Below are 72,089 nucleotides of genomic sequence, written 5' to 3' on the forward strand. Positions count from 1 at the left end.
CGTCAGATGGGGTCGTCTGCCTGATCAGCCTTTCCCAGGGAAGGAGGGAGACAAAGTCCTTCCCTTCTTCCCACTTCACCGCTGGAGCATCCTCCAGGGCTGAACCAGGGGTCTCGGACAAGTCTGTCCCTTCCTACTACTGTCTCCTTATTCCTTTGGCGCCCAGACAAACAATAAACAGAAATCTACAAAATCACAGAAAGAAAAACTTACCTCCGATTGGGAGATGGAGAGTGGGTCTGGGGTCTCAAATCCCAGACGAGCCCCCAGGAAATGTAAGACACCTTATGCAGGCGTCCCACAAACCGAACCCCAGAAACACAGACTCCACTCCAATCGATGCAAAGGCAAGAGGAAGTTTATTTCATTTGCAAATGGGCCGGCTCAGTAGCACCCTCCAGTGAGGTGCAGAAAGAGAGAGAGCGGCCCCAAACATCAGCTTTACTGGATATTTAAAGCTCAAAACCACAGCATTAGCATATCTAGTCATGTTAAAGTTCTATTGGATATGTTAATGGTTACTGGGTAAGGGTTTGGGATGGGGGTAGCACGGGCAGTTTCTTTTTATCAGCTTAAGCAAGCAGGGCGGGGGTGGCAGTAAGACCTTGGTATGTCATAACAGGATATGGGTTGGGGAAATTCCGTTCTCCCCTGTTCTCTAAAGATATCACATTTTTGTAAGCTTAGCCAACTCATACAGAAGCAAGAAAAATGCGGTTAGCCTTGATTCCTGTTAGTCCTAGTTCCTCCATTTTGTCTCAACTTTGTCTTTTCACAGAGTCATCATTGTTATTGCCATTGCTGCTGCTGCGGCTCTTCAGGGAAACCTGTACAAGGTGCAGAGGAGAGAGTGGCCATGGGTCACTGGGCCCAGCCAATTAGATGGCCTGGTGGCCTAATGCATTCAGTGCCAGGCATTGTGGAGGGCAGCAGGGTGCCTGTGATGTTCACTGCCCCTCCCACTCACCAGGGAACCTGAGCCGCCTGCTGGCCCAGCAGAGGGAATATGCCCAGGTCCTTAAGGTTGCAGCTCTGCTGGGCTGCCAGGGTGCTCCAGAGGTCACTGGAGGTGTACCTGGTGATAACCAGATAGGCAGAGCACCCAGATAGTTCCTATATAAATTCTCGGTTACAAATTATAATAACTCAACTTCCTTGATATGGTCCTGCATTAACAGATAGGAACAGAGCAAAATTCCTGTGACTGCGACTCAGCCCTGAGTCTAAAGATCAAGGGCCCACCAAGACTTCCACAGCCTCTCCACCCATTCTTCAGGGAGAGCCAGAAGAGGCCCCACTACTCTCAGGTCCCCATCTCCTTCCTCGCAAGTCAGAGGTCCCTCCTCTACCAGACAGGGGAAAGGCCATTAAAAGCTGAAATGAGGTCCTAAGGCTCCTGGAAGTAGGCTGGGAGCTGGCAGCTGGTGCTGTTATTCACTGCTGGGATGGTTGTTGGCTTCTTCCCGACAGACACTTTTGTCCCAGATTACCTGGCCTAATCCCTGCTTCATCAGCTTCCTGGAAACACTCACATAGGGGAAACAGCTTAGAAGCTCTGGTCAACTGGTATTATATGACTGTGCTCCCCATGCTTGACAGAAATGTAACTGAGAGATGCTAAACTTGTGCCTGCTGCAATGCCAAACAGTGGCCCTCACAGCCACCAGGAATATGAAGAACAGAACTGTGGTGGAATGAGGTGAAAAGGTCATATCAAGATGGCTGCTGAGGTGAAAAGTTCATGCCAAGATGGCCACTGAGGTGAAAAGGTCATGCTAAGATGGCCGCTGACAACAGAAACTGCCTGGCAACAGGCCGTGATTGGATGGCTTCGGAAACCACATGACAACAGAGCCTGACTGACGGCAGGCCATGATTGGATGGTTTCAGAAACTGCCTGGCAACAAGAGCCTGACTGGCAACAGGCTGTGATTGGATGGCTTTGGAAACTGCCTGGCAACAGGCTGTGATTGGTTGGGGCATAGACCGTTCCTTGACCAGATTGGCTGGTCTTGGCTATATAAGCTGTTGTACTAACTGTAATAAACAAGTCTGCGGGCTGCTCGCCTCAAGCCTGCTTTCACCCGACTCCCGGAGTCTGTGTGGTGACCGCGCCTCGTGCCCTCACCACGCTGCTGCTCTCAGAAAGGAACCCACTGCAACATTGTTGAGAAATCAACGGCAACACAGAAGGAAGCCTGTTTGGAGGCCTAGAGATAGACTTTGCTAAGTTACTACCCAGCAGAGGCTAAGCATACCTGTTGTTACTCTTTGTAGGACTCAGGCTGGGTGGAGTCCTTCCACACCAGAACAGAGGAAGCCAGAGAAGGCACCAGGGTTTTGCTGATTAAGATTTCACCCAGGTATGAAGTGCCTACTACTATTGGGAGATTAAGGCTGAAATTAGATGTGTTGCCTTGCCTAGAAAGTTGTCTTAATTTGGAGATTTTAACAGGTTATTTCAAAATGTAAATCAAAAATTGGCAGATGGGAAACATAACAAGTAAAAATATGCACATGGTAAGAAAGGTTAAGCAGGAAAAAGGTTTTTTTTTTAAAGAAAGGACATAGTTTGTAAGAACAGCTTCATCCTGATGGCTAGTTTACTATAGACTGGAATGGAAATGATAGAATGTTTCAAGTAAGTTAAAGAGGGTGTGTAAAAAAAGAAAAGAGATTTACATAGAGGAAGGACATGGTTTGTGAAAATTGTTTATCGTAATGGCTAGTTTACTCTAGACTAGAATGGGAAAGAAAGTTTTGAGTAAGTTACAGAAGGTATGAGGAAGTCACAGAACATTATGAAAAAAAAGAAATTTTTGGTTATGAAACTATTAATCTATTTTCTTTGACATAAAATCAAAATCTGATCCTCTGTTAAAGCAATGAGTTAAAGTAATCTATTATGTTCTCTTGATGTCTCTGTTAAAATCTAATTGTTTAAAAACAGCTAAGTTTTTATTAAGAGCTATGGGTTATTTAGACTTTTATTGTCAAATTTCTTTTTTTTTTTTTTTTGACAGGCAGAGTCGATAGAGAGAGACAGAGAGAACGGTTTTCCTTTTCCGTTGGTTCACCCCCCAATGGCCACTGCAGCCAGTGCACCATGCTGATCCGAAGCCAGGAGCCAGGTGCTTCTCCTGGTCTCCCATGGGGTGCAGGGCCAAAGCACTTGGGCCATCCTCCACTGCACTCCCAGGCCACAGCAGAGAGCTGGACTGGAAGAGGAGTAACCGGGACAGAAGCCGGTGCCACAACCGGGACTAGAACCCGGGGTGCCGGCGCTGCAGGCAGAGGATTAGCCTAGTGCCAGCCAAGGGCTATGGGTTATTTAAATATGTGCTTATTTTCAGGTATTTAAATAATCACCTTGTAACAATGATCAAGTTTGGTCTATATTATGTCATCATGTTAAAAGTACTGTCAAGATGTAAAGTGGTGATAAATTTTAAGTTTTAATAATATTAAATACTACTACTAAGAATGTCTAAAAGTTAAAAAGTCTAATAATCTTGTATTTGTACACATAATGGTTATCTCAAGAAAGGGGCCCTAAAGACATAAAAGGGTTAAATGCTTTGTAAAATCCTACACCTGCTTTCAAAATGCTGTGTAAAATAAGCAAGTGCTTCTTGTTGAGTTTATAATAAGTTTAAACATGGCTATTTAAAGTCCTTTGTCATCCCCAGTTTTGTATAGGTTCTGATGGACTTTTTCCAGCCACTTCTATTGTATTCAGTACTTTGGGATGGCTCTGTAAACAGATAACGCCAATAATGTATTACAGGTACCAGCTGAGAAAAGGTATGGTTAGCTGAGGTTACTAAGAGCAGAAAGTAATTCAAATCAATTGGTAATTTACAAAAAGGAGTTAAAGTTTTTTTAAAGGTGAATACTAAAACTGCTTTATTGTTCCATCTTGTGTGTTATATTATGTGTGTATACATATTGTATGTCTACATGGGAAAATTTGTTAAGAGCTTTATTTTAAATGGCCTATGGATAAAAGATTGTTCATAAAGTTAAACTGCCAAAGTTAATCGAAGATATATTTTGATGCATGTGACCTGAATCTGTGTATCAGATGCTTTAAATCTGTTGGTTAAAAGAAAGTAACATTGTTTTTATATGTTTGTACTTGAGTTTGCTGATTAGACTAGTTACACCATGTTAAATGTTTAAAAATTGTTTCCAGAAACATGTATTCTTAAAATCTATAGAAGGTATTGGACCCCTGGTAAATGTTTCCCTAAATTGTTATCTGATGGTTAAAATCACTTGCTAAGTTTTCATTTAATATTGCTATTGTCAGCAAACAATCTGGGACTTGCTCCCTCATTTCTCTATTCTCTCTCTCTCTCTCTTTTTTTTTTTGACAGGCAGAGTGGATAGTGAGAGAGAGAGACAGAGAGAAAGGTCTTCCTTTTTGCTGCTAGTTCACCCTCCAATGGCCACTGTGGCCGGCGCAACTCGCTGATCTGAAGCCAGGAGCCAGGTGCTTCTCCTGGTCTCCCATGCGGGTGCAGGGCCCAAGGACTTGGGCCATCCTCCACTGCACTCCCTGGCCATAGCAGAGAGCTGGCCTGGAAGAGGGGCAACTGGGATAGACTCCGGCGCCCCGACCGGGACTAGAACCCGGTGTGCCGGTGCCGCAAGGCAGAGGGTTAGCCTGTTGAGCCACGGCACCGGCCTCATTTCTCTATTCTCTTTAAGATGGGAGAATAACTATTCTGAAAAACTTGTGCATGTATAGTTTGATTTTTAGATCTTATAAAATGACTAACATTTCTGTAATAATAATATAGCCAAAAGGAGAGTTTAAATTATAATTTCACAGCTAGGCTTGTTACCAGAGAATGGCAGGGTTCTTGTCTTCACACAAGGAAGAATTCAGGCATGAGACAGAGTAATGGAAAGTAAAGAAACAAAGTTTATTAGGAAAGGGACATCCGTAAGAACGGATGGGCACCTCTCCAGAGAGGACCTGAGAGAGTGCAGTCGCTCAGGTGAGGGGAAGGAGTGAGGTTCCATGGCTGAGTGGAGAGATTACAGCTGACCAGGCCAGGCGGGCAGCTCAGCAGAGAGGCAGAGAGCTGAGCTCGCAGTCCGTTTGAGGCTGGAGGTATTTAAGGAGATTGGTCTCTGTCTTCACACATCTCCTCCTGAAGCAAAGGATTTTATGGCTGTAAATATTAAGAAGCTCCTATCTGAGTTTTCCCTTGAAGGTATCAGACAGGAGGAAGCCTAGCTGGTGCCATCCTGGGTTCAGAGGAAGGGTGAGCAGGACCGCCTAGAGAATGGGGTTCCGGGACAGGGTGTTTGAAATGCAGATACCGGACTGCATCTGGGAGATTGTGGAAGATTTGTCAGGCAGGAGGGGTGGGGACCCCCACCTGGCAGGTTAGCAGGTAGGAAAGGGCAGGGCAGGATGCGAAGGCCAGGCTGCCCCTGAAACATTATCGGGATGACTTTGAGATGTAGATGCATATGATGGACATAGACCTGTTACACACACATAAGCTCATATCTGACTTCCTACCTCACAGGCTTACTTAGCCATGGGCACAGTAAACAGACAAAACCTCACTTTTCAGACCAAACAAGAAAAAAGTTTTAAAGTGAGGGCATAACTTTCCTCACGGGCATTGTCTGCCTCAAAATGAAAACTATCAGGACAGGCCTGTGACTGTAACTTCTAGTTTAAGCCACAAAGATTAGAGGTGGGACTTGAGCATCCCCTTTGCTTACATCCTCTGGTCTGCCTTAACAAAAACCAGGAGGAAAAGAAAGCTAGACATCAGAAATGTGAAGATGGGTGGCAGGCCTATTAAAGGCTGCTCTGTACAGTGATCTGTCATCAAGGAGACCCAACAGGCCAGTCCACTGCATTGGTTTGACATGAAAATTCAGGGCTTCCACAGAAGTCAGCTCTGCCAGCCAAGAGTTGCCTCTCTGGAAGTGGAACTGCCCTGGAGTCGAAGGACACCCAGGTCAGACCCACAGATCTTATTGGCTGTTAGCTAAAAAACTTCACTCGGCCCAGCTTCCAAAGTAACCACTGTTGCAGAGGGGATGGCAAAACAGGGTCAGCAACACTGCAGACAGAACTGTACATTTCCTGTTAGAGATGCCACCTGCCTTTACCTGCCCAGCTATCCTCCCAGGCCAGCTAGGTAATGGAAGTCAACAGGGTGCCTTCCCAAGGAGGTTCACACCTCTCTTAAATGTACCGCATGTAAAATAAATAAATAGCTCTGGGCCTCATAACTCCTAAAGCCTTAAAGCCCACATATACTTTGAGGATGGAGGAATGTTTTTTTTATACTGACTATACAGGAGTGGTCCGGGAACACATAGAAAAGGTGCATGAAGGGCTGTTGAAGCATAAAAAAGAGAGCCAATCCCAGGAAGAATGGTTTACAGGGCAGCTGTGCACACAATCTATCCTTATGAGAGACCTGGATGGAGGATGGATGTCCCGGGAAAGGCTCATTTCCCTATGTACCTGTTACTTCCTTGTGAGAGACATAGATGGAGGTCCTGGGGGTTTCTCATGGAACCTGTGCACCTGTTATATCCGTGTGAGAGACCCGGATGGAGGACATGGGATGGGCTCAGGATGTTATATCCTTGTGAGAGACCCAGTTGGATATTCTGGGAAGGGCTCATGTCCCTGTGCACCTGTTATATTCGTGTGAGATACCAGGATGGAGATCCTGGGGGTTTCTCAGGGCCCCTATGCAACTGTTATATCCTTGTGAGAGACCTGGATGGAGTTCTTGCGGGTTTCTCAGGTCCCCGGGCACCTGTTATTTCCTTTTAAGAGACCTTTATGCAGGTACTGGGGTGGGCTCAGGGCACTTGTGCACCTGTTATAACCTTGTGAGAGACACGGATTCAGGACCGGGGGTTTTCACAAGTCCATGTGCACCTGTTATATCCTTCCTAGAGACCCAGATGGAGGTCCTTTCAGGGCCCCTTTGCATCTGTTATATCGTTTTGAGTGAATACATTGAGGTATTGTGGTTGGATAAGGGCCCCTGTGCAACTGTTATATCCTTGTGAGAGACCCGGATGGCGGTCTTTTGGCTGTTTAAGGTAACTGTGCGACTGTTATATCCTTGTGAAAGACCCGGATTGAGGATCTTGGATGGATTTAGGGCGCCTTTGCATCTGTTGTATCCTTGTGAGAGACCCGGATGGCGGTCCTGGAGTGGGCTCAGGGCCCCTGTGCACCTGTTGTATCCTTGTGAGAGACCCGGAGGGTGGTCCTGGGATGGGCTAAGGACCCCTGTGCACCAATTATACTCTTGTGAGTGACCCGGATGGAGGACCTGGAGTGGGTCAAGGGCCCAGTGGACCTGTTATATCCTTGTGAAAGACTAGGAAGAAGCATCTGGGATGGGCTCAGGGCACCTGTGCAACTGTTATATCTTTGTGAGCGACTTGATGGAGGTCCTCTGGTGGGCTCAGGGCTCCTGTGCATCTGTTATATAAATGAGAGACCCAAATAGAGTTCCTGGGGGTTTCTCAAGCCCCCATGCAACTGTTATATCCTTGTGAGAGGCGCAAATGGAGGTCCTGGCGTGGGCTAAGGGCATCGGTGCACCTATTAAATCCTTGTTGGAGACCCGGATGGAGGTGAAGCGGTAGGTTCAGCTCCATGTGCACCTGTTATATACTTGTGAGAGACTCGAATGGAGGTCATGGTGTGGAGCAGGGCCACTCTGCACCTGTTATGTGCTTATAAGTGACTCATATGGAGGTCCTGAGGTCAGGTAAAGGCCCCTGTGCAACTGTTATATCTTTGTGAATGACATGGATGGAGGATCTTGGGTGAGGTCAGTGCCACTGACAGACCCAGATGGAGCATCTTCGGTGGGCTCAAGACTCTGTGCACCTGCTATATGCTTGTGACAGGCCCAGATGGAGGTCCTGGGGCTTTCTCAGATCCCTGTGCACCTGTTGTATCCTTGTGAATGACCCAGATGGCGGTCTTTCGGTTGTTTCAGGTCCCTGTGCAACTGTTATATCCTTGTGAGAGACCCGGATGTAGGTCTTTTGGCTGTTTAAGGTAACTGTACGACTGTTATATCCTTGTGAAAGACCCGGATTGAGGATCTTGGATGGATTTAGGGCGCCTTTGCATCTGTTGTATCCTTGTGAGAGACCTGGAGGGTGGTCCTGGGATGGGCTAAGGACCCCTGTGCACCAATTATACCCTTGTGAATGACCCGGATGGAGGACCTGGAGTGGGTCAAGGGCCCAGTGGACCTGTTATATCCTTGTGAAAGACTAGGAAGAAGCATCTGGGATGGGCTCAGGGCACCTGTGCAACTGTTATATCTTTGTGAGCGACTTGATGGAGGTCCTCTGGTGGGCTCAGGGCTCCTGTGCATCTGTTATATAAATGAGAGACCCAAATAGAGTTCCTGGGGGTTTCTGAAGTCCCTGTGCAACTGTTTACATCCTTGTGAGAGACGCAAATGGAGGTCCTGGCGTGGGCTAAGGGCATCAGTGCACCTATTAAATCCTTGTTGGAGACCCGGATGGAGGTGAAGCGGTAGGTTCAGCTCCATGTGCACCTGTTATATACTTGTGAGAGACTCGAATGGAGGTCATGGTGTGAAGCAGGGCTGCTCTGCACCTGTTGTATGCTTGTAAGTGACTCATATGGAGGTCCTGGGGTCAGGTAAAGGCCCCTGTGCCCCCATGATATCCTTGAGAAAGACCTGAGTGGATGTTCTGGGATGGGCTCATCATCCATTTGCACTTGTTCTATCCTTGTGAGAGACCCGGATGGAGGTCCTGGGGTGGGCACAGCGTTCCTTTGCACATGTTGCATGTTTTGAGAGACTGGGATGGAGATCCTGGTGGTTTCTAAAGTCCCCATGCACCTTTCATCTTCTTGTGAGAGACCCGCATGGGTGTCCTAGGGTGGTCTCAGAGCCATGTGCACCTGTTTTATCCTTGTGAATTCCTGGATGTAAGACCTGGGATGGGCTCAGGGCCCCTGTGCACTTGTTTTATCCTTGAGAAAGACCCAAATGGAGGACCCAAGATGTGCTCAGCACCCCTTTCTCCCTGTTATATTCTTAAGAGAAACCCGGATGGGTGGCCTGGTATGTCCTTGTGAGAGACTTGGTTGACATCCTGGGATGGGTTCATCACACCTGTGTACCTGTTGTCCCCTGGTGAGAGACCCGGAGGGTGGTCCTGGGGTGGGCTAAGGGCCCCTGTGCATCAATGATATCCTTGTGAGAGACCCTGATGGAGGGCCTGGGGTGGGCTCAGGTCCATGTTCCCCTGTTGTATCTTTGAGAGCTACCCGGATGGAGGTCGTGGGATGGGTTGCAAACCCTGTGCACCTGATATATCATTGTGAGAGACCCAGAAGGAGGTCTTCAGTTCATTCCGTCTCCCGTGCAACTGCTATATCTTTGTGAATGACATGGATGGAGGATCTTGGGTGAGGTCAGTGCCACTGACAGACCCGGATGGAGCATCTTCGGTGGGCTCAAGACTCTGTGCACCTGCTATATGCTTGTGACAGGCCCAGATGGAGGTCCTGGGGCTTTCTCAGATCCCTGTGCACCTGTTGTATCCTTGTGAATGATCCGGATGGCGGTCTTTCGGTTGTTTCAGGTCCCTGTGCGACTGTTATATCCTTGTGAAGACCCAGATTGAGGATCTTGGATGGATTTAGGGCGCCTTTGCATCTGTTGTATCCTTGTGAGAGACCCGGAGGGTGGTCCTGGGATGGGCTAAGGACCCCTGTGCACCAATTATACCCTTGTGAATGACCCGGATGGAGGACCTGGAGTGGGTCAAGGGCCCAGTGGACCTGTTATATCCTTGTGAAAGACTAGGAAGAAGCATCTGGGATGGGCTCAGGGCACCTGTGCAACTGTTATATCTTTGTGAGCGACTTGATGGAGGTCCTCTGGTGGGCTCAGGGCTCCTGTGCATCTGTTATATAAATGAGAGACCCAAATAGAGTTCCTGGGGGTTTCTGAAGTCCCCGTGCAACTGTTTACATCCTTGTGAGAGACGCAAATGGAGGTCCTGGCGTGGGCTAAGGGCATCGGTGCACCTATTAAATCCTTGTTGGAGACCCGGATGGAGGTGAAGCGGTAGGTTCAGCTCCATGTGCACCTGTTATATACTTGTGAGAGACTCGAATGGAGGTCATGGTGTGAAGCAGGGCTGCTCTGCACCTGTTGTATGCTTGTAAGTGACTCATATGGAGGTCCTGGGGTCAGGTAAAGGCCCCTGTGCCCCCGTGATATCCTTGAGAAAGACCTGGGTGGATGTTCTGGGATGGGCTCATCATCCTTGTGTATCCTTGTGAGAGACCCGGAGGGGGAACCTAGGGAGGCTTCAGCTCCCTGTGCACCTGTTATATCCTTGTGAGAGACCCGGAGGGAGAAGGTGGGGTGGGCTCAGGGCTCCTGTGCACCTGCTGTATCCTTGTGAGAGACTGGGATGCAGGTCTTTGCCCCTTCACCCCCGCGCCACCCCTTCGTCACTGAGTGCCCTCACTGGACAGCGGCCCTGCCAATCTGCTCCCAGGACGTCCGAACCCCCTAGGAGCCCCCTTCCCAGCACCCGGCGGGACCAGGGAGCTGCCTGACAAGCGGTCTTCACACGGCACCGCCTTCTTCTGCGCCTCTGCTCGCCCTTGATTGGAAGAGGCCCTGCCAATCTGCGCGAGGTCCTGCCCTCCTCCGTCGGCCCCGCCCCTCAGTGCCCCTGACTGGCTGAGACAGCAGCCAGCCTGGGCGCCTCGAGCCACGCCCCTCCCGGCTCCTGACGGGCCGCGGGCAGTGCCGTGCACGCGCGCAGTGCGGCAGTCGTCCCGCCCATGCCCAGCTCAGGACGCACGGGGCAGCTTCGGTTCTGCGCCAGCACGTCCCTGGCAGCTCACTGTCCGTCCGCCAGAACCTCGCCCTGTAGCTTGGCCCTGCCTGCCCTGGTCTGGGAGGAGGAACGAGCAGTAGGAGCCCAGAACCTGTCTTCTGCAACGCTGCCGGCCCGTGCCCACCACGAGCTGGACAGCCCAGACTGTTCCTCCTCATCCATCAGTCAGTCAGGGCCGCGCAGAAGGCGAGGTGCTCAACGTGGACTGGCGCCCAACTCTTCCAGGCAGCCACCGCGGAGGCGGGGGTGGCGTTCTGAGTGCCTGCTGCAAAACGCCATTAGCGGCAGTGCAGAGAACGGGAGGAGGCGCACTCGGGCAGGGGCAGCAGGAGAGCCTTGGGGTGGGGCTCCAGTCACAGACTGACAGGTTCCGGGTCCTGTCAGGGCGGCAGGAGCGCCGAGGGGTGGGGCTCCTGTCACAGACTGACAGGTTCCGGGTCCTGTCATGGGCGGCAGGAGAGCCTTGGGGTGGGGCTCCAGTCACAGACTGACAGGTTCCGGGTCCAGTCAGGGCGGCAGGAGAGCCTTGTGGTGGGGCTCCAGTCACAGACTTTCAGGTTCCGGGTCCAGTCAGGGCGGCAGGAGAGCCTTGGGGTGGGGCTCCAGTCACAGAATGACAGGTTCCGGGTGCAGTCAGGGCGGCAGGAGAGCCTTGGGGTGGGGTTCTTGTCACAGACTGACAGGTTCCGGTCCCATCAGGGGCGGCAGGAGAGCCGAGGGGTGGGGTCCTTGTCACAGACTGACAGTTCCGGTCCCGTCAGGGCGGCGGGAGAGCCGAGGGGTGGGGTGCTCGTCACAGACTGACAGGTTCAGGGTCCCGTCAGGGGCGGCGGGAGAGCCGAGGGGTGGGGCTCCTGTTACAGACTGACAGGCTCCGGGTCCTGTCAGGGCGGCAGGAGAGCCTTGGGGTGGGGCTCCTCTCACAGACAGACAGGTTCCAGGTCCAGTCAGGGCGGCAGGAGAGCCTTGGGGTGGGGTTCTTGTCACAGACTGACAGGTTCCGGGTCCAGTCAGGGGCGGCTGGAGAGCCGAGGGGTGGGGCTCCTGTCACAGACTGACAGGTTCCGGGTCCAGTCAGGGCGGCAGGAGAGCCTTGGGGTGGGGCTCCTGTCACAGAATGACAGGTTCCAGGTCCAGTCAGGGCGGCAGGAGAGCCTTGGGGTGGGGCTCCAGTCACAGACTGACAGGTTCCGGGTGCAGTCAGGGCGGCAGGAGAGCCTTGGGGTGGGGTTCTTGTCACAGACTGACAGGTTCCGGTCCCATCAGGGGCGGCAGGAGAGCCGAGGGGTGGGGTCCTTGTCACAGACTGACAGTTCCGGTCCCGTCAGGGCGGCGGGAGAGCCGAGGGGTGGGGTGCTCGTCACAGACTGACAGGTTCAGGGTCCCGTCAGGGGCGGCGGGAGAGCTGAGGGGTGGGGCTCCTGTCACAGACTGACAGGCTCCGGGTCCTGTCAGGGCAGCAGGAGAGCCTTGGGGTGGGGCTCCTCCCACAGAATGACAGGTTCCGGGTCCAGTCAGGGCGGCAGGAGAGCCTTGGGGTGGGGTTCTTGTCACAGACTGACAGGTTCTGAAGGACCCTTATGGGGGAGAGGGACAAGAAACTAGGCCTGGGCAAATATCAGGGGCTTCTTAAGAGGTTAGATGTTCCCCAGAGTCCAGCGGGCAGGACGTTCTCTGGGAAGGAAAAGTCAATCCCCTTCAGAGAACCTCTAGGCATGCCCAGAGCAGAGCTGCCACTCCCCTTCGGAGAGTCTCAGCACTCTCCTCAGCTGGTTCCCTCATCACGTTCCCTCAGCACTCTCCTCAGCACGTTCCCTCAGCACTCTCCTCAGCACTCTCCTCAGCACTCTCCTCAGCTGGTTCCCTCAGCACTCTCCTCAGCACGTTCCCTCAGCACTCTCCTCAGCACTCTCCTCAGCACTCTCCTCAGCATTCTCCTCAGCACTCTCCGGTATGCTAATTGTCCCTCCTAACCAGCCAATCCCGTGCCACCTCTGCATTCCATATGCTAATGGCCCCTCTGAACAGACCAATCCTACGCATGCGCATTAGGAATATGCTAATTCGTTGCCTATATAACCTGTGTGAAACTGCTGCTCAGGGCTCCTCACTGCCTGAGGTGGGGGCCCGTTTGCGCAAACGTTCAATAAAAACCTCGTGCTTTTTGCATCAACTGGTCTGGAGTCTGGATCTTTGGGCGTCCTCCCGAGCAAGTGGGCATCTCTGCAACTGAGAGGTCCAACAGTTCCGTGTCCAGTCAGGGGCGGCAGGAGCGCTGAGGGGTGGGGCTCCTGTCACAGACTGACAGGTTCCGGGTCCAGTCAGGGGCGGCAGGAGAGCCGAGGGTGGTGTTCCTGTCACAGACTGACAGGTTCAGGGTCCCGTCAGGGGTGGCAGGAGGGCCTTGGGGTGGGGTTCTCGTCACAGACTGACAGGCTCTGGGTCACGTCAAGGCGGCAGGAGAGCCTTGGGGTGGGGCTCCTGTCACAGACTGACAGGTGCCGGTCCAGTCAGGGCGGCAGGAGAGCCTTGTGGTGGGGCTCCAGTCACAGACTTTCAGGTTCCGGGTCCAGTCAGGGCGGCAGGAGAGCCTTGGGGTGGGGCTCCAGTCACAGAATGACAGGTTCCGGGTGCAGTCAGGGCGGCAGGAGAGCCTTGGGGTGGGGTTCTTGTCACAGACTGACAGGTTCCGGTCCCATCAGGGGCGGCAGGAGAGCCGAGGGGTGGGGTCCTTGTCACAGACTGACAGTTCCGGTCCCGTCAGGGCGGCGGGAGAGCCGAGGGGTGGGGTGCTCGTCACAGACTGACAGGTTCAGGGTCCCGTCAGGGGCGGCGGGAGAGCCGAGGGGTGGGGCTCCTGTTACAGACTGACAGGCTCCGGGTCCTGTCAGGGCGGCAGGAGAGCCTTGGGGTGGGGCTCCTCTCACAGACAGACAGGTTCCAGGTCCAGTCAGGGCGGCAGGAGAGCCTTGGGGTGGGGTTCTTGTCACAGACTGACAGGTTCCGGGTCCAGTCAGGGGCGGCTGGAGAGCCGAGGGGTGGGGCTCCTGTCACAGACTGACAGGTTCCGGGTCCAGTCAGGGCGGCAGGAGAGCCTTGGGGTGGGGCTCCTGTCACAGAATGACAGGTTCCAGGTCCAGTCAGGGCGGCAGGAGAGCCTTGGGGTGGGGCTCCAGTCACAGACTGACAGGTTCCGGGTGCAGTCAGGGCGGCAGGAGAGCCTTGGGGTGGGGTTCTTGTCACAGACTGACAGGTTCCGGTCCCATCAGGGGCGGCAGGAGAGCCGAGGGGTGGGGTCCTTGTCACAGACTGACAGTTCCGGTCCCGTCAGGGCGGCGGGAGAGCCGAGGGGTGGGGTGCTCGTCACAGACTGACAGGTTCAGGGTCCCGTCAGGGGCGGCGGGAGAGCTGAGGGGTGGGGCTCCTGTCACAGACTGACAGGCTCCGGGTCCTGTCAGGGCGGCAGGAGAGCCTTGGGGTGGGGCTCCTCCCACAGAATGACAGGTTCCGGGTCCAGTCAGGGCGGCAGGAGAGCCTTGGGGTGGGGTTCTTGTCACAGACTGACAGGTTCTGAAGGACCCTTATGGGGGAGAGGGACAAGAAACTAGGCCTGGGCAAATATCAGGGGCTTCTTAAGAGGTTAGATGTTCCCCAGAGTCCAGCGGGCAGGACGTTCTCTGGGAAGGAAAAGTCAATCCCCTTCAGAGAACCTCTAGGCATGCCCAGAGCAGAGCTGCCACTCCCCTTCGGAGAGTCTCAGCACTCTCCTCAGCTGGTTCCCTCATCACGTTCCCTCAGCACTCTCCTCAGCACGTTCCCTCAGCACTCTCCTCAGCACTCTCCTCAGCACTCTCCTCAGCTGGTTCCCTCAGCACTCTCCTCAGCACGTTCCCTCAGCACTCTCCTCAGCACTCTCCTCAGCACTCTCCTCAGCATTCTCCTCAGCACTCTCCGGTATGCTAATTGTCCCTCCTAACCAGCCAATCCCGTGCCACCTCTGCATTCCATATGCTAATGGCCCCTCTGAACAGACCAATCCTACGCATGCGCATTAGGAATATGCTAATTCGTTGCCTATATAACCTGTGTGAAACTGCTGCTCAGGGCTCCTCACTGCCTGAGGTGGGGGCCCGTTTGCGCAAACGTTCAATAAAAACCTCGTGCTTTTTGCATCAACTGGTCTGGAGTCTGGATCTTTGGGCGTCCTCCCGAGCAAGTGGGCATCTCTGCAACTGAGAGGTCCAACAGTTCCGTGTCCAGTCAGGGGCGGCAGGAGCGCTGAGGGGTGGGGCTCCTGTCACAGACTGACAGGTTCCGGGTCCAGTCAGGGGCGGCAGGAGAGCCGAGGGTGGTGTTCCTGTCACAGACTGACAGGTTCAGGGTCCCGTCAGGGGTGGCAGGAGGGCCTTGGGGTGGGGTTCTCGTCACAGACTGACAGGCTCTGGGTCACGTCAAGGCGGCAGGAGAGCCTTGGGGTGGGGCTCCTGTCACAGACTGACAGGTGCCGGTCCTGTCAGGGCAGCAGGAGAGCCAAGGGGTGGGGCTCCTGTCACAGACTGACAGGTTCCGGGTCCTGTCAGGGGCGGCAGGAGAGCCGAGGGGTGGGGCTCCTGTCACAGACTGACAGGTTCCGGGTCCTGTCAGGGCGGCAGGAGAGCCAAGGGGTGGGGTTCTTGTCACAGACTGACAGGTTCCGGGTCCAGTCAGGGGCGGCAGGAGCGCCAAGGGGTGGGGCTCCTGTCACAGACAGACAGGTTCCGGGTCCAGTGAGGGCGGCAGGAGAGCCGAGGGTGGTGTTCCTGTCACAGACTGACAGCCTCCGGGTCCCGTCAGGGGCGCAAGAGAGCCAAGGGGTGGGATTCTTGTCACAGACAGGTTCCTATTCTAGTCAGGGGCAAGCAGAGGAGCTAAGGAGGCGGGGTCCAGTTAATGACGGGCAGGTTCCCGGTCCCATCACGGGCAATTGGTCAGCCTCAGGGGTGGGGTTCTAGGCGCAGACGGGCAGGTTCCCGGTCCAGTGAGGGAGAAGCAGGTGTGGACGTTGGGGAGTGGGGCGGAAGTTCTGTGGGCTTTGTTATGTGACTGGCATGTCGCCCGTCCACTCACTGGCAGGCATGGGCGAGCCGAGCCCAAACTGGCATCTCCGTCGTCCAATCAAAGTTAGGTTGCGCGGTGAGCAGGATGGACTTCTGGGTTCAGGTTGGCAGGGGCAGCGTCCATTCATGGCGGGCAGGGGAAAAGAGTGGAGGTGTTGTGTGCAAAAATGTGCAGTCAGAGAGACTCCTACTAGGGCCCGGGGAAGAGGGCGGGCTTCATGTTCTGTATGAAAGATCTGTGGGTGAGACCCCAGTGGAAACAAGGGGCCATCAAAGAGAGAGGTACCTTTCGCTGAAGGAAGAACTTCCAGTTTGTATACGGCCTTGTCTAAATACTGACAGAGTTTCTGGACTCAAAAGGCTTCCATAGCCTTGGCAGCTCATGTCAAGAGCCTCGAGTGGTCACTGACATCAAAAATAAGAGTGTCAGTTGTTAAATCAACAACAGGAAGTTACCCGCATGTTGGGCCTCTGTCATTCATGCGGTGTAGTATGAGAATTAACAATACACCTTCAAACTGCGCTTTATGTATTTGTGTGGTTGCAAACGGTTGAAATCTCTGCTTAGTATTGTGTTGGTCTTCTGCATATTAAACTCAATTAAAAACTTATCTTAATGAAAAATGGAACTGCAAGGGTGGGATGGGAGTGGGGGTGGAAGGGTGGGAATTGGGGGAAAAAACACTATATTCCTAAAAGCTGTACATATGAAATTTGTATTCATTTGAAAAAATGCCTTCTTAAAAAAAAAAGAGAAAAACTATAGCTACGTGAGACTGAATGAGTTAGTGACATTTATGGGCTTCTATGAAGTCATTTACTTAAACTATTGTTGGTTCTTTACCTGAATATTTCAGTGTATATTCCAAAGATCTTTTATGCTATTGTTATGGCCTTCAGTGCTTTGCAAAGTATAATTTTGAAAACAGAAATGGAGGCTGGCACCACGGCTCAATAGGCTAATCCTCCACCTTGCAGCGCTGGCACACCGGGTTCTAGTCCCAGTCAGGGCACCAGATTCTGTCCCGGTTGCCCCTCTTCCAGGCCAGCTCTCTGCTGTGGCCCGGGAGTGCAGTGGAGGGTGGCCCAAGTGCTTGGGCCCTGCACCCCATGGGAGACCAGGAGAAGCACCTGGCTCCTGCCTTTGGATCAGTGTGGTGCGCTGCGGCCATTGGAGGGTGAACCAATGGTAAAGGAAGACCTTTTTCTCTGTCTCTCTCTCTCACTGTCCACTCTTCCTGTCAAAAAGAAAAAAAAAGAAAAGAAAAAGAAAACAGAAATGGAAATGCTTGCCTTTTGCACCCCACTTAATTCTTCCAAAACTAACTAACTAACTAAATAATTTAATTATTTTGGTTTTGTGGCAATGTCATTGTTCACATGACTTCAGTAAAAACATGTTCTACTGGCCTGCCCCGTGGCTCACTTGGCTAATCCTCCGCCTGCGGCACCAGCACCCTGGGTTCTAGTCCCGGTCGGGGTGCCAGATTCTGTCCCGGTTGCTCCTCTGCCAGTCCAGCTCTCTGCTGTGGCCCGGGAGGGCAGCGGAGGATGGCCCAAGTGCCTGGGTCCCTGCACCCACATGGGAGACAGGGAGGAAGTACTCAGCTCCTGGCTTCGAATCGGCACAGTGCAAAGTCAACCAACCAACCGACTATAATATGCTTGCGGTTAGGTTTTAACTCTCAGTTTTTAAGCTGCAAACTGAATGTTGCATTCTTGTTGGCTTTGTTTTATATTTTCATGTTTGAATTGTGTGCTACAAAGTACAATTTTCCAGAATAATGCTGGTCTGACATTTTGGCATAACTTTTACCTACAGAACACACAAAATTAACAGTACACTCTAGGAAAACTCACTCTAAGAACCACTATGTTGTGGGAAAACTGGGAAGATGAGTCCAAATTGGTGTTCTAGCATCAGTGAGATATGAGTCCAGACAAAATGTTGACAAGAGAAGCATAGTTTGAGTAGAGGACAGCGAATCTCTAAGCAATTGGAGATGGCTTGCTGTCAGGGGTTAGGGTGAGAACTTCTTTGACTTCTTCAACCTGAGTAGGGGCAGAGTAAGAACCCATAGTCAAACCAGGGTTCCAGCAAAAGGTGGCCTCTGAATGCGATGCAGAAAACTCAAGATAAATAGCTAATTCATGGGCAGGAGCTCACACTTCCCCCTACCCTAATGTAATGTAATGTAAAAGTTTCCAACTCTTTTCTTCTGATCTTGGGAAGGCCTCTACCACAATTTTAATGTCAGTTAGAGACAAGTCTAATTAGAAGATAAAGGACTCTGCCACAGTCCACATGGTAATTATTCTTTCATGTGAGAAAGAATTGCGATAATCTCTCTCTGCCACATATTCACCTGCAACACCCTCAATAGTAGTGGTTACTCTAAAAGCTCTAGAGGTTTTCTATCTGCAACAGTTGGGCTGGGCCAAACCTAAGTCAGAAGATAGAAATCCCTTCAGAGTAACTGCTATATTCAAATACTTGAACCTTCTGCGGCTGCCTCCTATAAGTTGCGTCTCAAGCAGAGGCAAGACCAACAGGAAGCAGAATTAAATCTTACTCTGATATGGAATGCTGGCAAACGCTTAGCTGTTTATTTTCTGGACAACGATGTAGTTTTGGAGGAGATGAGTGTACTCTCCTTGATGGATAGTAGGTTAAACCTCCACTTACAGCGCCTGCATCCTATATGGGCACCACTTCACATCCCAGCAGTTCCTCTTCCATCCAGCTCCCTGGTTTGGCCTAGAAAAGCAGTGGAGGATGTCCCAAGAGTTTAGGCCCCTGCACCTGCCTGTGGAACCTGGAAAAAGCTCCTGGTTCCTGGTTTTTGGATCAGCTCAGCTCTGGTCATCACAACCACTTGGGGAACCAGTGGACACAAGACTTCACTTGTCTCTCCCTCTGTCTATAGCTCTATCTCTCAAATGAATAAACGCACTTACCACGTATCACCATTCATCAGATTGGCCATAAACTGATCACTCTGTAAGGGAGACTTTCTTGTCAGACAGTGCTGGGTCTTAGTCCACCCATAGAAGGATGGACTGGGTCCGAGGAAAGGTAAGTGCGCCGCTCACCTGTTCCCCAGCCTCCCGATCCCGGAGACAATCAGACGCAGCGGGGAGCTAAGTCTAGCAAGGACTCATTTACTTTGTGCGAAACAGAACCTTTTATAGCACAAAACTGCAGAGTCATTGGGGCAGGGCTAAGGACCAACCAATCACTTAAAAAATCACCTTATGGGGGGATTTCTATAGGACTAGCCATATGTCTATACACTTGTTACTAGTTTTGTTACCTCCCCTGATGTTGCACAGCCAATCAGTTTTAGTGGTAAACAACTTTGGATTCCGCCCACCTTACTTCCCTTGGGCTCCATCATGTAACTAATTTCCCCACATATTCCCCCTTTTTTGTTTTAGCACGCGGTCCCTGTCTTAGGTTGCCCCTGGCCGTCCTTGCCCTTACCCGTCATTGGTAACCCAGGCAGCTTGGCCATGAGCCCTGTCTTAGGTTGGTGCAGGACGCTGGGTGCTTTACCCGTCTTGGGGTGTCGCGTGACTTGTTATTATGGGAGCGTGGTGAGCTTTCTCCACCGCCTGTCTTAGGTTGTTCCGGTCCATCCGGAATCTTACCCGTCGTTGGCAATGTGGAGAGCACTGGGGGCACTTCCCCAGTTCAGGGGATCATAGCCCTCTGTGGCTAGCAGCCTCTAGTAATGAACCTCAACCTGTCTTACCCTTGTTGCCTCTATGCGCTGTTGTATAAACTGTATAAGCCTATTCATTATGCATGGGCCAATAGCAAGGATTAAAAGCAGGGCAAGAAGCAGTCCAAGAAGAGGGAAGAGGTAGGGCAAGAGTCCATTAAGGCCCGTCCAAAGTGGGCTTTCTTGGAGTTCTCTTTGTCTTTTTCAGGTCTTCCTGAAGTGTTTTGATGATCACGTTTGGGTCATCAAATCCCCCGTCACTGGGCTGGGCACTTCAGGATCACAGCGAAGAGTAGCATCATCACCTCCTCTGGATCTCTGTCCGTTTCTGGAAGAGGAAAGACAAGGGGATCTCCCTCAGGGGCAAACCACTCCCTGGGTGGGTTGTTACTTGCATCGGGCATAGGCCTGATATTTCTGGCCGGTATTCAAATTGGAGTCAACTCCCCTATGGGGAACACACAGCCAAATCCTCTTCCCAACTGAATCAGTGGGTCAGGCCCTCTCCAGAGTCGGGTGAGAGGGTCTCTCCATCTAACGAGCATCTGAGGTTTAGCGGTTAAATGTCCCCAATGTTTTTGGAACCTTGACTCCCTTGACCCTTTCAAAAAATCTAAAATATTGATGGTAAACAAGGCCTTATGTAACTGTAGATGGGGGGTAGCACTCCCCCTTTTTGTTTTAATAACTGTTTTTGAGGCATTGATGTTTTTTTTTCCACCATAGCCTATTCCTGTGGGTTGTGAGGTATTTCAGTAGAGTGCTGAATCATTTTACATCTTGGCAGCACTTTTAAACATCCCAATTGGTTATTATCTCTGTAATATGAGAGATATATCTTTTGATATCTCCAGGGGCCCTTTTGAAGATACCAAAAGTTTAGAGAATTTAGAACTTTGATTTTTAGAAAGTTTGTTAAAGGTGCCAAGAGAACGTAGAGTATCTGGTTAGAATAGAATTTTTTAACATCCTGAAATGATAGCCCTTTATTAGACAGGATGATCTTAACACTTTTAGACCAGATCTAATCATAAAGGTATTTAGCAATGCTTTTCATCAATTTGAACTTAACAGAGACAGTAGAGTACACAATAGATTACCTTGACAGAACATGAATTTTATGTTTTTTGTTATTGAATAAACCAGAAATAAACACCTTGAACATAAGAGTTAGTACACAAAATCCTCACATAACTTAGAACTATTTAACAGAGCTAAAAAGGACCTAACTTTAGAAATGGCAGAGTAACCCATTAAGCAGACACTGTTAAAATAGATGTTACAGTTTTTGCAAAAACAGATTCCAAGATTTACGACTTAGACCATTTCCAGATATTTACTAACATTAGTGCACATTTTTTATTTCAACTTTAGGTCAATGTAATTTTGGCATTAGCACGTAACTTAAAGAAAACTCTGTAAACAATTTTAAAGTTGTAAACCTTTTAAAACCTTTCATGACTTGCTCACACCTTCTGAAACTTTATACCTGTAGTTACTTTTACATAGTCTTGAATTGTCATGTATGGACAAACAAACTCAAAATGTCTCTCTTATAAGACACTGAGTTATTAATGAATACCACACCATTAACTCCTCCTGGACAGCAAACATGGACACTAGTACATGTTTACAACTTTGAAAAGATCTTCATCGTTAAGAGAAACAAATTTAAAGCATAAAACCGAGCAAGTAAGCTACCAAGCAAACCGAAGGGCTTTGGCATTAACTTAATTCTCTGAACCAATCTGTATTGGCTTAGTTTAGTTAACAATATAAGGGCTTGTATACACAGAATTTACTCATTTTTGTAAGGCCACTCTAGCTGGAAAGCAAGAACATGAATACAGTACAGGTCTGACGTTATTCACAACATTTTAATATACCTTGCATAATTTGAATTGACTCAAACAGTTGTTACTTTAACAAATTTAGAGCCCCATCCTTTGAGAGTTCCAGGGATCCTACTGGAAGTCCCAAAGTTGTTAGACTCCATTTGAGAATTTAAACTGTTAGAGAGTCAAACTACTCAGCCAAAAACTAGCACGTATAACCTGAGTATTTTAATCAAAGCTGTGGGGTAGATCTGATCAGAGTTAGGTAATCACTTAAACATTAAAGACAGACAAATCCAATAAAACACGAAACCTTCAAGACACGTGCAAACTCTTAGATAAGTTAACTACAGCTGCACAGAAAAGAGCTGGTCATCAGCATAGGAGCCCATTGCTTAGGACAGGGAAACACATCTGAAACAAAGCGGCAGGGAATGAGAGACTTCCGTAGTGCTGGAGAAAAAGTCTTATTAACTGCAAATAAAGACTCATTAGGTTGGAAAGGGTTAATGGATGAAGGTTTTTGTTCCTTTAGGTAAGGCCAGTGGTAGCCACAGCATCCATTTGCCCTAGCATATCCTGTCCTAATAAATTAACTGTGAGGTTTTTCGCTACCAGGGGCCGTATTTTTCCCTGTTCTCCATCAGGACTGACCCATTTCATGAGGGCAACTGTTTCCTTAGATCGAGAATTGCCCCCCACTCCTAATATTGATGGCCCATCCGCTAGCTCCCAGGTGGGTGGCACCTCCTCTTCCCGGAGTACCGTCCTATCCACCCCAGTGGCGATTAGGCAGTGAAACCTTTTTCCACCTATGACAACACTCATTTTGGGACGGAGCCCCTCCATAAGGGGGGCAGTCCAGTGGGCTTGGATTGTTCTAGTATGGGTTACCCCCGGTTTCCCCTTGGATGGGGTTCCTCCTTGAGTTAACGGGGCTGGAGGATGACCCCCCTCTAGTTTAAAGGCTTCCCTTCTATATCAAATTTGGACCTGCAATCCTTTTTCCAATGATATCCCTTCCTGCACCTAGGGCAGGGGGTATGGGGCAGCTTTGACCCTCCCAGTCTATTAGTCAAGGAGGCTTGAGGGCACTCCCATTTAAAATGCCCCTCTTGCCCACACTTGAAGCAGGCTCTCTGAGTGGCCTGCCCGAGTGACTTGGAACTTTGGGTGGCCAGAGCCTGAGTAATAGCCTCTGTCATTGCCGATGTCTGGGCTGAGAGGGCCTGGGTCATGGCCATCGTCTGAGCCTGTAGGGTCATGGCCAGGGATTGATTTTGATGCTGTTGCGTACCTACATCCTGCGAGGCCACTATCCATCGACTTATCGATGCTTCCCTTAGGCCAGCGCAGCCCGTCCTATGATCAGCATTCATTCCTTCCCAGATGAGCATCTTAACAAACTGATCCCGAAGGTCCCCAGCTGGCAACTTACGACAGAGACTGTGTTCGACCCTAGCTACAAAATCTGGCAATGACTCTCCTGGCTTTTGTTGCACCCCTGCGATGGGAGATTCTGTGGGCCCCTCATCCAGCTTGTACCAGGCATTAAGTCCTGCCTGCCTCACTTGTTCACGGTACAGAGCAGGTAGCACAGCTTGCTGGATCCCCATATAGAACCCTTCCCCCATCCCAGCCAGCATAGCATATGTAATAGGGATAGCTGGCTGGGCTGTTTCGTTAGCTTCGGCTCTCACCCGGCACTCCTCCTTAAAGAAGGCACACCACTTTATGAACTGGAAACTCGCGGGGACTGCCTTGGCCACGTCCAACCAGCCCTCGGGGACACATGGTTGATAAGCTATGTGTTGTAGCAGAGTTTGGGCCCAGGGGGAATTTGGCCCGTCTTCTGCCACTGCCTTGTGAAGCTCGCGAAGCTCCTTTAAGTCCTTCGCTTCCCAGGGATACCACTCCAGAGCTCTGTTGCTGCCTGGAGCTAAATTAACAGGGTAGGCCTGAGGCAGCAGGTTCCCTGGCCCAGAGTTCACTTCCCTATGCTGCTTTATGTCCACCGGATAAGCTTCCGCAAAGGTCGCCTCATTTCTCCTCTCCCCTCCTGGGCAATCATAAGTGCCCAGATCACAAAGCTCCCTCCCTGGCTCTACATAGGGGGAGGCTGCCTCTGCCCCCAGGAGGTGTGGCCCTCCTGGGGTGGAGGGGCTAGGCGGGATGGCTTTTACTTTCGTTTTTACCTCAACAGTTCGTGCCTCAACAGGCTCTCTGCATTCCTGATCAAACTTAGCCCATTCTCTTTCCCCGCCATCTTCCTCTGAGTCTCTGGGCTCTCCCAAGTCCTGTAAGGCCTTTAAGGCCCAGTCCATAATGGACAAAACTGCATTACCCATACTAGGGTTTCACTTACCCTGAGAGACCGCTTGGCCTTGGCCGAAAAGTTACTGCTTGAGCCCCACGTTGGGCGCCAGATGCTTGGTCTTAGTCCACCCATAGAAGGATGGACTGGGTCCGAGGAAAGGTAAGTGCGCCGCTTGCCCGTTCCCCAGCCTCCCGATCCTGGAGACAATCAGACGCAGCGGGGAGCCAAGTCTAGCAAGGACTCATTTACTTTGTGCGAAACAGAACCTTTTATTGCACAACACTGCAGTCATTGGGGCAGGGCTAAGGACCAACCAATCACTTAAAAAATCACCTTACGGGGGGATTTCTATAGGACTAGCCATATGTCTATACACTTGTTACTAGTTTTGTTACCTCCCCTGATGTTGCACAGCCAATCAGTTTTAGTGGTAAACAACTTTGGATTCCGCCCACCTTACTTCCTTTGGGCTCCATCATGTAACTAATTTCCCCACAAGAGAGCAATCGTACATCATAGCACTTGTTCCTAGGCCCTTTCATAAATTTTAATTATATCATCAGTGCTAGTTCTCTAGCTTGTCCCCTGCAGGCTGCAGGGCTTAATCTTCTCTACTTATCTATCCATACTTATTTCCATATATACGTATGGATTCAACTTTTTAGAGAATCCAGACTAACAGTACACCCCCCGCTCTATCATACCAGCTCAGTGTACTAAGGGTCTACAAGATGGCTATGAAATACCACCACAGGCTTCTCTTGGGTCAATCTGATATAGGTGCATGCTCGTGTGCAGAAATTACAGAGATAAATACAGAAAATCTAGCAGTGATAACAGAACATTATTTCAGAGCAGACAACAGCAGTAATCACTGAGGGCAAGTAGAGTGAAAATGAAATTTGCACGTGTCTGGGCCTGACGTGAAATTAAATTTCAGAGATGATGATGTTAAACATGGCTATGGGAGTTTGTTGGACTTGGAAACTATTACAGCAAAGAAATTATGCCACTTGAATGCAAGCCTCATACATTGTATGTTCAGTGGGCAGAGGCTAGCATCTGTACTGCAGAGCATTCAGTATACAAAAGCACCTACGAGGGGGGCCAGCAGTGTGGCGCAGCACGTTAAAGCCCTGGCCGGGAGTGCTGGCACCCCATATGGGCACCGGTTCTATCAGGCTACTCCCCTTCCAATCCAGCTCTCTGCTCTGGCCTGGGAAAGCCCAAAGGCCCAAGTTGTTGGGGCCCTTTACCTGCGTGGCAGACCTGGAAGGAGCTCCTGGCTCCTGGCTTTGGATCGGTACAGCTCTGGCTGTTGTGGCCATCTGGGGGAGTGAACCAGTGGATGGAAGACCTCTCTCTACCTCTGTCTCTACCCCTCTCTGTAACTCTTTCAAATAAGTAAATCTTTTAAAAAAGCACCTGTGGTAGGAAAAGCTTTCTCCTTGCTAGATCATTGCCTCAATCAAGTTTTTAAAGCACTCCTACTCAGTATCTCTGTGCTGTAAGGAAAACGGCATTTAGGGAAAAAAAGGACATCTAGAAATACAAAGTCAATGAAAGACCAATAATATAATTTACAGGCAAGCACATTATGCTGGGGCCATCGAGCTGGCCCCAAGCTTGTTGATTCAGTTATAGTTCAGAAATGAGACGTCATTTTAGAAATGAGGATCAAGCTGTCTGAAGTATGGGAATACAAATGGAAACTTTGGGTAACCTGGGCGGGTTAACAATGTGAAAGTAGTCAAAACTATTGGTTCTTTCAGGATTTTGTAGAATTGTCAAGATGAAAGGGAAAGATTGGGGTTCTTGTGAGGCCAGTGATGAGTCCTGCTGCTACAGATCATCCTAACACAGCTCCATGCTGCCCTGAATGAAGGAAGTCTGGTGATCCTGAAAACAAAATGGTGTTGAGGGAAGTAGGGTACTGGCTCTTCACATTTCACCAGATTTACACCCTCCTTACAGAAGGAAACCATGGTTACACAGGTTTCACTAAGAGTCGACCCATCAACTACCATGAGGGTAGGATGAAACCTGCATGGCAAAGGCACAGGTTTCAAAGACTTAAAAGGCACATCATATTACAATAGTAAATCCACGTGTAATACATACAAATGTACTTTATTCCTAACAACTTGTTGTCCCTTTGTTACAGATGAGAAATATGGAATATGGCTTACAACCAAAGATTGAGGTGGGATAACCTCTAAATATAATTTGTATTGTGGTAAACCAGGTGTACAATCTCTATCTTAGAATCAACACGGAAGAGGGATTAGATCCTCAGATTTAACCCTGTTAATGGCTTTGTTGGTGTCACCATTTATTTTAGCAAATATGCCAAATTAAAGTTAACATACCGCACTCATCAATCAGTTGTACTTAGGCTGTCCTGTATCTTTGAATTTTAAGAAATTTCCATGTTGTGAGGGTGGAGCTGGACTCTGGATTATTACTTTAACAAATGGAAATACAGAGATAACAGGGTATTGGCCCTTACCAAAACAAAAATGTATCACATCTGGATCACTTTTTTATTATGAACGCCAATTTCAAACAGTAGAAAGCAGCAAAAAAAAAAGGTTCTCTGATCAAAGCTCAAGGAATGATGTAGTGTACATAAGGGACCTCAATGTCCTCGCCACTTTCACTGTTGCAACACAGTTCAAGCACCAGAGCCTGCACATGGCGGCCCACTTTTCTCTTCAACACACAGCTCACAATTTCTGTCATTCTGAGACAAAAAAAAAAAAACAGAAGGTTAAGGAGGTGACACAGAAGAGAGGGACATATTGTAGGCAAAGACAAGATCAAAGTTAACTATTGCTTGATACAGCTGGAAATTTAAGATCCCACTGAGCAGGACACCTCCACCCTCCCCAGCTACCAACTCACGGCTGATCTAGACGTTCCTTCAGCTTGGAGGCAGGCATAAAGAATGAGTAGAGCATGGACACACCCTGGGACAGCATGGTTATTTCCAGTTTGTGCTCCGTCTACAGAGGATGAGAAGGAGGAAGGGGAACGACCATCTGTAAGATTTGGATTTATACAACTACCAACCCCGTGGGTGGGGGAAATGAAGAAGAAAGGCACCTTACCTTGAAGTATTCTAGGAACTGCCTGAGGGTCATCTCCTCACCATTAGGCTGTAATCCATGTACATCAAAGCGATCCCATAAAGTCCATTCTTGGTTATAATACTTGGAAACAAAGAACAAGGGGAAGGATAGTTGTTATTCCAGATGGCCTGGCCACTATCAGCCAACTTGACATGTTAGGTCAGAGCCACTGAAATTCTTTATTCCAAGTAGTCTGATAGCCACATCTCAATTTAAGTAACTGTAATTCTTATAATGACCAAATAGCCACATATGACTGAGATCTTGTTACCTCTTTCACTCATTTTCCATCTCGTTTACTTTCCTCCTTTTAATTTCTTATAAGTACCTTAGCAATCTGGTTTTTTTTCAAAATGTGTGTCGTGCTCCCACTTTGTACACTGAATGAATGAACAAGGGAACACAAAAAGCAGATACCCAGTGACAGAAACTTACACGTGCCATAAGGAATACAGATGACTGCACACACATACAAACACACACACACATTTTTCACTCATATACATAGTTTACTAATGCGTAACATGACATCTCCATACAGGCAGGCTGTCACCCTTCTCACCTGGTGACGTGGTGGGGCAATGGGCTCAGAGAAGCTGAAGAATGGCAGAGCCAAGTTCATGAAGCTGTTCTTATAGGACTCAAGCTGTTGGTGTCCCTGCACTACCTTGTACAGCTCCAGACACACAAGGCCAACTACAGCTGATGTGGTTGTTGCAATGGCTGGGATGATCTTTCCTGCAATAAGCTTGCTCTGTGAATCAAGTGTGCCAGAGAAGTTATTTTTAGAGAAGGCTGAAATCTACACAAGAAGCTAAGTTCAAATTCTAGACTTAAGTAAGCTTGCACAGGGATGGAAGATTCATCAGACTGTCATTACCTTATGACGGTCTGCAGGAGATATATCATAGTTCTCTGCTCTGAGGTTGGATGCAGCAACAATGAAATCCATATGAAAGTTGCTATCATCATCCTGTTGTGAATGAGGAGGAGGGGGGAGAGGGGAAAGAATAAGAGTGAAAAGGATTCTTAGCTACATGCGAGAAGTATATTTCCCACTCCAACTACCTGCTAACCTCCACACCACAAAGGATGACTGGGCCCTGTTGTAGATCCATAACGCTGACAAAGCCTGAGAGCTGAGCCACTGTCAACCTATTTCCCTACCCAGATCAGGGCCCCACCAACAACCTTCTCAAAGTTGATGGGGTACATCTTGAACCCGGAGAGTTTGTCTGGACTGGGAAGCACAGCCTTGAGCTCCTCTAGATGGCTGTCATCTGCGCGAAAAGAGGAGACACGGTTAGTCCCTCTGATCCTAAGCCTGTTTCTGAGGTAAAATCAGTAGCCCAGGGTACACAAAGTGTTCATGCATATCATGGACACTTTGGGAAATAGTGAGACAAGAAAAATAGGAGGCAATATTCCCCCAGAGAAAGAGGTACAAAGATGTAGGAAGCATGATAGGAAAATTATGAAGCTATTAATAAATGATGAAGAAGCACTATCCAGCATAGCCAAGAGGCAACCCAAATTTCTGTCAACAAAATGTAATCCATGTAATAGACTCAGTCTTAAAAAGGAAGGAAATTCTGACACATACTTTTAACACACATTAACCTTCTAGGTGTTGTATCTGTCCATGCATTACTGAAGACATCACAGCAATAAAATAAATAAGACACAAAAGAAAAATAGTATGATTCTACTTTTTATATTCCTAGAATAATAACTTGTGGAAGCAGAAAACAGGTATGCTGCCTGAGACAGTGAGGAAGGGAAAAATGAGGAGAAACTGTAACAGGACTTGAATTTTTAGTTAACATTAAAAAGTCTTAGTCTTGTTGTACAAGAACACATTTAGCATTGCTGAACACACATCATAAACAGGTAATAGCCTTATCAGACTCTGACCATATTAAAAAAAGAGGGAGCAGATAGGATCTTGACAGAAGACAGAAAAGATATACCATGGATATCGAGGTCGTATGGAAGAATAACACACACAGATGAGGAGATACAGGGGAGGAAACATGAGACTGGAGTTGAAAAAGAAAATGAGTAAGGGAAGGAAGGAAAACTTCCAGACAGTAACAAAGAAGGGAACCATCAAGTCGGATTAATGTCAAGAAATTTGAAGGGCAAGATTCAGTGGGAGAATAGTAGAGATAGGTTACGTACATAAGGCGAGTTAAAAACAAATACATGGAAGGGAGACATGCATGAGAGATACAGACAAATATGTGCACAGAGGAACATAAAGAGGTGGCAATTATAAAGGAAAATATGGCAACTGATCTGAAGTGGTGAGATATGTAAAATGGAAGAAACACATTCAGGTGTAAGACACTACAGAGAGGAAGACACATAGCATGAGCCACATTGTAGATAGATGGAGATGGGAATTTGAGAATGAGGTTTGAGAAGACATACGGAGGACAACAGGATAAGGAGGAAAACAGAAAACAAAAAGTTTGGGGTAAATATTTACATGGGGATACAGGAGAAATTGAAGAGATAAAGCAGGTAAGGGATCAAGAAAAGGTAACACTCGTTCAGATCATATAGAGAAGCAAAGAACAAAGGCAAACAAAAACCAGAAAAGGGATAATGAACAGCTATTTCTGACATCTATTGTGGTAGGAAGAAAAGAAATGACACCTGCAACCAGTCATCCTTATTTCACACAGAATAAAAGTAACACCCAAAAAGATGGTATGTTGGTAAACCCTATGCCTATAGTCACAGAGAAGGGCCAAGTAGTGGTAAGGCTAGTGAGGAGACAGAGGTGGAGAAAGTAGAGTGAACTCCTGGCCTGCTGGCCAAAACTCACCAGGAGAGACACTGGCACTCTGCAGCTTCTGGTCAGAAACATGAATCCTGACACCAGACTTGGGGATGAATTCAGGTACCTGTAGAGACTGCAGGAGTGTGGCCACAGCAGGTCGGTCTTGAGAGCCCATCAGCCCATACATCTGGGCAAACAGGTTAGCAGCAGCCATCACATAGTCCAGATGTAGCGTCTGTGAGAAGGCAAACACACAAAGTCAGTTCTCAGTGGGGAAATCTGCCTGTTTCCTACCTATCCAACTTCCCCTTGACCCAAAGAGATCCCAGGAAGTTGAGACTTACATTGTTGACATCAAATGTAAGTGGATGTGGACAGCGTTTGGGTCCAGACCAGAACGGGGCTCCTGAGCTTGTCAGCTAGGAGAGGAAAGATTTTGGAGGAGTAGAACCTGAGTGTAGGAGACCAGCTGGCAATGCTAACACCTCACTTTGTTCCTGTGAGTCTAGACACTATTCTGGGAAACTTTTTATCAGAATAACAAAAAAAATCATAAACTTGTCACTCTGGCAGGCACTATACAAACTAAAGCTTAACATATATATGTTAACCCTGAAAAAAACCCCAATATATGAGTTATTATTTCTTCTTTACAGATAAAGTTACAGAAATACAAAGAGAAAACTAAATGGCTTGCTCTAATGTCAAGTCCATTGGGTTTCAAACCAACAATGGCTGTTAAATTTGCAACTATATAACTATAAAACTTTAGAACTATAAAGCTTTCCCTGGTAGTATCTACAATGTGAGATCAGAAACAATACTCGACACCATAAGCCAGGAAACCAGAAATGAAAAAAACCCTTTCCTGGTGGAAAAGGAAATAGGCAGAACATGTTTGCAGAACAGCAGCTTGTTTTTCTGAGATACCAATCCTTGGGTTGCCTGTGATTGCTGGATTATCAAAAACCTGGAGAACTCTCCTGTTTCCCAGAAAAGTACTCTGCCAAAAGGTCCAGAAAAGTGCCATAATACCTGGTTGGGAGGGAAGTTGTGGAGTAGCTGCCGGATGTTGTTAGAATACTGGGTGTGCCAGTGGTAGCAAGCCCAAGTCACACAGTCAGCCCATGTATATGGTCGCTGCAGCACCAGGCTACGCTGTAAGGCCTGCAGCACCTCCACTGGTTGGGTGCCTCCCAGCTGCAAAGTCCGTTCCACAAACTTTGGGTCTCTATAGGGAAGAAGCAAACAGCAGGATTATTCAACAGACCCAGAAGCAGGCTTCCTGAAAATCCCACACTCTCCATGCAAAGCCAGACATGATTCCCAAAAGGTGTCAAGAGGCTCAAACATAATAAGGTACAGATGTGAGGGAAGCAGACACAAGGTTTTTAGGCTTTGTTGGGCAGGGGCAAGCGTCACAGTTCAGTTGTTACACACGTGAGATACTGGTTGACATTTTCTGCAGGGTGCTTGAAGAGGCCTTCAAATTCATCCCGGGCCCACTGCAGACAAAGCAAACATTACACAGGGACAATGAATAACACAGAGGTTTCTAAACGTATTAGAAAGATTAATCAGTGAATCAAGCAAGTTGAAAGAAGCACTTCTGCTCTGTCAGTGTGCAACAGTGAAGTTTGTTAAATGTGGCTCCCCAAATTTCCTCAACTTCACACCTCTACTTTTTCAGTGGCTTATCTATACAGTAGTAACGCAGGTGCTTAGGCATGAAGAGCTACTCGTCAGGTCTGTGTACATTACTAGAATAGGGGTGTTTTTCCGCAAAAAGAAGGAAAATTCACAGCTAAATATAACAACAAAAATCCCCACAGGGACCCTGGGACTGGCAAAAAAACAAGGCAGTTCTGCATGTGTGCTGCCATTTTATACTTTAAATATGAGAAGTGTAAGACCAGTAAGTACAATCATTTGCAAAGTCATTTGGATCTCTAGATGCCAGAGATTCACTGGAGACTGTAGCTCTGTCCTACTGCCTACTTTATCATTCTAGAGAGTAATTTTTATGCTCCATGTACTTGCTACAAAGAAACAACCAAATACATATATATCTAGAGCTTATTCAAAATAGCAAATGCATGTTAAATGTTATAGAAAGGATGAGATACTAATTGTCATGGAAATTTTATGGATAAGGAATCCGAGGCATGCAGAAGTTTCACAGAAGTCTGAGGTCATATAATGAAAATGTTTTAAAACCTTTCTCATAGATTTCCCTGCATGTTGGGCACAAAAGAAAACGCGACCTACTAGAGGTTATATAAACATATAAATACACATGAGAGCCAAAAACTGACAGTCATGAGTACATAAATAAGTATATCCACTCATGCTGAAAGTGCTAAGTTGGGAAGACAATTTTTTTTTTACAGATAATTCCTCCTAAACAAAGTCTCAAATATTACACTAAGAAACACTCTAAACACACAATGGTGTGGTTCTTGGGTTGCAGATTAGGATTAGGTTATGTGTATCAGTTACTCAGGTGTATTTATTTTCTTCAACTAAATATGGCCTGTTCTATATGTATGGCCATTATGTCAACAGAAACTATTCTGATAAACTAACTGTTTGAAACATTTTGAGCAGCAGTTATGGAAATTTAAATATATACTTTAATGCAAAGTTTTTTTGTAATAACTCTGTTACCTTTGAAAAACAAAGTTAACAGTGCAGTCAGTTTTGCTCAGAAACACATTAGTGTTTACACATTCTCACTTTTCAGATGTTTACTGAAATTGTAGTCTTTAACTAACAGAAGATTTTTTAAAGTTAAAAAAAGTTTAAAAACGAAGTTGTTGGTACACATGAAAACTGATTAGCAGAAAGATTTGCCACACTGAGGCATACAGTTCTGGAATGCCAAGGGCTTCAAGACCCTGAGGCTATGTCTGGGCCTGTCTCTTTTACCTCCCAAAGAGCCCAAGGCTAATCACCTGCAGAGTGTGTTCAATGGCATTGGGGAAGTTCTTCAGTGTGCAGATGGGGATGGACTTCTCAGGTGGGTCCTGGCTAGAGTTGTAAGATTCCGTCAGGAAGGGAATAACCACTTGCACATTGCCCTTGGTGCCCAGTGTCCCTGACTCCAACAATGGTTTACGGTAGTACACGCAGCGGCGGTCCATGTACAGGCCTTCATGGAGGTAAAGAGGATGTATCATGAGAACTGGGAGAGGAGTATTAGGACACAATAAAAAAGGTACACCCCACCCTAATATGCACAATGATGGCTTTGCCCTATCCTCATGTGCCTAGAAACTCACGGGCATCTACATTGTCCAGGGCATTGGCTACACCATCCAGGTTTTCATAGAAGTCGTCATTGTAGATACACTCAGTGTCAGGGCCCACACGATTCTGGTGGCTTATTACTCTGACGTGTGGATTTATCTGACGCACAGATGCAGCAGCTACGTCAGACTTTAACTTCTGAATGGGAATGGAGGGAGAAAGCTGTTTGTCATACATTCACACACAACCTTGTAAACAGCTAACCTAACAACTGATTAAGTGATGAAAAGCCTTCACTCCAAATTCAAGAACATCAGCTGTTGTTCTGTGACAATGCCACATGTGGAAAATGTGAAATGAGACAAAGAGGGCCCAAGATGTATGCCACAAATAGGAAAAAAATTCCTTAGTTTTGCATTATTTTACCAACTGATTCTACCTTTTTCTTCATTTAATGAGACCCAGGTTAGGGATGACATCACCTAAATAAAAACAAAGGCACACAGGATCTTTTCAAAGCCAAAGCCAAAACCAAGACCAAGACCTTTTCTTATTTAAAACCCATTACTGATGATGCAACACTGTGGTGAAGTGTTTTAAAGCTGTGGCCCGCAGCGCCAGCATCCCAAATGGGTGCTGGCTCGAGTCCTGGCTGCTCCATTTCCTATACAGCTCTCTGCCATGGCACAGGAAAGCAGGAGAAGGATGACTCAAGTTTCTTGGCCCCTGCAGACCTGGAAGTAGCTCCTGGCCCCTGGGTTCAGATCAGCTCAGCACTGGCCACTGCAGCCATTTGCAGAGTTAACCAGTGGATGCCTTCATCTCTCTTCTCTCAAACTCTTTCAAATAAACAAAAATAAATCTTTTTAAAAAACTCTCCACTGGTAATACATTTTTCCTTGGAGAAAAATGAGCTGTCTCTATCATTGCACACCATAAAGTATAGTTTTGCTCAGGTTTTTACCTTTATCTGTTGGCACACTATTATGCTAGACATTCTTTTTAAATTATTCTTTCTTTTTTTTTTGACAGGCAGAGTGGACAGTGGGAGAGAGAGACAGAGAGAAAGTCTTCCTTTGTCATTGGTTCACCCTCAATGGCTGGCTCGGCCAGCATGCTGCGGCCGGCACAATGCGCTGATCCAATGGCAGGAGCCAGGTGCTTATCCTGGTCTCCCATGGGGTGCAGGACCCAAGCACTTGGGCCATCCTCCACCACACTCCCGGGCCACAGCAGAGATCTGGCCTGGAAGAGTGGCAACCGGGACAGAATCCAGCACCCCAACCAGGACTAGAACCCAGTGTGCCAAAGGTGGAGGATTAGCCTATTGAGCCACGGCGTCGGCCATGCTAGACATTCTAGTCTACATCCTTCGAGTATCTGAAGAAAATTTCATCTTTTTTTTTAAGATTTCTTTATTCATTTGAAAGTAAGAGTTACACAGAAAGACGAGAAGCAGAGAAAAAAAGAGAGAGGGAGAGGTCTTCCATCTGCTGGTTCACTCCCCAATTGGCCGCAATGGCTGGAGCTGTGCTGATCCGAAGCCAGGAGCCAGCAGCTTCCTCCAGGCCTCCCATGGTGGGTGCAGGGGCCCAAGGACTTGGGTCATCTTCTATTGCTTTCCCAGGCCACAGCAGAGAGCTGGATCGGAAGTGGAGCAGCCAGGTCTTGAACCGGCACCCATATGGGATGCTGGCAGTTCAGACCAGAGTGTTAACACACTGTACCACAGCACCAGCCCCAAAAATGTCATCTTTCTAATGAAAGATACTTTTGTCTACACTGTAAACCTTCCAAAGACACCTTTGTTTCTTACCACGTCCATACCCTACCTTTTCACGTATTAATGATATTCTCTGTGACTGTATTTGTTTTTTTTAAGTTATGAAACCAAGAAACTTTGTTCTATAGATTTTCATATCACATATTTAAATAGAAAGTAGAAAAAAATTAGACCATTTAAAAATCCTTAATAGATCCTACACATAATCCGAATTATCATAAAAATATTTTCCAATGCAAACTTCAGTAACAGGAGCCAAACTCCATTTATCTTCTGGTCAGATATATTTATGTACTTCTTAATGACAGCTAGATTCTCATTTCTAATGCATTCAACCTGGTATTTTGTTTGAAGGAAAATGCAGCACAGAAAAATAGTTTGACAGCCTATCAGCATAACTTGCAGGAGTTTAAAACTATATAGCAAACTTAACAAGTCAAAAATGTTTATAAGTTTGGTTTTAAGTAAATCTGGAATCCATATTCAATCAACTTCCATTTGGAATGGATATTTACAACTAGTACATATTCTGTCTCATGATACAGTGGTCACTTGAAAAGTGTTTCATTGAATTAAATGAGGATTTCCTGTAGTAGATTAGAAAATTCCACTCTTTGGTAAAATAAGAGTAAAAAAATCAAATAATGGTCTTAGTACTCTTAAAATGGCTATTGTAATCTTGTGGATTCAAAGAGTATTTTACTATTAATTTTCCTATTAGAAAAGGGCAGGAACTTCTTTTTAACATGTATTTCAAATGTCTAGAACCTACTATGTGGACTGTAAAGTTATAAGACTCTGAGCAGGCAGTAAAATTACTGACTTTCACAACGGCCTTCCATAACCCCAATTTACAGCACCGCATTCAAAATGGCCCAAAATCAACAATGCAGGAGTGGAGAAATTATGAAAACCTACCAAAGAAATGACCTAAGTGCTTGATAAATGTTTGCTGAGTTGAAGACTGACCGGCAGACAATTAAATTTGGACGCAGCTATGAGACACCCAGAGAGAGGTGTTCTAAGACACTAGGACTGAGAACAAAAAAAAAAGAGAGAGAGAGAGAGATAAACCCCATTCAACTCACTGTGACATCCCAAGGCCGGAAGAGAAACTGTCGGTTGAGATTGGACTTTTCAATGGTATCCATATCTGTCACTGTAATATTCCCACCCTCCCCACAGCCTAGTCCAATCATGGCAAAGTTCTTGAGCAACTCACAGCCAATGGCACCTGCACCCACCTAGAAGATGGGAAAGAGAGTCTGGTCAAGGTGACTGCAGATAGCAGGAAGCCATTTACTGTTCCATACTTCCCGTAGAGATACAAAGATGGAAGAAAGTCACCTATGCCACATATTTAAACTGCCAAATCACAAAAATCTATCATCATCTTAAAAATGGAAGCACTTGAGACCCAAAACAAAGAATATATCAAGTTTTCCTTCAATTCACAGAAAGTGAAAAAATGAATGTGATCAAGCCACCAAAAATCAGAAAGACCCAACTTCTGGAGACAAAAGAAAATTTAAGAGGGGTCAGAAGCTAGTAAGGAAGGTGAAGGCAGTGGGTGTCTACTCACCAGAAAGTACTTCTGCTTGCCCAGTTTCTCTTGTAGGTCTGAGCCAAATACGGCCACCTGCCCATCATAACGGTTCTGATGCTATAAAAAAAAAAGAAAGAAAGAAAGAAAGGAAGGAAGGAAGGAAGGAAGGAAGGAAGGAAGGACGGAAGGAAGGAAGGAAGGAAGGAAGAAAGAGAAAGAAAGAAAGAAAGAAAGAAAGAAAGAAAGAAAGAAAGAAAGAAAGAAAGAAAGAAAGAAAGAAAGAAAGAAAGGAAGAAAGAAAGAAAAAGAAAAAAAGGAAAAGAAAAAAAACCAGGAAGTCTAAGGAAGAGTTGCTTTAGAATTGCTCACAATGAAGTCATCACAGAGGACCCACATACCGGGAGACATCTGTCTTCCATGAAGGCTGCTTTGTTTTCAGGAAGGCATTCTAAAGCATCAAAGTACAACCACTGCATGATAGGCATAAACTTGCCAGAGCAGGCCTGGGGAGAAAAGGCTGTCAGTAGTTGAGGCTTGACAAGTGACAAGTAGAGGACACTTCTGGCCATGCCCTTAATCATCCATGCTGACCTTCATGACCTCCTGGGCAGCCAGGCCCCCAATGAAGGCATTTATAGGTGCCAGATTCCCAGCAGCTACATATGCCAACTTGCGAATGAGGTCTTCATCCAGGATGTCCTGCTGTCCTGGGGGCAAGGCTTCAGAATTCACAGTCTGTGCTAAGATCACCAGTTCTGCTGCATCTTCCTGACGAGTCAAAAAAGAACATGTCAGACCACTGTAGGAGGATAAGGAGGAACGAAATTGTAGGCAAATGGAAACATATGACAGCTTTGGTCCAATTCACTGGTTATCTCCCCATCTCTACCTCATTATGTGGTCGAGGAGATCGATTGTACTGAGAACAAAACCGATGCAGGGCCTGGAAGCCAATGTGCAGCTGAGCAGGGCGAGAATACTTGGCAAAGTCCGTTATCACAAAATCTGGCTCTGCCAATGACACTACTAAGGATTTCTGTGGAAAGTGGGACATCAGGATCAGAGGCCGGAAACAACTAGAAAACACTCAGAAACCTACCATCAACTCATACTCACAAAACTAATCTTCTTAGGTACTTTGACCTGACTGACAATGCCTCCACGAATATACTCAGAGAAGCTGGAGGTATCACATATGCTGAAGGTGTAAGGACCTAAGGGAAAAAAAGATGGAAGGGAATATGTTAAGTCATGTAACAACTCTCCCATCTTGCCATCTAGCACCATTAAAATTAAAATTAAAAACCAAAATACTTGTAGCACAGTCACTGTCAGCCTCTATTCTTACATTCAGGTATCTAAAACCGTTTCTCTCCTACCCCAGATACAGCTCAACCCCCTCAATGACTCTACTTCTAAACACTATTCTAAAAAGCCAAGTTCATAGCTCTTCCTTTTCAATTAAAAATTGTGAATACCTTCTATCCTTTTTGTCTACTTGAGTGTAGGAGACAGCAAGCACTCAGATACAAAGAATGAAACCTGTCTTTGATCTCCAGGGGTCTGCTCAGGCTCCTGAGACTCAGAACATATGAAAGAGATGTCTCTCTCTCCTATTCCAAACTCTAAGAAGTGTCATCAACTCTCCACCTGAAACTAAGTAAATTGTATACCATTAACCCAGATCCTTGGGAGAGGCACAACAATTAGGAGAGAAGTGTCTCTCCTTCACACAACTCAAATCTTGAGGACATGTCTCAACCATGTCTCATAATATGTCTCTGACTTTGGGGCTCAACTCAGAATTTCGCCTCTAGTCCAGTCCTCAGCCAACTAAAATGTTTCAGTTCTGATTAATTTAACTTCCTATAATAATTAATGAAGAAACCACTGATATCAGTTTTTAACCATGAGACAAGGCAGTACAAAAAAAAATGATTCCTGATAAAACAACAAATGCAACTAGATGCCTGATTATTCCAGCTTGTTGCCAAAGCACATGAAGTAGGAAGGATCACCCTCATTTGACGATGAGTATAGAATTCAGAGACAAGGACATATTGACTTCACAGGACACAGTTCTTGAGGACAGGGAAGCAAATTAAAGAACACCAGCCTTAGAAATATAATGCAGACCTGAGCATAAAGCAGAAAAAATTAACAAACAAAAAACTACCAAAGGCCAGGAAAATAACTATAAAAACACTAAGATCTCTTTGTAACTGAAGAATGGTTCTAGGAACTCGATGGATACAAAACTCCCACAGATGTTCAAGTTCTTCATACAAAATGCTGATCATACTTGCACACACAAACTCAAACTCAAACTCTAACTCACATTAAGACACTAGGACTGTAATATCTAATGCAACACAAGTAAATAGTTAAATGTGTTCCTGTACTATTCAGGTAAGAATGATTAGAATCCTGTATATGCTCAATATACATGCAATTTTTATCATTCGCATATTTTTGATCTCTAATTGTTCAATCATGGATGCAGAGGGACAGGACCTTAAAAGAGGGGGCAAGCATTTGAAATGGTGGTTAAGACTGTGCTTCATTAGCCAGCATCTCAAGTTGGCATGCCTAGTATGAATTCCAGCTATTACAGTTCTACTCCAGTTTCCTGTTATTGCACACCGCAGGAGGCAGCAGAAGTGGCTCAAGTCCTCAGGTTCTTGATACACATGAGGGAGATCCAGACTGAGTTCTAGGATCCTAGCATTAGCCTGGCCCAAGACAGCGGCTGCAGCTGTTTATGGAGTGAAACAGCAGATGAAGTTTGCGTCTGTGGAGGTGGAGGCAAGATGGCGGTATAGCAGTGGGATGTTCCAAGTCACACAGGGAAAAATGGATAATTAACGAGTAGAAGGAATACGAGGAAGCAGAGCAATAATAAAAAGTTTATGCAGAGTGGCCCAGGAGTTCACCAGAGTGTGCACAGGTCCACGTTGGGAAAACAGAGAGGTGCCCAAAGTGCAGAAAGGGAACAGCAAGGAGAACCAGTGAGGAGACAGCCACCACTGCCTCAGTGAATCAGGAGAGAGGTTGTGAGCCCACAGAGATGCATACACAGATGAGTGTGGAAATTTGGTGAACAGTAATCGGTGCTCTAAGCAGGAAGAAGAAGAAATTCTGGGGCACAGTCAGGAAGGGTGAACATGCCACGATTCCTCGGTGTCTTACCCCGCCCCCTAACCGGAACTGCAGCTGGCAGGGAAAGGCGACACTGATTGTTTACATTTTTGAGTGTAGGCAGCGGGCTGCACTTTTCCCTCCTGTGCCATGAACCCAAAAATTGCGGGAGCCACCTCACAACACACCCCACCAGAGAACAACAATCACAACAATTCAGAGTGACTTCTCTCCCATCATGCAAGTTACACAGCAAAAAATAAATCTGAAAAACAAACACAAGCTCTTTTTAGTGAACAAAGGAGCAGGGAGACCAGCCCTGGTAGGTGGTGCTTAGTACATCAAAGCCTGGGTACTCTCCTCCTTAAGCTCCCAGAAATAAACAAAGCTCCAGGAGGTGGAACTGCTTGCTTACACTGGCAACCAGCACAGACACATAGCAGCTCATAGCAGAGGGAAATCAACTTAAAAGTTAAATCAATCAGAAAACAAACAAATGCCAAAGAGCAAAGGGAAAATTCTGAATAAGAAAGAACCTATGAACTTGCCAAGGGAGCACTCTAAATCTTCATAAATGGAGACTGAAGAAAAAGAAATTGAAGACATGCCAGAAAAAGAGTTCAGAAAATTTGTATGATTACTTAGAAGTAATAAAAACGGATTCAAGATCTCAATGAAAAGCATTCCCAAGAAACTGAGATTCTAAAGAGAAGCCAAAATGAAATACTGGAAATGGAAACTTCAAATTGACCAAATAAAAAATGTTGTGGAATCTCTCAGAAATCAAATATATGAAATAGAAGAGTGAATATGAGAACTGGAAGACAAACTTCTGCAATTAATACAGTAATACTAAATTAATACAGTAATACTAAATATAAGAAAAAAAATTAGAAAATTAAAAATCACAGTTTTAGATTTACAAGATTGTATCAAGCAATGCAATGTACATATAATGAGAGCCCTGGAATGTGTGGAAAGAGAGAATGGATTAGAAGGCCTTCTTAATGAAATCCTATCTGGCTGGCACCATGGCTCACTTGGCTAATCCTCCGCCTGCAGTGCTGGCACCCTGGGTTCTAGTCCCGGTCGGGACGCTGGAGTCTGTCCCGGTTGCCCCTCTTCCAGTCCAGCTCTCTGCTGTGGCCCGGGAGTGCAGTGGAGGATGGCCCAAGTGCTTGCGCCCTGCACCCGCATGGGAGACCAGGAGGAAGCACCTGGCTCTTGGCTTTGGATCGGTGCAGCACGCCAGCCATAGCGGCCATTTGGGGGGTGAACCAATGGAAAAGGAAGACCTTTCTCTCTGGCTCTCTCTCTGCCTAAATCTGCCTGTCAAAAAAATAAAAAGAAAGAAATACTATCAGCAAACTCCCACAACATCCAAGTACAAGAAATACATAGAACCCCCAACAGACATGACCAGAAAAGGTATTCACCATGACACATTCTGGCAACGCTCAGCTCAGTGAAAGAACAGATCTTAACATGTGTCATAGAGAAACTGATAGATGACACTCAGAGGTAATCCAGTCAGACTCACCCCCGACTTCTCATCACAAACCTTACAGGCAAGGAGAAATGGCATGATATATTCCAAGTTTTAAAGGAAAAATACTTCCAACTGAGAATACCGTACCTTGCAAAGCTACCATTTATGAATGAAGGTGAAGTAAAGAGTTTCCACGACAAACAGAAACTGAAAGATTCATGTCCAGCCCTACAACACTGGCTCAAGTATGTGCTGCACAGAAACACAGAAACAGGAACTGCACTACAAAGAAGATGACCGTGGGAAATGACCTAGCTAAAATACAAAGAAAAACCAAAATACATAAACAGCTCTACTTAAGGAAACATGACAGGAAAAAGACAGTATTTAACACTAGTCACACTGAATGTAAATGGTATCAACTCTACAGTCAAAAGACACAGACCAGCTGAATGGATTAAAAAAGAAAACCCATCTATCTGCTGCCTTCAGCAATCACATCTCACCAGTAAAGATGCTTGCAGACTGAAAGTGAAAAAAGGGAAAAAAGATATTCCAAGCTAACAGAAACCAAAAAAGTAGCCATCCTAATATCAGACAACATAGACTTTAACACACCAACTATTAAAAAGAGACAAAGAATGACACTATATAATGATTAAAGGATCAATCCAACACAAAGACGTTACTATTATAAATCTATATGCATCTAATTATGGGGTGCCTGGTTCTTTGAAAGAATTATTATGGGATCTAAAAGAAAATATGGACTCAAATATAATAGAAATATGGGACTTCAATACCCCACTTTCAGCAAGGGACAGATAAAACAGACAGAAAATCACCAGGATGGCCGGCACCGTGGCTCACTAGGCTAATCCTATGCCTGAGGCGCCAACACCCCGGGTTCTAGTCCCGGTTGGGGCAACAGATTCTGTCCCGATGCTCCTCTTCCAGTCCATCTCACTGCTGAGGCCTAGGAAGGCAGCGGAAGATGTCCCAAGTGGTTGGGACCTGCACCCGCATGGGAGACCGGGAGGAAGCACCTGCCTTCTGGCTTCAGATCGGTGCAGTGTGCCGGCCATAGCAGCCATTTGGGGGGTGAACCATTGGAAGGAAGACCTTTGCAGATATTAACAGAGCCTTCCACCCCACAGCTACAGAGTACACATATTTCTCCCCTGTGCATGGAACTTACTCTAGGATTGACCATATGCTAGGTCATAAGGTGAGTCTCAGCTAATTCAAAAAAATTTAAATCATACCATGCATCTTCTCAGACCACAATGCAATGAAGCTGGAAATCCACAACTCGGGAATCTCTAGAGCATATGCAAACACATGGAGACTAAACAACATGCTCCTGAACAAATTGTGGGTCACAGAAGAAATCAAAAGAGAAATCAAAAAATTTCAGGAAGCAAAAAGACAATACAACTTATCAAAATGTGTGGGATACAGCAAAAGGTAAGAGAAACGTTTATAGCAATAGGTGCCTACTTTAAGAAACTGAAAAGTCGCAAAATAACTGAACTCTATTTTAGGCACAGAAAGCCAAGACACTCTGGAAAAAAACAAAAAAAAAGAAGACCTAAATGAAAGATCTCAGCGAGTGCGATCCCAGTGGAAAGAACGGGGCCATCAAAGGAGGTACCTTTCTCTGAAGGGAGGAGAGAACTTCCACTTTGACTATGACCCTGTCAGAATAAGATTGATGTCGGCGAACCCTAAAGGCTTCCATAGCCTCGGCAACTCATGACTAGAGCCTAGGGAGATTACTGACACCATAAACAAGAGTGTCAAATTGTTAAATCAACAACAGGAGTCACTGTGTACTTACGTCCCATGTGGGATCTGTCCTTAATGGGCTGTCCAATGTGAAGTAATGCTATAACTAGTACTGTAACAGTATTTTTACACTTTGTGTTTCTGTGTGGGTGCAAACTGATGAAATCTTTACTTAGTATATACTGAATCAATCTCCTGTATATAAAGATAATTGAAAATGAAAAAAAAAAAAACCCTGGTGTTAAATTGGAAATTACATAGAAAATTAATCAATTTTTAAAAAAAAATATCATGTAGGATCTCTGTCATTAATGTGCTGTAGACTGCGATTTAATGCTATAACTAGTACTCCAACAGTATTTTTCACTTTGTGTTGCTATGTGAGGGCAAACTGTTGAAATCTTTACTTTATATATACTAAACTGATTTTCTGCATATAAAGAGAATTGAAAATGAATCTTGATGTGAATGGAAGGGGAGAGAGAGCGGGAAAGGGGAGGGTTGCGGTTGGGAGGGAAGTTATGGGGGGGGAGCCACTGTAATCCATAAGCTGTACTTTGGACATTTATATTCATTAAATAAAAGCTTTAAAAAAATTTTTTAAAAATGAACTCTCTAAGTACCTCAAGGATCTAGAAAAACTACAGCAAGTCAAATGCAAAGCTAGTAGGTGAAAAGAAATAATTAAAATTAAAGAAGAAATCAACAAAATTGAAACAAAAAATTAAGCAAACTGAAGAGCTGGTTTTTTGGAAAAATAAACAAAATTGACACAACGTAGGCCCAACTAACTGAAAAAGGTGATAAGACTCAAATCAATAAAATTAGAGATGGTAATGGAAATTTAACAACAGACACAACAGAAATAACACCTAAACAGACCCATAACCAGACAGAAATTGAATCAGTAATGAACGCCCTCCCAACAAAGAAGAGCCCAGGACCAGATAGCTTCACTGCTGAATTCTACCATAAATTTAAAGAAGAAGTAAACCCAGTTCTTCTCAAATTATTCAAAACAATTGAAAGGGAAGGAATCCACCCAATAAGTCAATATCACCTTAATTCCTAAACCTACAAAAGATACAACAGAGAAAGAAAACTATAGACCAAGCTCCCTGATGAATATATTAGAAAAAATACTCAATAAAATCCTGGCCAAATGAATCCAACTACACATCAGGAAGAACACTCACCCAGACCAAATGGGATTTATGCCTGGAATGCAGGGATGGTTGCAAATTTGAAAATCAACCAATATGATAAATCACATTAACAAACAGGAACAAAAGCCATTTGATTATCTCAACAGATGCAGAGAAAGCATCTGACAAAATACAACACCCTTTCACGATGAAAGCTCTAAGCAAACTGGGTTTATATAGGAACATTCCTCAACACAATCAAGGTAATTTATGACAAACCCATGGCCAGCATCATATTGATGGGGAATATCTGTAAGCATTCCCACAGAATTCTAGGATGAGAGAGATGCCCACTCTCACCATTGCTATTCAATATAACTCTGGAAGTTTTAGCCAGAGCTATTGGGCAAAAAAAAGAAATCAGGCCGGTGCTGCGGCTCACTAGGCTAATCCTCCGCCTGTGGCGCCAGCACCCCGGGATTCTAGTCCCAGTTGGGGCGCCGGATTCTGTCCCAGTTGCTCCTCTTCTAGTCCAGCTTTCTGCTGTGGCCCGGGAAGGCAGTGGAGGATGGCCCAGGTCCTTGGGCCCTGCACTGCATGGGAGACCAGGAGAAGCACCTGGCTCCTGGCTTCGGATCAGCGCGGTGCGCCAGCCGCAGCGTGCCAACCACAGCGGCCACTGGGGGGGTGAACCAACCAAAAAGGAAGATCTCTCTCTTTTTCTCTCACTGCCCACACTCTGCCTGTCAAAAACAAACAAACAAACAAACAAACAAACCAAAAAAAAATTGAACAGAAATTGGGAAGGAGGAAGTCAAACTATCTCTATTTGCAGATAACATGATTCTGTATTTAGGGGATAAGATACCTTTGGAACTCCTAATTAGAGTTTTGTAAAGTAGCAGGATACAAAAACAACACCCAGAAATCAACAGCTTTTGTATACTCAGACAATGCCATGGCTCAGAAAGAATTTCCAAGGACAACCCTACAAAAGCAATCAAGTACCTTGGAATAAATTTAACCAAGTATTTCAAAGATCTCTACAATGAGAATTACAAAACATTCAAGAACAAAATAGAAGAAGATACAAAAAAAATGGAAAAATCTGCCATTCTCACGTATTGGAAGAGTCAATATCATCAAAATGTCCATTCTCCCAAAAAGCAATTTATGGATTCAATGCGATACCAATCAAAGTACCAAAGACATTCTTCTCAGATCTAGAAAAACTAATGCTGAAATCAAATGGGGGAACAGGAGACCTCAAATAGCTAAAGCAATCTTATACAACAAAAACAAATCTAGAGGCATCACAATACCTGACATCAAGATATACTACAGGGTAGTTATAATCAAAACAGCCTGGTACTAGTACAAAAAGAGATGGATAGTCCATTGCAACAGAATAGAAACCCCAGAACTCAATCCAAACTTCTACAACCAACTGATATTTGACAAAGGTGCTAAAACTAGCCCCTAGTGCAGGGACACTGTCTTCAACAAATGGTGCTGAGAAAACTGGATGTCCACATACAGAAGTATGAAGACCCCTACCTTACATCCTACACAAAAACCCACTCAACATGGATTAAAGATCAAAATCTATGCCACGACACTGTAAAATTAATCAAGAGCACAGGGGAAACCCTTCAAGACATTGCAGCAGGCAAAGAATCCTGGAAAAGACCTCAGAGGCACAGGTAGTCAACACGAAAATGAACAAATGGGATTACCTCAATTTGAGAAGCTTCTGAACAGTGAAAGAAACAGTCAGGAAAAGTGCAGAATAGGAGAAACTATTTGCACACTGTGCAACCAAAAAAGGATTAATAAACAGTATCTACAAAGAGATCAAGAAACTCCACAAGAACAAAACAAACAACACAGTTAAGAGAAGGGCCAAGGACTTTAACAGCATTTTTCAAAATATGAAAATCAAATGGCCAACAGACACAAGAAAAAAATGTTCACGATCTCTAGCCATCAAGGAAATGCAAATCAAAACCACAATGAGGTTTCACCTCACCCTGTTAGATTGGCTCACATACAGAAATCAACAAACAACAATGGGAATGTAAACTGGTAAAGCCACTATGGAAAACAGTATGGAGATACCTCAAAAATCTGAAATCTGAACATAGACCCACCATATGACCCAGCCATTCCACTCCTGGGAGTTTACCCAAGGAGCTATCTGCACCTCCCATGTTTATTGCAGCTCAATTCACAATAGCTATGTCATGGAAGCAACCTAAATGTCCATCAACCGAAGAGTGGATAAAGAAATTGTGGGATATGTACACTATGGAATGCATGGCAGTAAAAAAAAAAAAAAGAATGAAATCCGTTCCTTTGCAACAAAATGGAGCAAGTTGGAAAACCTCATACTTAGTGAAATAACCCAGTCCCAAAGGGACAAATACCACATGTTCTCCTTTATTTGGGAGAATAGCACTTCTAAAATAAAAGCTAAAGAAGCAACACTGACACTTTTAGAATCAGTGACTTGAACAGTCGAGGGAGAGTTTATTATTTTTATATTTTTTCCTCTGTTTTCTTTCTTTTTCTTTTCTTTTCTTCATACTATGTATTGAACTCTGTATGTAACGTAAGAGTTAATCATATGTATTTAATTCAATTGGAAAAAGATACACGTTAAAAACAAGAGAGGGAATAAGAGAGGGAGGAGGTAGTCTATAATTGACAAGCAGTACAGTTCTGCATACAGTCATACAGACTTAATTCCAAGGGTACAGCCTAAAAAATGGACATGGGACTCCAAACACATAAAAATTGGTGGTACAAATGCCATCTTAATTGTTAAAAGTGATTATATTAAATGTTAAAGTCAACATATAGATAGGTTTAAGTATAAAAGTGATCATATTTGTAACATCAAATGCCTGGTAATAATCATAGAATTAAAAAGGAAAGAAGGGCAAATATGGGAAGCAGTTCACACAGCGGACTCCTAGAATGACATTCGCGGCAAATACCACTGACCTCAGAATCAACCCTTAAGGCTTTCTTGTCTGGCTGAAGGGCCTGTGAGAGAATTTCAGGCATGGAAAGCCAAGACTTTGGCAAAAAATATCCTATGTGGAGGATCTCTGTGAAACCCCAGAGGAAAGAAAGGGCCATCAAAGAAGGACGTGGGGATGAGAGAACATCCACTTTGCTCATGGCCATGTCCAAATAACAATGCAGTCTATGGTCACAAAAGGCTTCCATAGCCTTGGTAGCCCATGGCAAGAACTTCAGGTGATCACTGATGTCATAAATAAGAGTGGTAATTGTTAAAGGAATGACCGAAGTCACTATGCACTTAGTCCCCATGTAGGACCTCCGTGCTTTTTGAGTTGTACTATCAGAACCGACTGCAAATCTTTTCTCAAACTGTACTCTCTATGCTGTGTGTATGTGTGTGGATGCAACCTGTTGAAATCTATGCTTAACATGGAGTTGGTCCTCTGTATATAAAATCAAACTAAAAATGAACCATAATGAAGAAGTAGATGGGAGAGAGAGAGAGAGGTGGCGGGATGGGAGTTGGGGTGGGAAACAGGAGTAATGGGGAGAAGAACCATTATATTCCCAAAGTTGTATCTGTGAGAAAATTCATTCTTTCAATAAAAACGTAAAAAAGACTGCTGTCTGCCTGTCTTTAGCTTTCAACTAAAATGAAATAATTAAAAGCTTCAGGAAAACTGATTGTTTTTTTTTCCCTCAATGATAGGATAACTGTTTTCTTTTTCTCTCAATGATAGGATCACATCAAGTTTTCACTAGATGTAAAAACTCACCTTAGGTGATTCAGTGGAAATGAGATTATCTCTATAAAAATTACAAAATCTTACATACCAAAAGTATGTAATCTTCACAACTGTTTATCAAATGCCATTGTTACCTAATTTCACTGAGTCTTATGACCTGTGACCTTACCATTCATTAAATTTTAAAATTTTGGCCATAAATTCTTTCAGAAACCTTTTTTTTTTTGGTCATACACCACTGTACTGAGCCACAAGTATTTTTCATATGTAGAAATGAACTTTATGTCTCTTTGATATCTTCCAAGTCTCAACATATTCAGTTTTTCTAGAGCTTCGTGAATATATAGGATTTATAACACTAACATTAATATCTTTTTTAATAAATTTATTGACAAGATTAATCATATTTAGACCACTAACAGACTGGTAAGTGACACAGTAAAATAAAAGAAAAGGAATAAACCAAGAATAAGTGAACTGTGCAGCATGAGATAGTTTTAAAAAGGCATTTCTAAAAGTTTCTGGAAAGCCAGAATTACCCACTGCATTACAAAGCTCTTTGAAGATAAAAACATTTTAGTTTCAGTTACCACGAAATTCTGACATGCTCTTATACACATTTTATCCGAGTTTTTAAGAAGGGATGATGGGGAGCTGGTGTTGTGGCAAATTCAGCTCTCTTCTATGACCTGGACAAAGCAGGGGAAGATGGCACAAGTGCTTCAGCCCTGGCACCTGTGTGGGAGACTTGAAGAAGCTCCTGGCTCCTGGCTTTGGATCAGCTCAGCTCTGGCCACTGTGGCTACATGGGGCATTAGCCAGCAGACAGAAGAACCCCCCACCCATGGCCTTCTGTAACTCTTCCTTTCAAATAAATAAATACATATTTTTTAAAAATGGGATGATGGATGAAGGGCAGTGAGAAAGCATTATTTTGAAAAACAGAAAAGGCTATCATTTTTCCAAACATGACACACAGCAAAAAACTCAGAGATCAATTCAGCAAGTCCCGGGGAAATGACTCATGAAGAAACACATAAAGGTAAATTACCATCATGATGCTTATAATCAGTGGTAGAAAATATGGGCATATTACAAAGGGAAGAAAAGTATGAACAAGAATTACTGAGGAAAACAATGCAGTCAAGTAACCCAGAACAGTAGTTCTGGGTTGAAGCAAAACAACTGTCAATATACACTTTAAACTCTTAAGAAAATTCTTTAAAAAATAAACAAGATAATGGCAATTTCTGACATGAAAAATAATGATCACGTACACATAAATGTTAAAAGGCATTCTTTGGGCATAAAGAAAATATTACCTGATGAAAATATGGGCCCAAAGACAGGCAGGATGAAAACTAAAAATTCTGAGAATTTGGGTGATTTTATTCATTATATTTCTTTGTAAATAATGTATTGCAAAGTTTATGCTACATATAAATAAAAATATCTGATATAAAGATGATAAAAATTAAAGTATTTTAAGGTTCTTTTATGTGAATCAACAAAATATCGTAAGCTACGCTAAGCACATATTAAGGATATACTACAAACTTAAAGTCAACAATTTAAAAGCAAATGGAATCAAACACTAGTGGCATGCACTCCAAATAACTTTGTAACTTCCTTTCTCTATGACCTCACAGACACCTCTCTAAGTCCCAGCTAAGACTCCAGACTCATTCTTGGCTTTTATTTTAGTTTGAAGTGCAGACATGTTACTACACAGCTTTTGTATTGGCTCACCTATTTTCCCTTTGTTCCAAGCAACCACTTCTCACTTGTGGCCCACCCCTGTGATGGCTATGACATACCCAGAACTTTGATCTCAAGAGGATGAATGCCATTCAGTTCATTCATGCCCTGAACTTCCGTGAAGGAGACAAAGTCTCCACTCTCAAATCCATGTCGGGTCTCATCCAGGCATGTAACAATCCCAGGGTTGTCCTATATGGAGGAAGAGTTAAACTTCAGAAGCAGGCTCAACTGCCAGCAGAAAAGAATGATTTGGTACTGTCCTGCTTATTCTGGAACCCCTAGGATTGGTCTTCTTACCTTGGTGACCATAGAAACCATAGCACTGAGTGGCTGCTCCCCATTAGAATCCATAACAATCATTTCCTTTCCAAAGTCACAGAACAGCTGCCTATAGAGGGAACCAAAAGGACTGGTGCATGACACCCATGAAAACAGACACTCCAAGTTCTTCAATATACAGTAAGTACTGGCCAAGCAAACTCGGTACACTGGTGACAATTAGGTGGCACCTTTTCATGCCATACTGGGAGAATGAATATGTAAAACTGAAAATTCAGATGTCTAAATGGAATCTGAAGACAATAAAAGCCTCCCAGAGTGCGTGTGGCAAGTGTTGGAGGAGAAGGAAAGATAAAAACTCACCCAAACAGGCCACGTGTGTCTGCTACCACAAGCTTGATGCCATGGTTGTGGCAGAACTCACCCACCTGCAGCTGATCCTCCAAGGGAGTGTTAGTAAGGACCACTACCTGTAAAAAAATCACAGGACTGGGCTAAAAGCCTGACGCTGTAAGTTACAGAGAGAACAAGCACCAAGTTTTTCTCTGGTTAAACCCTCTTCCACAAACTGTTGTACACTTCCTATGTGTGTCAGATTCAGGAGGGTAAGAATTGGTGAAACAATATGAACTCTTAGAGACTATGACAAAAAATCAAAGATGACCTGTAAAGAATCTGATGAACAACTATTTCATTTCTTTAACTAATACTCACTACTGCCTGTATTTTTTTGTGCTTGAGGGATCAAAAAAAAAAGTAACAATACTATTCCAGTGAAAACATCTTGTGTTTATCCCCACCAAACCCTATTGCTCCAATACTTAAGAAAATAGTTGTAGGGGCCACTGCCTGTGGTGTTGCAGGTTAAGCCTATGCCTGCGGTGCTGGAATCCCATATGGACACAGTACGAGTCCTAGCTGCTACACTTCTAATCCAGCTCCCAGCCTACGGCCTGGAAAAGAGGTAGAATATAGCTCAAGTGCTTGGGTTCCACACCCACGTGGGAAACCTGGATGAAACTCCTGGCTTCTGGTTTTGGATCAGCCCAGCTTTGGCAGCTTAAGCCATCTGGGGAGTGAATTTGTGGATGGATAACCTCTCTGTCTGTCCGTCTCTCTCTGTGACTCGGCCTTTCAAACAAATAAATGAATTCTCCAATACTTGTTCAGCCACAATCTATAGGATTTGTTTTTTACTGCCATCATTTATTCACCAGGATAAATTCCAACTCCTACATCAGGGATCCTTGCGCCCTAGTCCTCTAGTATAGAAAATCAGCTATTTAATTTTACTAAAAATTAGGCGCACTATTAAGCTTGAGTTTCACAAATACTCTGTAAGACCCACACTTCTGTTTATGCACAGGAAATAATAAGGCAGAAGAGGTCAAATGACTTTCTCTAGACCACACTCTAGAAGAGTTCAAGACTTAAACAGTAACAGTTTAGCTACAAAGTTCTATTACAACAATCCATGTACCACAATGTATGGCCATATCTTCCTTTAAATAGATGAATACTTAAAGGACAGCTCGGCTTCTCTTAGCGTTCTAGCAATAAACCTAAGATATCAGGTCACCCTGCTAGGTAAATATTTACTAAAGGAATCAGCAATAACATCTGGAAAAAAGATAAAGGCCTGCATATTACCTGGAAATCTCTAAGGAAGTCCTCAACAAACAGTGGTCCTGTGTAGGTGCTGACAGGCACGTAGCTGTTGAGTTCAGCGAGGCGGGGTTGGGATACTTCAGCTCGGTTTTTACCAATATCTTCTTCCCGTAGGTAGTACTACAGTATTAAAAAAGAGAACTGAACTACATGAGGAGTCTAAGGAGTTTGTCTTTCCAATGGTTAAGAAAGCAGAAATGAGGTACCTGAGAAGAGAGGTCAGCCCACTGGGCAGTGCCCTGGTCATGCAGGGTAACAGCTTTCACCCCACCAAGGATGATGTTCTTGGCAATCTCAACACCCAGGCCCTGCAGGCCTGACACTAGCACACTGGATGTCTGAAGATGCTTCATTGCTTCATGACCCAGCACATACCTGCCAGATTTAGAGAGGCCTCTGGGTGAAACCATAATCTTGCTGCACCTATTTTCAATACTCATCATTAGCTTTGGACCCACTTACAGCTGGCGGGAGTAAAGACCTTCATCTATGACTGTTTCAATACTTTTCTGCATTCCCTATGGATGGAGGAAAGAAAAACGGAGTTGGGAAAACAGGCATTAATGGAACATGGAGAGACGGATAAGGGCACTTTCTTCAGATCACGCTACATACCCACTTCTCCGATTTCCATGGAGAAAACACTTACGTTGGTTGGTTCTGAGGGCACTTCCGACATCACAGGGTAGGCAGGGAAACAGTGAGACTCTAGTGTTGAATCAGGCCCAGAAACACGACGTTTCTTAGATGAGAGTGAGCCTGACATCTACTGGAAAGCCAGCACGAAACATAAGGTACTTAAGGATGGGATTTTTTTGTCAGAAGCAATTCTGGGAAAGAACAGAGCTTTAGTATTAATATACCATCTTTAAAGAAACACAGGACATGTTACTAAGGTTATCCTGAAGGAAAACTGAGGCTGAGTTTAAACAGTGTAGGGCCCAAAATATTAGGTACAAACTTGCTAGATGAAAAGTGAGGCTCAGGGGCTTGCACAGTGGCGCACTAGGTTAATCCTCCGCCTGCGGCACCAGCGTCTCATGTGGGCGGGCCAGGTTCTGGTCCCAGTTGCTCTTCTTCCAGGCCAGCTCTCTGCTGTGGCCCCGGAGGGCAGCGGAGGATGGCCCAAGTGTTTGGGCCCCTGCGCCCGCATGGGAGACCAGGAGAAGCACCTAGCTCCCGGCTTCGGATCTGCACAGCGCCGGCTGATGCGGCCATTTGGGGAGTGAACCAACGGAAGGAAGACCTTTCTCTCTATCTCTCTCTGTAACTCTACCTGCCAAATAAATAAATAAAAATCTTTAAAAAAAAGTGAGGCTCAGTACCACCACTCAGTAATACTGAACCCCATTTTGATCTTTTTAAATTGCTTTTACAAATTTTATTTGAATGTCAGTAAAAGAAAAACATAGAAAATGAGTCTCAAAAATGTGAGATATCTCCCATCCAGTGATTCCCTTCCCAAATCCCCAAAACAGCCAGAGATGTGCCATGCCAAAGCCAGGAGGCTGAATTGCAATCACAATGACCTAGGATTTCAAACAGGCACTCTACTAAGGAGTTTGGGTATCCCAAGTGGCAACTAATAATTGTCTCACATGCTGACCAGAAACATAATTTTAAACTCTGATTTTTAAAGCGATTTATTTATTTATTTTATGTATTCATTTGAAAATCATAGTATTAAGCAGGGGAGACAGGGAGAGAAAGAGACACATTCTCCATCTGCTGGCTCACTCTCCTCATGCTCCAAAGGGAACGGGGCTAGCACGAAGCCAGAAGCTTTATCCATTTCTCCCATATTGTAGCTGGGGCCCAAACACTCGGGCTACCATCTCCTGCTTCTCCAAGGCCATTAACAGGGAGCTGGATTTGAAGTGCAGCAACCTGCACAAGCACAAGCATGCACAGGGGATGCCAGCTTTGCAGGTACCAGCTTCTACACCCTTTTAAGAGAATACAGGTGGACATCCAGCAGGGGAGATGAAGGGGTGGGTCTCACAATTAATACCAAATTTGATAGGGTCAGTGGGGGAAAAATACTAGTGGGAATGGTATAGACTTCTGATAATTATGAGTCCAAACATGTATATCTTTGAAGTATGGTCTTCGGGGGACATCTTAGCGGAGACACTGAGAGTTTTCTGAGAAGAATTCTGACACCCTGTGGAAAATAGTATTCCATAAAAGTCTATCCTGGAAGTGTGCCTCTAAATGGCTAGTGAAGGAAAGTTTCCATTGGAAGATGATGTAATTTGCATTGTGGAGGTGGGGCCGATATTGGGTGTAGGGGTCTTCCTAACGGTCAGTTCATGGAAGTCTCCAAAGGCAGATTTTGGATTTGACAACTTTCTAAACGCTAATTTAAATTATCCAAGCAGAATTTCTGGGCTACATAGAATGTACAACCAAAAATGAGATCTCAGAGGCAAAGTAAATATGGTCTGCCACAGAGTCTGGTCCTGCCTTAGCTCCTAAGTTAATTTTGGGGTCAAACAGCAAGGGAGGAGATATCTGAAGAAAAATATCATATAAAGCTCTACATTGGGGGGAAGCTAAAAAGCAAACTAATCTTCCTTAGAATCTGGTCTCTGTTGGAAGCTGTGGGGACAAATACTGGAGGGTCAGGGCGCCTAAGGATTTTAAAGACCCTTCAGAGGAAGTAATGACCACGAAGATTCAAAAGTGAAATGCTACAGGAAACATTCAGATATTAGATGCTAGGACCAGCAGAACATGGTTCCAGGCTCAGAGCAGTAAAGCCTGATACACTAAAACATGAGCCCTGGTATGTGGCTTGATTAAATGTGTGTCAGCTAAATCCCAGAATCAGTTGTGTTTGGGCGCCCCCTCTCCAAAACCTGCTTTCCTTTTCCGCTCCCCCAGTCTGCATTTCCAGGATGTTCCTCCTTTCCAAACTTCCTCTCCCCCACCTCTGTGGGCACACCTCCCAAGCATCCCTGCCTCTCCTCCCCCATTCCCTGCTGCCTGTTCTTCTACTCGTCATTTCCCTCCTGGCTTCCCTCTGATCTTCTAATTCCTCTACTCCCACTGTTTCTCATTTCTGCTCGTAAGCCCCCTCTGCACGCTGTCCTCCACTCCCTCCCAATTCTCACTTTCCAACCTGCCCTCAAAAAAGCGTTTGCGCCACAACAGCCCGGCTCAGCGACTACGCAGGCCCTTTCAATGTCCCCAGCACGTCTAGTAGCAGTGATAAAGCAAGAAAGGCCGTAGGTTACCAAATGCCGTTTTCTGATTCTTCCGCTGTGGTGGACACCTCCACGAGCCAAGGTCAATCACACGCTGCCACCGTCTTCCTACTGCTCCCTGCCGGCTTGACCACCTAGACGTGAGGCTCTCGCCTTCCACTCCCTAAGCCGTTGAAATTGTTGTCCCCCTTCACTAGGCGCTGAAGAAAGATGGCGACCGCCAATCCGGAAGCTGAGCAATATGTTTGTTGGATTCGGTGACCAGGATGTAGGAGGACCACGCCTCCTTATGAATTATGCATGACGTCATCGACGCTTAACTAACGGAAAGGTGAGAACGAGGGTAGCGGCTCTGCCTCATGGCTGGAGTTACTACAATTGTTAAGACTTAGATATAAATATATGTTCAGTGACTAACGATAAGATGGTAAGACACAAATACACAGTGGTTTTGGTCACAAATCGTACATCACAGTGGGTAGTAGGGAACTCAGAAATTCAATTTTTTAAAAAAAAGACAACAAAGGCAAATGACAAGTAAAGCAAAAGAGATCGACATTTTCCAGAACGGAAAAGCAGTTATTTCTAAATTTTAATTAATAATCTGTGGCCAGGGATTCATGATTTGTTTCAGACTCCTAAAATTATACTTGAGGAGAAACCAACGCCTCATTTCCTCTTCTGTGAAACTGATAACAGCATGAATTACGGAGTTTGAGATTTAAATGTTGAATGCTGTTTATGGAAATAAGAAAATAAAAAGCACATGAATTCTGTGTTGCAAACTCCAAATGTCAAATTTAAAACAATAGTTGATATAGACGTTACATTATTAAGTAAGTTATGTGCTAATACAATTTTGAATTAGATATCATGCAAACCTGCAACTTCAGGCTTTTAAGTCATAAAGGATGGGCACACTGATGCAAGACCAGTGCTGTAGTGCAGTGGGTTAACCTGTTGCTTGTAACATTGGCATCCCTGTAATACCAATGTGTCGCTTTGCTACTTCACACCTACCTTCCTGCTAATGTACCACCGAGTATATTGTTTTAAAGTTCACCTATGTTGCAGCACTGATTAGTATGTTGTTCATTTACCCATGAAATGATTGCTGAGCATCTGGATCCTTTTCATCACTTACCTACTAGGAATATTGCTGCTTAAAAATACACTTGCACATGAATCTCTTTAGATAGCTGTTTCCAGTTTTTCTATTAATAGAAGTGGAGCTTCTGGGACACATGATAATTTCCATTTTTTACATTTGGAGGAACTGCAAAACTATCTTCCACAGAAGGAACCCTACTGGCAATTCCCACTGTTTTTCATACCTTTGTCAGTAGTTGTCATTTCTCATTAAAAATTTATATCTATCTGTTATATATTAACGTTAGCCGTCGCAAAACACACACCAAACACCGGAGCAAGGGGAAGGGTTTATTGTGGAACACCCTACAGACCAGAGTGAAGGGGCAGCGAAGGAAAAAGAGAAAGAGAGTATCAGAGAGAGAGAGAGAGAGAGAGACAGAGAGAGAGACAGAGAGAGGAGAGAAGATAGAGTAGAGAGATGAGCCAAGAGAGAGGAGAGAGTGCAGGAGAGAAGAACCAAGAGAGCACGTGTTCAGGAACAGGTCCTTTTAAAACTTCACCTGGGGGCGGGCAGGGAAGCAGGAGCAGCAAATCCCATTAGGATGGGGGTGGAGCCTGGCTCAGGTAGCTGGGCAATGCGGCCACCTGGCTACAACTGCCCCAGTGTCCTAACACTATCCAATATGTGTGAGGTAATAAAATGGTACTTATTTATATTTTCCTAATAACTAATGAAAATGACCATTTTTCATATATTTTCATCACTTTCTTTGTAAAAAATACCTGTATGTCATTTTTCAACCTTTTTTTTAAAAATACTTACTTGTTTATTTGAAAGGCAGAGCCGCAGAAAGAGAGACAGAGCTAAAGAGATCTTCCGTCCACTGGCTCACTCACCAAATGGCCACAATGGCTGGGCCAAGCTGAAGCCAGGAGCTGGGAGCTTCTTCTAAGTCTCCCATGTGGGTGCAGGGGCCCAATGACTTGGGTCATCCTCTACTGCTTTCCTGGGAACATCATCATAAGTAGAATACCTAGGTCATGAACTGCTGGTTGTACAATAAGAACACATTTAATATTACTGAGAAAATGTAAATGAATGTGGGGAAAACATATGGTATCTACCTTTTGGGTACTGGCTTATTTCACTAAGTGTAATGCTTTCCAGTTGCATCCATTTTGTTACAAAAGACAGGATTTCAATCTTATGGCTGTGTAGTATTCCATTGTGTATATATACCACATTTTCTTTATCACTGCAGTTTCTGAAGGCCTGTTTCTATAAAGCATTTGAAATAAAAATAGGCCAGCGCTGTGGCTCAATAGGCTAATCCTCTGCCTGCAGCGCCGGCACCCTGGGTTCTAGTCCCAGTCAGGGCGCCAGATTCTGTCCCGGTTGCTCCTCTTCCAGGCCAGCTCTCTGCTGTGGGCCGGGAGTGGAGTGGAGGATGGCCCAGGTCCTTGGGCCCTGCACCCACATAGGAGGCCAGGAGAAGCACCTGGCTCCTGGCTTCGGATCAGCGTGGTGCGCCAGCCATGGCGGCCATTGGAGGGGGAACCAACGGCAAAGGAAGACCTTTCTCTCTGTCTCTCTCACTGTCCATTCTCCTGTCAAAAAAAAAGTACTACAAAAAAAAAGAAATAAAAATGTAGCTATAATATGGGATAAGACAGGTAGTTAGATTAGGGCCATAAACTGGAAAACACATTCCCCACCACACCCTATGTAACACTACCTTCGTACCTGAGTCAAATCACTCCCTTCCCAGGATGTACCTCCTTTCACCTGGGACCTGAGAGAGGTGCTAGTTAACCACTCCTCTTTAAACTTTATAAGACAGGGCGTCTAGCTGCAATAAACATGGGGGTGCAGATCACTTTACATTTAAGCACATTTATCTCATTTGCTTTACCCAATTTGCATTTAGAAATTACACCTGGATGACTGAAGGTGCTGGTATTTTATCATACCTCTATCTAAATGAAGGTCAAAATTGCATCTATTCAATGTTGAATTCTACTTCTTTTTATGAAACTCTAGCTCTAAATCAGCAACATGAAAGCAGACATTGGAAAGTCCACCTTAGGTGCTGTATACTTATTATCCATTGCTATACAATGGGAAAGCTGTTAAAATCCAATTCCAAACCATGTTTAGCAAGTTTCAAAACAATATTTTTAAAGGCAGTGATTTTCCTAGATTCAAGAGAGAAATTCTTTTAAAACCAATGTCCAGCTACAGCTGAACGAAATTTTCATGTACAAGACTGTTATTTACCTAACACATGTTTTTAGAGTTTAATTGAATCTGAGCTTAGTGTTCCACTGGAGATTGTTCATCATGTTAGGTTGAATAGGGGAGAGCATTCAGCAGAGTAGAAGGATACCCCTCTGGTTGGAGAGATTTTTAAAGGGAAGAATCTGATAGGTGACAGAGTAAGGGGAAACTAGGGAAAAGGAGACATGTCTGAAAATAGTAATTAACTGGGTAAGCATGCTGGTTTGAAGGGCTAGTAGTCATGATTATTATTTCACATAGATTGGAAGATACCTTAAGAGTAATGTTGTCTTTGAAGGGGGACTAGAGCTGAGTCTGCCCATACAGAGAGCAGGGCGTGTTTGAAATTAAGTTTAAAGAGCAGAGCTGCTTGATGGGGCACTTGTAGAGCACTGCAAGGACTCTGATAAGGAGGGCAGAAGATGCGAGGAAGGCTCTTTGGTGAGGTTTACAGTGTATTTTTTAGCAGTTTAGGCTTTTACTCAGGAGAGAGTGTCAGAACGGAAGAGGAGGGTTTAGGAAGAGAGAGGTAGTTTTCGCTGTTAACCCAGTGCTAACAAATGAAATGTCTAGGAAATGCTCACTACTGGGACCAGGACATCGAGTTTGTAGGAATTGAGGAGATCTGGCAAGGCCAACTTGACATTCAATTAGAAGGCAGGGATAAAACCTATCAAAAGATCTGATAATCACACCTGGCTTGCTCATGACAAAACAACGAGCCATTAGAAGGGTGAAGATAAGTGACTTGATTACAGTAGACTGTTAGCTCAAGAGGATGGACTCACCACTCCATTGCTATTCTTATGGTAAAATTGGAACAGAGGGAGGAGTGAAGGTTAGTTGGAGGACCTGGGCTGGAGGGTGATGGCATGGAGATAGCCTGTTCCTGAACTTGCCTTTGCTTATCCAGGAGGGTGTTAGAGAGGATCACAGATAAGGCAAGGGGAGTAGACAAGGTGGGGAGTAGACATAAAGGGCTGGTTCTGAGATAAGGTTGAATTCTTAGGTGGGTGAGGGAGGTATGGTGAATGAGACAGTGAAGGGCTAGAAAGGGGCTTGGCTAGTAAGGGCTTTGGAAGTAAAGATAACTTGAGCTGAAGAACATGAGATAGAAAGAGAAGGCTTAGACGGCACGCTTGCCTCAGAATCAGGCCTTACGGCATTCGGACCTGGCTAAAAAGCCCATGAGAGTTGCCCAGGCATGGAAAGACAAGACACTGCAAAAATGACCTAAATGAAAGATCTCTGTGAGTGAGATCCCAGCGGAAAAAAAACGGGCCATCAAAGAAGGAGGTAGCTTTCTCTGAAGGGAGGAGAAAACTTCCACTTTGATTATGGCCCTGTCCAAATAAGACAGGGACTCAAGAGGCTTCCATAGCCTTGGCAGCTCATGACAAGAGCCTCGGGTGATTACTGACGTCACAAATAAAGAGTGCCAACTGTTAAATCAAGAATGGGGATCACTGTGCACTTATTCCCCACGTAGGATCTCTGTCCTGAATGGGTTGTACTGAGAATTAATGGTAAAATTAGTCTTTAAACAGTACCCTATACTTTGTGTCTGTGTGGGTGCAGTCTGTTGAAGTCTTTACTTAGTATATACTAAATTGATCTTCTGTATATAAAGATATTTGAAATGAATCTGATGAAGAATGGGATGGGAGAGGGAGTGGGAGATGGGATGGTTGCAGGTGAGAGGGAGGTTATGGGGTGAAAAACCACTGTAATCCAAAAGTTTTACTTTTGAAATTTATATTTATTAAATAAAAGTTTTCTAAAATAAAAAATAAAAAGAGAAGGTTTAGAGAAAAATAGGAGAAAGCTTAGATATACGGAGTCTACTTTCACTTTCCCAAACACCCACAGATTCCTGAGTGTCAGTGTCAAATGTGCCATTAAGTGGCCATTTTAACTGGTTGTCAAAGTCATACATGGGCCTCGCCCGATACCAAAAAGAGGCAATGACATTTGAGATTTGGAGGCAATTTAAGAGGGGCTAAATAGTTTAGGAGACAACTGAGAGGAGAATCAGATGGAATGTGGGGTGAGGAAGCTCCCATGGCGACCTGTGAGTCAGACCGGTGGTTATCAGGTATCCACAAGTTCATGGCTGTCTGAAAGGGAGGGTACAGGAGCAGAGATTGGGATCATCACCCATGGAGCCACTGGCACCCATGGCCTAAAGCCCACGGAAGGCCTACAGTCCATGGAAGGCTTAAAGCCCGTGGAAAGGCATAAAGCCAGTGGAGAGGCATAAAGCCTTGGGAGTTGTGGTGCCTGGTACCAGGACTTCAAGACAACACAGAGCAAAACCACAATCCGTGGTAAAAGTCACAGTGGGAGAATTCCCCATTCCCCATCTTTCTTGAGGATTTTGAATGGCAAGTGTGTGGATGGAAATCACAGAACATTTGGTGATGAAGGTAGCGCAAGGAGTGAGTTTTGTGGTTGGCAACGGGCCAGGATCTCAAAGCCTCTCAAATCACCAAGGGGAGAACAATGTCCACAGAAAACTTGGATCCAAGTCACAGAAGCAATGGAGGGCCACCACAAAACACCAAACACCAAAGGTAAAGAAAAGGTATGTTGCTGAGTGGAGAACAGGCTGGAGGGAGAGGCAGAAAAGGGAGAGCAATCAGGAGCACATGTGTGGGTGGCTGGTTTTGTTATAGCCTTAGAGAAGGTAGGCAAATGGAAGCAATGAATCTCATTAGGATGGGGGTGGAGCTGATGCTTGTGGTTGGGCCATTTGGTCACCTGACTTTTAGCAAGCCAGGCTGGGCTTAGGACCAAAGTTTACTATACAAGATGGCAATGGGGTCATAGCCTAAGATGGTGCCTGGGGCTTAGATGGTGCCATGGATAAGACTGCACCATTTTACTAACACCACTTGATGCTCGAATCTGTCATTTAACAATTTTTAAACCTAAGTAGTGTATCAAATTTCTTATATGCTATATGCTTTTTGAGTTTTTACACAAAGAACTGCTATTATGGGGTAGAAGATAGAATTGCTGCCTGCAAAGCCAGCATCCTATAATGGGCACTGATTATTCTATCAGCTGCACCACTTCCAATCCAGTCCCCTGCTAATTAACTTGGAACAACAGCAGAAGATGGTCCAAGTAGTTGAGCGCATGTAGTCATGTGAGAGATCCCTATAAGCTTCCTGGCTTCAACATGGCCGAGCCCCAGCCATTGTGGACAGTTGGGAAGTTAACTAACAGATGGAAGATCCCTCTCTCTCATTTTCTCCTCCTCTAATTCTGGCTTTCACATCAATAAATAAATCTTAAAGGAAGTTTTTATATGAATTTCAGATGTTGAAGCCTCTTCACTTCCTATTCATGATCTTCGCTGAATTTACTAAAAACCCTAACTGTGTCACATTATTACCAATTTTAACTATTTCAAGAATAAAATTTAACTCCTAAATATACTTGTACTCCAATATTTCTAAACCTGGCAATACTTATTTTATTAAGAGATGTATTAAACTGAGTTAGTTCAGATTTGATTTAAATGGAAATTAAGGGTTTCAATAACTCTCGTTTCAGTCATTTAGTTCTCTAATTTGGATACAAAAAATACTTTTTTCCAGTTTGTTCAATTTCAGTATGAGTCTTTCCTTCCCTAGCATAGCAGTTAATTGCCTATAACCATCATCCAATTGTCTGGGTAACATTACTGTATCTTTCAATTCCATTTTCCTGCCATGTGTCAGGACTCAAAACAAGAAAAAAGAAAAACACCTTAGTATTAGGACAGTGAGTTTGTTTTTTTTTGACAGGTAGAGTGGACAGTAGAGGGAGATAGAGAGAAACGTCTTCCTTTTGCCGTTGGTTCACCCTCCAATGGCTGCTGCGGCCGGCGCACTGCGCTGATCCAATGGCAGGAGCCAGGTGCTTCTCCTGGTCTCCCATGGGGTGCAGGGCCCAAGCACTTGGGCCACCCTCCACTGCCTTCCCAGGCCACAACAGAGAGCTGGCCTGGAAGAGGGGCAACCGGGACAGGATCGGTGCCCCGACCCGGACTAGAACCCGGTGTGCCGGCGCCTCAAGGCGGAGGATTATCCTGGTAAGCCACGGCGCCGGCCAGTTTTGTTTTGTTTTTTAAAGATTTATTTACTTTACTTGAAAGTCAAGAGTTACACAGGGAGAGGAGAAGCAGAGAGAGGTCCCCCATCTTCTGGTTCAATCCCCAATTGGCTGCAATGGCCAGAGCTGCACCGATCTGAAGCTCCAGCCAGGAGCTGCTTCTAGGTCTCCCACATGGGTGCAGGGATCCAAGCACTTGGGCCATCTTCCACTGCTTTCCCAGGCCATAGCAGAGAGCTGGATGGGAAGTGGAGCAGCCGGTCTCAATCCAGCACCCGTATGAGATGCTGGCACTGTAGGCAGCAGCTTTACTTGCTACACCATAGTGCTGGTCCATGGACAATGAGTTTTAAAGTCATTCTGGAGACTTCTCAAACCTTTTTACATGTTTCACTTTTTAAAAAGAGCAACTTAATGATTTGTTTATCCTGCTTAATTAAGGCCATCTTGCCATGAAGAAATTTAATGACACAAATGAAATTTCAAATACAAGGGTACTTAAAAAAAAACTCATTAGTTTAGAGTTGACATTGTAGTACAGGAGGTAGAGCCGCCTCCTACGATGCCAGGCACCTAATATGGGTGCTGGTTTGAGTCCTGGCTGCTCCACTTGCAGTCCAGCTCCCTGCTCACACACCTGGGAAATCGGCAGAAGATGGTCCAAGTGCTTAGGCCTCTTGCCACCCACGTGGGATACCAACCAAGGTGAAGCTCTTGGTTCAGCCCAGCCCTGGCTATTGTGGCCACTTGGAGAGTAAATCAGTGGATGTAAAACAGTCTCACCCTCTTTCTTTTTTCTTTTCTTTTCTTTTCTTTTTTTGACAGAGTGTGGGCAGTGAGAGAGAGAGAGAGAGAGAGAGAGAGAGAGAGAGAGAGAGAGAGAGAGAGAAAGGTCTTTGTTTGCCGTTGGTTCACCCCCCAGTGTCTGCTGCAGCCAGCGTGCTGTGGCTGGCGCACCACGCTGATCCGAAGCCAGGAGCCAGATGCCTCTCCCGGTCTCCCACGCGGGTGCAGGGCCCAAGGACTTGGGCCACCCTCCACTGCCTTCCCTGGCCACAGTAGAGAGCTGGCCTGGAAGAGGAGCAACCGGGACAGAATCCAGCACCCCGACCGGGACTAGAACTGGGGTGCTGGTGCCGCAGGCGGAGGATTAGCCTATTGAGCCACGGCGCCAGCTCACTCTCTTTCAAATACTTATTTCTTTATAATATAAAGGTAGTTTAAGGGCTGGCGTAGTGACGTACAAGCAACAAAGAAAAATGCAACAGGACATAGTGTTTTGTGCAAACTTTTATTCTAAGAACTTTTAGCAGTACAAACACTCTCAAGAAGAAACGTTTATTTCTCAACAGCAACACTGACATTTCTTTAAACAAATCTATCTATATATTGTAAAAGGAAAATGTCATGGAAGAGAAGTTAATATCTGCCTCCTCCTCCAAAACCAAGGTATTTCTTTTAATAGCTAGTACTTATAACACAAGAAAAGTAGCATTTAAATTTTCTATCTGCAAAGGAAGTTTGGCAAACAAGTGTAATTTTTGTTTTAGTATCTTCTTCGTCCTCCTCTTTCAGATTGGCCTCCCCCGTGACTGCCTCTAGAAGCCCCACAACTTGAACTACCAGATGATCCATGAGGAACGTCGTACACCCTGTCCAGAGAAGGTGGGAACCCTCGTTCCTGTCTGCTACCGTGTGCACGACCAGTTGGATACATGTCACTTCGACTGCTTGGGGATTGAAACGGTGAATGAGAGATCTCTGTTTCTACCTGTCTGTAACTCTTTCGAATAAATAAAAGAAATAAAATAACATAAGTACCAAATACACGCTATAATGTCAGCGAATCTTAAAAACATGCTAAGGAAAAGAAGACACAAAAGATCACATGAACTATCCTCTATAGATCATACAGATAGAATAAACCTGCTATTTGTCAGGGGTTGAGAGGAGGGGAAACACTGGGATGTACTGTTTAATTGGTAATGATTTTCTCTGGTGTAAGGCAATATTTTGAGGACTAAATGGAAGTGGCTCTTATATAATATCAAACTGTTAATTTTAAAATTAAAAACTGATTTCCTTTACCTATCTTTTGCAGCATAACCACCACCTCTTGGTGACACATAATAATCTCTCCGTGAAGACACTGGCTTTCTACGCGGTAGATCTCCATAATTCTCTCTCCCACGTGATTCAGGACCTTTAGTTTCAAGAAACATCATAACATTTAGCACCTCAAAGAACATTTTTTCCTCTTTACAGAAGTCAAAAATTATTCCAAGACTCCATCAATGCTTTTCTGTTTACCACTGAACTGTTATTCACATTTTGTCTTGTTACCTTCCCTCTCTATACAGAAAGTTTACAATAATGTTACCTTATGTAGACAAAACCTCAAAAATAAGATTACTTACAGAGTTTCCTTCATCGATTGTCTCCTTCTGTTCCTCTTGCACTTGACTATCCTTCCCTTACATGTGTCATTGTTTCAGTTATCTATCCCTTCTCATTACATCAAATTATTGTTAAAAACTTGTCTTCACTCTTACTGCTTATAATTGTTTATCATACCGGTCCATTATTCCTGTTCTTTCTACTATTCAAATTTCAAACACAAAATTAAACGAAGTAATTACAATTTAGTGTAAAGACTAGTTGAAACAAATCTGTCACTATCCTTTCAACCTGTTTTTTTTTAAAGCCTCAGTATACTCCAGTCTTCTTGCTGTTTAACTCATTTGTTTTTACATACCAGTATTGGCACTTAATGCAACAAAATATTTTTGTAAATACAGATGCTTCTCATAATTTAGTTCTAAGTCAAAATCCTCCTTAGATTAATTATGAATTTAATATATTATATCTCCAGTTGCTAACACAACATACTTCTATAGAAATATAAGATCATTGGCCGGCGCCATGGCTCAACAGGCTAATCCTCCGTCTAGCGGCACCAGCACACCGGGTTCCTGTCCCGGTCGGGGCGCCGGATTCTGTCCCAGTTGCCCCTCTTCCAGGCCAGCTCTCTGCTATGGCCCGGGAGTGCAGTGGAGGATGGCCCAGGTCCTTGGGTCCTGCACCCGCATGGGAGACCAGGAGAAGCACCTGGCTCCTGCCTTCGGATCAGCGCGATGCGCCAGCCGCAGCGGCCATTGGAGGGTGAACCAACAGCAAAAAGGAAGACCTTTCTCTCTGTCTCTCTCTCTCTCACTGTCCACACTCTGCCTGTCAAAAATTTAAAAAAGAATTTAAAAAAATGAAAGAAATATGAGATCACAAGGTTTACTGGGAACTTTCACTACTCAGTATCAGAGAAGAGTAAAAGATCACCTATCACAGCCAAGAAAATACCACAATTCAAACTTTGAAGTACATATTTCTTTCACATTATGCTAGAGTGGAAAAATCTGAAGTCAGGCTACTGTAAACTTTGGAACTATTTCTTATTTTGTTTTACATAACTGCCTCATTTTCAAAAATTTCACTTTTTTTCTGTAGCCACCTCAATGTTTAAAGAACCTAAATTATCCTTAACATACTTCTTTCTTTTTCCTTTAGAGTCTTTCAAAATAAAGTTCTGTTATCAGTTAATCCTCACTTTCCCATTCATTCTCCTAACAAGACTTTGTTATATTTTATGTTATATACTTTATATTCTCTCTGCCTTTGCATATTTTTAAAAGATTTATTTATCATTTGAAAGTCAGAGTTACACAGAGAGAAAAGGGGAGGCAGAGAGAGAGAGAGAGAGGTCTTCCATCTGCTGGTTCATTTCCCAACTGGCCACAATGGCTGAAGCTGCGCTGATCCGAAGCCAGGAGCCAGGAGCTTCTTCCAGGTCTCCCATGTGGGTGCAGGGGCCCAAGGACTTGGACCATCCTCTACTGTTTTCCCAGGCCACAGCAGAGAGCTGGATTGGAAGTGAAGCAGTCGGGTCTCGAAGCAGCACCACATGGGATGCCAGCACTGTAGGCAGCGGCTTTACCTGCTACGCTACAGCACCAGCCCCTGCCTTTGCATATTTCTAATGTCTCCCCCCTGCCCTGCCCTACCCTGAATGGCTAAAAGTATGTAACTCAAGAAAATTTCTCATAGTTTTACATATCTTACTATGCCTTCAGGACCAATGATTCTCATAAACAATCAACAAATGTAACATCAATTTTAGTGGTTAAAAACTTCTTTAGAAAAGACTTTCTGGGGACCAACATTGTCTCACAGCACATTGATCTACCACCTGCAAGGTCTGCTTCCCATATCAAGAAAACCAGCTCAATTCCTGGTTACTCTGTTTCTTAATCAGTTTCTTGCTAATGCATCTAGAGAGAAAGCAGAGGGTGGCCTGTACTTAGTACCTTGTCAACTACTGTGAGAGATCAGGCTGGAGTTTCCTGTTCCTGAATACTTTCTGGCCCAGCCCTTACTGTTGCAGCTCGTTGGGAAGTGAACCACCAGATGGTAATTTGCTACTCTGCCTTTCCAATAAATTATATTAAAATCCAGGGCCAGTGCTATAGATCAGTATGCTAATCCTCCACCTGCAGTGCTGGCAAGCCATATGGACACCAGTTCTAGTCCTGGCTGCTTCTCTCCCAATTTAGTTCTCTGCTATGGCCTGGGAAAGAAGGAGAAGATGTCCCAATTCCTTTGGGCCCCTGCACCTGCATGGGAGACCTGGAAGAAGCTCCTGCTCCTGGCTTCAGATCGGTGCAGCTCTGGCCAATTCAGTCATTTGGGGAGTGAACCAACAGAAGGAAAACCTTCCTCTCTGTCTTTCCCTCCCACTGTCTATAACTCTACCTCTCCAGTAAGTAAATAAAATCTTTAAAAAACATTTTTGCAGCCGGCACCGCAGCTCACTAGGCTATTCCTCCGCCTTGCGGCGCCGGCACACCGGGTTCTAGTTCCGGTAGGGGCGCTGGATTCTGTCCCTGTTGCCCCTCTTCCAGGCCAGCTCTCTGCTGTGGTCAGGGAGTGTAGTGGAGGATGGCCCAAGCGCTTGGGCCCTGCACCCCATGGGAGACCAGGAGAAGCACCTGGCTCCTGCCATCGGATCAGCGCGGTGCGCCGGCCGCAGCGTGCCTACCACGACGGCCATTGGGGGGTGAACCAACGGCAAAAGGAAGACCTTTCTCTCTCTCTCTCTCTCTCTCACTGTCCACTCTGCCTGTAAAAAAAATAAATAAAAAAAGAGCATGAGCCTTTATAAAAAAAAACATTTTTGCATCTTCATTTATTCCTTTACATATGAAATATGTTTTAAATGCTTGTTTTTAAATTTAAAACAAACAATTTTGAAGCAAAAGAACAAACTCTCATCCCCCTCTCCAAATGCCCCACAAAAGCCACAGAGGAAGTTGAACGAGAGATCTGAATCCAGGTTCCCTACTGTTTGGCAGGAACTCCATTACTTATCAGTCAGCACTACCTTCCGCAGTCTGCATTAACAGGAGGGTGGGACCTGAACTGAAAAATGAACTTAAGTAGTACAATGTGGGACACTATCTTCATTTGCATCTTAACTGTTAGGGTAAATAAGAGCTCCCTACTAATGAATATTAATTACAAAAATGTAAACATTCAAACTATTTACTTCACAGAGTTCATTTTTTATTTATTATTTCTTAGCTAAGAAAGCCATCTTGCTATTCAATCCATCTTACATACACAAACTCTGCTACCTTTTAGCTGAACAATTATTACAAGCTAAATGTTTTTATTTCCTAAATTATTACCAAGTGGCTAGTTTTATTTTACTGCTAATGAACTAGCTTACCCTTGCATTTTAGTAATGTAATGGAATACTCACTTGAGGAAAACTGTACCTTTTAAAGCAAGCAATTCTCTCAAATCTTGTCTTGTGTTAATTCTTATTCCTTAATTCCTAGAGATCAGCGTTTCATGTTTTAAGCACTCACTGGCTAATCCTCTAATCGAAATAGGTTTGCTCCTTATGTATTCTGAAGATGCAGATATCTGTGTTCACTGATATCTGTATTCAAGGTAAACTGGATAATGGCAGCATCAAGAACCCACTGTACCAAAGTTCAAAAGCAGAACTAGAGATTATACTTCTCTCTTTACATGAAATAAGATATTACATTGTTAAACCTCTTTACTAATAAATGTTCTTACTTCCGCTTTGGAATCCAGGACCTTATTTTAAATCTCCTAAACATTATCTGTTTTATTTGTTCTCATACCTTTTTGTGTGTGTGTGCTTTCCTCCTTTTAGTTCGCTTCAGATCACTTCATTAGTCCCCCAGTGACCATTACATTAAAGTTAAATCTTTCCTGTGCTATTAGATCTTCCACACATTTCACAACTATGCAAGTGACATGAACTGACTCCTTCCTTAACTATTACGTAAATGTTATATAAAATGTCTTCTATTGATTTCTCTGTATTTCCTTGCCATAAGAAACAAATTATCTTTCATGTTTTTTCTGTGTTTATTACTAGTCTCACAACCAAAAAAGGATGCCTTGAACAGAAATAGTTCTGTGATCTTAGCACTAACAATGTTATGATTGCCAAGTTTCAGTTATTTTATAATTACTTCAAGAACATAAAACCAGCTGCTAAAATATACAACCCAAAGTTAAACATGTGAGACAATGCTCACAGGATATAATTTTCAAGAAAATCTTGAGGAAAAGCAGCCTTATAATCAAAGAATGTTGGAGGGGACTTTTACTAAAATGTAATAGATTCTGAATGAATTACTGAAGGAATGGTTTTACTACTATGGTCATTAATTACCTATTACATCTGTTATGGGTAACTGAATTTATTTCTTCATCCTGAATTTCCAAATTTATCTAATAAGATGCAGAAATACATAGGCAAGTATATAGGCAGATTTACTATTTCTATGTTGCTTCTTAGGCTTAAACATTAATCCAATTTAACTCATTTCCATTCATAAGAAAACAACTTTAGTTCTAAGGAAAGAAAACTTGTTGTTGCATAATATTTACCTCGTCCTCTCACTGCACTATTGCTTCTTGCTGGAACAGAAGGAGCAGATCTTTTAGGAGGAGGACCTCCACTTCTTGAAGATGGACCTCTTTTAACTGGAAAGGGTCCCCTAGAAGAACTCATGTTGACATTATAAGTGTAGCCTCCATCATCTGCATTTAAGCAAAAAATCTTTTTTATTAAGCACTATCAACATTCTAATGGCCAAATTTGTTGCTTAAAATGCCTACTAAATAGTATCATAGTCTTGAGAATTATTTGACTGTCCAAATTTAGTATTTATAGGATAAAGTCTGCTTATAGTGGATTAGCTTGAAAATTCTAGAAAAAAAGTTCAAGTAGCATTTTATAGTGGTGTGGAAATGATTGGGAGAGAATAAGAGAGTGAAAGAAGAGGGCAAAGTCTTACCAACAAAATCCAGTTAAAGTGAAGGTGTTTTGGTATATTAGGAAGAAAATAATTGATCTTTTGCCTGGTATAAAGGACGTGTTTTCAAAATAGATCAGCATATAACCAAAACATCAAAACAGAAACCCAGGTCATTCACAAAATCAAAAGATGATGTGTCAGAAAAAATTTGGCTTTTATAATAATACAACATTATACAATTCTCACAATTAATTTACAATTCTTACAGTTAATTTATGAAACACTCCTACAATCAATCAATTTGGACTTTGCTAAGTTTTAAAGAAATGAACATTAAAATGTAAAAACTTTATCTAACTGGAATCACTCTTAAATATATTCCAATTCCCTACTATTATCAAATAAATAAATGCATAGTCTCCTGTAAGGTGATGAAGTTGATTTTCAAGATCAATTTACTTAGAGAAAAAAAATCCCAAACTATGGAACTGAAATTTCACATGAAACATCTTCAGTCTTTCATACATCTGATTATAAATGCTGGTTGTTGTTTTTTTTTTTTTGGTTTATAATGAATATATTCCTTTTAAGTGTAAAATAACATTTTTTAAATGTAAGGTACACAAACTTCATGCATTTCATACATACAAATATAGGAACATAATGACTGCAAACCAAACTGCTCTCACACCTATACTCCTGCTCTTCCTCCTCCTCCTTCTCCTATTCCCACTCTTATTTTTTACTAAGATCTATTTTCAGTTAACTTTATTCACATAAGGTTAACAAATAGTATGAAAAAAACTGTTCCTTAACAGTGAAGACAAGAGCTATTGAAAGTCATTGCAACTGAGAGTGTCAATTTCACCTCTATATATTACTTTTAGGTATTCTATTAGTTACCACAGATCAGGGAGAACATAAGGTACTTATCTTTTTGGGACTGGCTTATTTTACTAAGTATAATGGTTTCCAGTTGCATCCATTTTGTTGCAAACAACAGGATTTCATTTTTATTTTACCACTGTGTAGTATTCTACAGTGTACATGAACCATTAATTCTTTTTCCGGTCTTCAGTTGACAGACATCTGGCTTGATGCCATTATCTTAGCTACTGTGAACTGACCTGCATTGAACATGGGGGTATGGATCACTGTTTCATATGCTGATTTCATATCCATTGGGTAAATTCCCAAGAGGGTAATTGCCAAGTCTATATTCAGATGGTAGTTCTATATTCAGATTTCTGAGGATTCCACTGTGTTTGTACAGTTTTATATTCCCACCAGTAGTAGATTAGGGCAACTTTTTTCCCCCACATCCTTAAATCAACGTTTGTTATTTGTTGATTTTGAATGAAAGCCTTTGTAACGGGTGAGTTGAAGCACCATTGTGGTTTTGATTTGCATTTTGCTAATGGCCAGTGATCCTGAGCACTTTTTCTTCTGTGTGTTGGCTATTTGGATTTCTTCTTCTTTCAAGATTTATTTATTTGAAAGGCAGAGAGAGTTACAGAGAAGCATAGGCATAGAGACACAGAGATCTCCCAGCTGCTGATTCACCCCTAAATGGCCCCAATATCCAGAGCTTTGGCAATCCAAAGTCAGGATCCAGGTGATTCCACTGGGTCCCCTAAGGGGGCCCAAGGATTTGGACCAACCATCTTCTACTGCTATCCCAGGCCATAGCAGAGAGCTGGATCAGAAGTGGGTCTTGAACCAGCACCCGTATAGGATTCCAGCACTGCAGGATGCTTTACCTGTTAACACACAGTGCTGACCCCTGGATTTTCTCTATTGAAAGGTGTACATTCAAGTTCTTTGCCCATTTCATAACTAGACTGTTTTATTTTATTGATTTCTCTATATATTCTGGATATTAATCCTTTACCAGCTGCACAGTTTGTAAATATCTTCTCCCATTCTGTCAGTTGCCTCTTCACTTTGCTGGATGTTTCTTTTGCAGTGCAGAAGCTTCCCAATTTGAGTAATTCCATTTATCAATTTGTCTTTGTATTTCTGTGCTTATGGGGTCATTGCCAAGGAAACTTCGCCCATCCCAGGGTCTTTCAGGATTTCCCCAAGGTTATCTAGTTCTTTCATAGTACTATGTCATAGATTGAGGTCTTTGAACCATTTTGAGGGTATTTTTGTGTAAGGTGTAAGGTAGGGGTCTGACTTCATACTTCAGCATGTGGAGATCCAGTTTTCCCAACATCAATTGTGTAAGACATTGTTCTCACTCCAGGGATAGATTTTAGCTCCTCTGTCAAAGATAAATCAGTTGTAGATGTGTGAATTGGCTTCCGGAGTTTCTACTCTATTCAATTGTTTTATTCATCTGTTTTTATGCCAGTACTAGGCTGTTGTGATTATAAATGCTCTTTATTATGTTTTGAAATCTGGGAATATGATACCTCCAGCTTTGGTTTTTTGAGATTTCTTGTGTTTCCAAATGAATTCAGCATCTTTTTTTTTCTGTGTCTGAAAAGAATGCCCTTGTCACCTTGACTGGGATTGTGAGAGTCCTAAATCCACACAGGGCCAAGATATCTCCCATACTCTTTCCTGGCATCAAGAAAATAAAAACAGTGCTGACATACTCCTAGAGAGCTTCACC

The 72,089-nt window shown here is 44.5% G+C and overlaps 1 protein-coding gene across 1 annotated transcript; it reads right to left on the reverse strand.

Moving 5' to 3' along the window:
• Positions 1 to 26,500: 26,500 nt before the first annotated feature.
• LOC133753984 (ubiquitin-like modifier-activating enzyme 1) lies at positions 26,501 to 52,200 on the reverse strand. Its single transcript, XM_062184623.1, has 25 exons — positions 52,084 to 52,200; positions 51,897 to 51,952; positions 51,641 to 51,809; positions 51,417 to 51,554; positions 50,130 to 50,236; positions 49,785 to 49,875; positions 49,544 to 49,676; positions 37,507 to 37,604; positions 37,280 to 37,426; positions 36,982 to 37,158; positions 36,789 to 36,893; positions 36,427 to 36,507; positions 35,933 to 36,088; positions 33,094 to 33,259; positions 32,767 to 32,963; positions 31,253 to 31,317; positions 30,848 to 31,043; positions 30,157 to 30,231; positions 29,858 to 30,047; positions 28,216 to 28,304; positions 27,905 to 27,997; positions 27,587 to 27,778; positions 27,004 to 27,105; positions 26,798 to 26,898; positions 26,501 to 26,636 (listed from the first exon to the last, which is right to left on the reverse strand). The coding sequence occupies exons 1-25, from the start codon at positions 52,198 to 52,200 to the stop codon at positions 26,501 to 26,503; spliced, it is 3,177 nt and encodes a 1,058-aa protein (XP_062040607.1).
• Positions 52,201 to 72,089: the final 19,889 nt, after the last annotated feature.

The sequence above is a fragment of the Lepus europaeus genome, chromosome Y, assembly GCF_033115175.1.
Source record: "Lepus europaeus isolate LE1 chromosome Y, mLepTim1.pri, whole genome shotgun sequence".
Classification (NCBI taxonomy): Eukaryota; Metazoa; Chordata; class Mammalia; order Lagomorpha; family Leporidae; genus Lepus; species Lepus europaeus.

Excerpts from the sequence above, each read along its gene's own strand:
- LOC133753984 (XM_062184623.1), bottom strand. The coding sequence starts at position 52,200 with ATGTCAGGCTCACTCTCATCTAAGAAACGTCGTGTTTCTGGGCCTGAT. Across the intron at positions 36,894-36,981 it reads CTGCCCAGGAGGTCATGAAG|GCCTGCTCTGGCAAGTTTAT; the intron begins GTCAGCATGGAT and ends TTTTCTCCCCAG. Across the intron at positions 27,779-27,904 it reads CTCCTGCAGACCGTCATAAG|AGCAAGCTTATTGCAGGAAA; the intron begins GTAATGACAGTC and ends CTTGATTCACAG.